Genomic DNA, 58,505 nt, shown 5'->3' with positions numbered 1-58,505 from the left:
GTTATTCTGGCAGTTACTTGATCTAAACTTCCTGGAAATATTGCATTCTATCTTAACTTTATTGCCAGTGAAGTAATCTGAGGCTCGTAGTGAAGCACGTAACATGCTCTCCTGCTGTCTAAGCCCAGAGTACTCGTTATGGCCTGTTGGAAATTATCGTCGTCTTTTTCTAGACAGCTTTTGAAGTTCAACTTTCATATATTCTAAATTAAGTGTGACACAACTTCAAATTGAAAGTAAAACTGAATTTATTTCATTCACATCCTGTATACTTTCTGACCCCCAGCAGTGTCAGCCTCCCCTTGTCATGCGTCCATAAAGCATTCTTAAACACTTTAGCAGCTCTTTGTGTCTCGGCAGGCTGCAGGTTAACACAAGCACTACTTGACAGAGAGAAAGAGAGAAGGGAGGGGGGCCAAAGAGGGAAATGAGGTCCGGGCAGTACATCTTTTCTCAGTGGAGGCAGCGGCTGAGAGCACAGCGGTGGGTGTCTGCTACTGAGCTGTAGGTGAGGATCAGGAGGTGTTTGTTGCAACGGTTCACGAGCAGGGCCCCTTGACAGCCTCGTTTGATGTGGTTTGGCCCCTGTCGGCGGCTGGCTCTTTGCACTGGTGTGACAGTCATTGCCGGGTGAGTGACTGTCAATGCCCCGACCGACAAAAGAGGAGAAGACAGGCATTCATGGGGCCTGATAATGGCCAGGCCAGGACAAGGCTGCCATTCTCATACACTTTGATCATGTGGATTCTTTTGCACACCTTTGTAGGGGCTCCCTATTTGTTTAACACATTGAAGACGGCGGTTTTTGAAACTGCTTCACCTGGTTAGGGAAACTTGATGGAGAGATGCGTGTATTGCTAAATGCCTTTGGCATGTGTTTGTGTGTGCTTGTTAACCTCTCCTTGGTGTGCACTCTACATCACTTACATTGTAATAACATGATAGCTTGTGTGTGGAAAGCAGGCTTCTTCATCCAGCTTCTCTATAGAACCTCCATACATGAACCTCTGAATTCATTTTTTAAAATATATATTCTACTCCAAGACCATACATTACAAAAACTGCTCATCCCATATCCATTAATGTCCATTACAGGGAGACTGACCTCAGAAGAATCTTGTGGTCTTATTTAAGGGCCTTTAATGGACTGATGTACTCACACTACTCTTACAGATTTTCCACACTCGTCCATCTTAAGATTGATTGAGATAGTGAAGACGTTAAAATGTCCTGTCGCGTTTCGTGCCACACATTTACATGTTTATCTTTTTGGAATAATTTAAGAGAACCATGGTGTTGGGCCAATCTCCATATCAAGATTTTATTTCCATCCACAAAAAATGTATCTGTTTCATCTGATAGATCAGATTATCTGTCTACAGAGGTTTAATCATTCCTAACAACAACTTGTGAAGAACTGTGAGTCTGCATCTCTCAGAACTTTTGACACCATCTGATATACAATCCAGTTATCATAACATTGCTGACAATAGACAGTAGTCACGAAGCAGGACATGCAAATATCCTCAGTGGACAGCATCCGTACATTTGTCAGCCAGCTACATCTCACAGATAGCGAGCACACCTGTGCTAACTCTAGAACAACAACTCTTGGACGCTCTGAAATGATAAGCAATTACTGCCACTGAGTGACGTGTATGAGACAACTTCCTCAGGTGAGTGTTTTAATATTTGATGCTTTGGAATAAGAGGAAGCAAGGTATTTTATCTGTGAAGATTCTTATCTAAAACAATGATAACAAACACACCAAAGTTTTAAACAAGCACAATGTGAGGCTGCTTAAAAGCACTATTTCAAGGGTAAGTAGCAACAGGGGAAAGAGCGAGACAAGGATTTAGCAGGAAGGCAAAACAATTAATAATAGGGAGCTATTACTGAGGGTTTGTCAGTTCTAGGAAGGGGGTCATATTTCAGACCCTTTTGAAGACTTTGATGGTACAAAACAGGCCTCATTATAGAGATATTATCTCTATTCATACACTTACAGAGCCGCTTGGATCCCTGCTGGGAGAGATTAGGTTCCTCTACTTGGGAACATCCTCCATGGGTGCCGGCTCTCACTGTTTTCAGTTCATGGCACACCCACGCTGCATGGCTCAACTCCGTTAAGGGGGAAACTAATCCAGGATCTTTTTAGCCATTACTCTTTGGATGACATTGCTAGTCTTACGGTTGGTCTTTCTACCATGTTTTTTTGGAGAAAAAAAAAACACCTCAAGCACTATTAGATGGAATACGTTGACGTTTTGTGCAGAGATACATGGTCCCCAGGGGGCACATCCCACTGACTTTCTCAGTCACCTGATATTTCCCCTTTCCAGGCATGGCATTTGTGGTGTTCTCAACCACTACCGGATGGATTGCCATCATATTCTGCTCAGATATTCTTGCCCACACACATTAGTATGAATTGAGATCAATTCTTTAACCTTCCTGCTACTGCCATCTTTAAAATTGTAATTTTTTCCACTGCTTCTTAAATGTCTAATTATTATTATTATGCAGGGTCTGTATTTGGAAATGATAGCATGCTCGTGCAATGATGCTTAGAGCAAAGGTCTAAGAACTACTACTACAGCCTCAAAAAGCCATTAGCACCAGTCCTGCATTTTTTCAAAGCTCCACTTAAATAAAATTAGAAATTATGCAGCACTACATGCTGACTGGATTACAAATTGAAAACATAAACTTGCTTAAATTGAAATTTAATCAATTCTTAGTATCTGTTATAACTGTGAATCACAAATTGCTGTCGTTTCTGACATCAAACATTCACACTATAAAACATCAAGACATCGCATGCTAAGATATTAAAACAAAGAGACACGTTATGCTTGCGTGTGTGCTCTGGCACTGAGCTCAGACTCCAAAAATGTACTTCTAAGACGCCACAAAGCAATCTGCTGCCACATCTGATTTTCACATGACAACTGAGCTTTGTTGTTGACCTCAGGAGGCGCTCCGATTTTTGACAAGTTCTGCTCTACATTGGAATGATTGTATGATTTTAATTACAGGAAATTTCCGAATAGGAAGGACAACTGGGACTTCCTTGGGACTCTTTTTGCCCATTTTGCTGTCCATGGCTTTATGTCTTTGTATTGTTGTGTTTTGGCAGTGACACAAACATGATTATTTGTATTTAATTATTCTTTACTTTAAGTGGGCTTCTCTTCTTGACTAAAATACTTTTTAAAAAGTTGTATCGCACATTCTGGGAGTGTCTGACGTTGTTTTGAGCATCATTAGTGAAATATTGTAAAAGTACATGATGAGGCCAATGAAGAGCTTAGAGTAAATAACATGTGCAGCAACCTGGGAGCTTCCTTTGTCCAAGAATAGTAAGCAGAGGGAATTCAGCAGAGGAGAAAAAAGGGGGCTTTTGTTCATGATGAAGCAAAGACCTTACGTCAATTTCATAACAAAGACCTTCTTCCGACCGGGCAAAGACAGAAGACTTGTGATAGACCTCTTCGGGATGTACCCTGGCAGCTGGGATAGGCTCTAGCCCAATCACGACCCCGAATTGGATAAGCGGACAAAAATAGACGGAGAGATGTTTCTCTTCGTCTGCATGTTCCTCTTACTATTTTAAGTGATGCTGATAAGCTCATTTAAAGCTCCTTTAAATTCTGATAAGCTGAAGAGAAATGGAAGCAACGTTTTTAGATTTATGCTGAAACTAGCCTTTACATGGAGGCTGGCAGGCACCAAGTTCAAGATCACAATGGCATGTGTAGGAATGGTTTGAGCGATCTGGGATTAAAAGCCGAGCGTAATTAGTATGTGACAGAACGCTACAACAAAGGTGGACATCCAGGCAATGATATACCTGCTGCTCGGTCTGTGGCTTTTTGTCAGACTCGGGGACCGCAACATTGTTTTTTGTAGACATTTCCCTCATTACTGGGTTTCAAAAATGTCGGTTTAGATTTTTTTTTTTGCGAACGGGACACTCTCATTACGCATCAAGTGACACCACTGACCAGCCAATCTGTGGCATGCAGTCTGACAACGTTACATTTTAGTACCTGCTCAGATTGCTTTAGAACCTCAACTGACCAGGTCAGTACCAGGTACTATGACCTAATATGAAACCCTGAAAGCTGGGGCAAACTGTGGCCATGCAAAAAGGGCTCAAGTCTCTAGCGGCAGTCAAAAAGCCCACAGAGTGTGAAGTGACTGTCCCACTTGTGAACATGAAGCCCTCGGAAACACCTCCAGCACTGGACAAGTGTGGCCTCAGGTCAGTGTGCTAATTGAAACGAGGACCCAAATAAAGAAAAGGAGATGAGTGGCAAAGCTAATTGGTAATTTTTTTCATCTTGTGTTTTACGCTCTTACGCATACTTTTGAATCGCATTAGTTGTTCCTGGCTGCTGGCTCTATGTCATATTCACCATAAAGATAAAAGAAAAGAAGAAAGGAAGTGAATCTTTTTAACCAAAATGACAAAATTTTCCATAAATTTCAAAACTATTTTGTTAGTTTTCTTTATATTGTTAAAAATTGCAACAAAATAACGCATTGACTGTGCTCGTTTACCTTGATCTAATCAGGCTTATTACACAGCCTCTAAAAAAAGACAAGTGTGTGAACTCACAAAAAAAGGTGTTCTTCGTTTCCATCCTGCTCTGCCAAATTAAATGGTAAAGATCAGAGACGCCGTCCATTGAAATATTAACCAAGGTGATCAGAAAGACTCTCAGACTTCATCTGGACTAGGTCTACTAACACTCACAACCTGCTCTGTGTTTCTGACTGCTTGATGATTCAAACCAGCAACCATTAAAAAAAAGGGGGGGAAGCCTCCCTTAATTTGCACCATGTGCAGAGCGAAAGTGTCAAAAAAAGGTTTAACTGGACAGCGATCGAGCTGTGTTACAAAATGTCTCACCGTTCACATCTTGAAAGACAGTTTGAACCCTTCCAGGTGTCTGTAACCACAAAAAGCAGAAAAAATGCTCAAGTTTAAAGGCAAACTACCTTTTTCTCACAGAGCAAAGTTTTCTGTAAGAGATTAAAATGAGCATGGTGTTTGATGTAAGGCTTCTCATTTGTTTGAAATGGTTATGAATGAGTGCAGTGGCCCCATCCCCCCACCCTTCTCCTGGCCCTGCCCAGGATAAAATGCAGGACAACTGAGCCGCTGCCTTCACAGAAGAGAGGACTGACTGACTGCACACAGCCGAGCGTGGCTTCGCTTGCCTCACTGCTTCGCTGCCCTGTGCTCGCAGACTCTGACACACACAGACACACTCTCGCTGCCTCTCTCTGTCACAAACACCTCCCATACTCACTCCCTCTCTTTCTCACTCACTCTTTCTCTCTCAGTATCACATACACACACGCACACACACACACACACACACACACACACACACTAGAAGTAGTCAACTCTTTCTCTGCCACGGGTCAGCAATTCAGACAGGCAACTTGTTCCTACCCAGCTGGAAACAGCAGAGCATTGCAAGGTGCACGCACACATGCTTAAACTGGCACAGAAACACACTTGTACATTTACACTCACTCATTCAAACACACGTATGTGAATCCTCATAGAGCCCAGGACTTTAATTATGGACCGGTGAAGAAGACTTCAGTCAAAGGAAGAGACGACAAACAAGCAAGGAGCAGCATCAAGGAGGAACTTCAAAAAAACTGGATTTGTTAAATTGCGACACTTTGTTAAAGGAGGAGAGAAAAAGATAAAAAAAAACACAACTGAAGATGACAACTGGAGGAACTCTGGCAAAACTGATTCTGTAGGAAGGAAGGCCCGCTTTCAGCCCAAAGTGGAGACTGGCTGTGACATCCAGAGGATTTGCTGTAAGTGCCGCTTCCCTTCCTTCTCTCCCTCCACAGGGACTTCTCCTGATCATCAGCATGCCTACAGCTTGCACAAGGTGCACCTTGGGAGTCTGACCCACCATGTGCAGATGGACGGCGTCCGCAGTTCATTTCTGTCCTGAAGCTGCCCTCAGCACCACCGCTACAACTGCAGCCTCTGCTGGTCCACATTTCCCCCTGCCTAGTGCAGCCTCACTCTGCCTGGCATGCTTCACCGTGCTCTTGGTCACCGCTGGTACTGTCACGGGGGCCTGTCCTCCTCAAGTAGGGCATGAACCCCTTCAGGTGCTCGCGAGCGGAATCAACTGTTCATGGACACTGGAAAGGCACACGCGCAGTTATAATCACTTAGAGGGTGACGTCCGACTTCGGCGACTTTACTCTGCCAACAAGTTCTTCCTCTGCATTGACAAAACCGGCAAGGTGGACGGCACTCGACGTAAAAACTACGCTGACAGTAAGTAAAGTGAGAAAAAGTTGCATATCGGAAATTTGCGTCAGAGGGAGGATGCCCTGTGACGTTTTCAGATTTATTTTTATGGCTGAACTTTCTTATCTGTTCACTTTTACAGCTGTTTATGGGGATATCCCTTAGTCATATCACTGCTGAGCAATTTGTGTCGCGTTGTTTAGAGCAGAGCGGAAGCGTTGCTAGGTAGGAAGGGAATAACCTAGAGATGGTTTAGACCCCGAGTGGGACAGCAGGCACTGAGGAAAGACAAAGTGGTCTTGGAGAAAAAAAAGTTTCCCTTTCACTGGGAATTAACCTGTCAAAACTGTGGTGAAAGTGCATCAGTCATACTGAAACACATTTTTCCAACACAGACCAATTTGTAATCTTCACAGTTCATCTGCTCGGTTGGTAAATGGTAAATGGACTGGTTCTTATATAGCGCTTTTCTACTCTATCTGAGCCCTCAAAGCGCTTTATTGTGATTTTATATGACTTTCTGTGGGTGTGCATGCAAGTAGGAATTTCATGTAAAGTTCTCTAGCAGTGTGGCTTTGCCCGGAAACCCACATTATGTCTGACGAGTTAAACCAGATAAAACTGCAGTATGTCAAATGGACGGGCATATTCAGACAGATCTGCGTCGTTCAGTTTGTAATCTGTCAGACAATCTATGCTCTGTGGACACTTGAGAAAACCTTGTTCATGCAGTGATGGTTTCTTAACTACTGATGAACTGATTCTGGTCATGATCTGACCTTCCTCTCCATTAGTCACTGGCTGACTGACTTATTGGACAGCTCTTAGAGACATTTTTGCCTTTGACTGTAATATTTATGTGTTTGGTTCTTAATGCCTTTTTATACAAGGGGGTGAGTCAGAGTTTTTCCATGCAGCTACTGGGGGAGAACAGCTGCTGCGTCCAGCTAACAAGCCAGTCAGTCTGTTGCCACCATTTCAGTGATCTCCAAGCGGCAGACTGGATGACATTTGTTAACCTGTCGGGATTAGTCACCTGGCAGAACCTTTAAAAGCCACACACACTGGTATAAATTCAAATTGAGATGAATTATTACTGTGTTAAATTTGGACCCGTGGGCATATCCAAGTTGGGACATTATTCTTTCACATTAGTGGTAATAAATGTCAGCTACCATAACAAAATACTACTCCCAAACTTTGCTTGTATTTGACAGTTTGACAGAAGTCATGCCGAAGGACCGAAAGACATTTGGCAAAAAGAAGAAATTGACATTTAAAATGTCTTAAAACAGCAAAATTGATTGTGAAATGTATGCTTTTTTTTAAAACTTTTTGCCAATTGGGTCGTTTACTCTTAGGAGGCTGTAGTAGCCATTAATGAAAAAGTACAGTCCCCTTAGATGTAATGTCCTCATACACTTTAGCCATCATCCTCTCATTTCCTTTGGTGGAAAGAACGGTTCTTTCGGCACTCACACAGAATGAGGGTGTGTTCTGCACCCTGAGCTGAGCACCGTGCCAAACCAGCGGTCATGTAGGCTTTGCCTTAGATTTAACAAAATGAACCTTGTGGTCAGCCTGTGGTTGCAACTCACACTGGGACAGATCTGGTTTAAGACCATTTTGAGATCTCCTTTTCGGTTTAAGAGCACTGTTACTCTTGCGGAGACCTTGAAATTAAACTGTAAGTGTCCTGAGCAAGAGAATTTCACTATGCTATAGACTGGAGGCAGAACAAGTAGAAAGTTATACATGGTAAATGACGTAAATCAGGTACTAGACATGAAAGACAATGCATTAGTAATCTTTTTTTGAAGATTTCTAATAAATTGAGATATATTTTTTCCATCTGATTTAAAAATAGTGTAATGTATATGATGAAGCTTGTGGGAATCTACTTGCAAAAACACATAGATCCTTACAGAGACCACTACCGAGAGACCCACTACTAATTCTGCCTTTAATATACTTGTGTAACCTATAGCGTTTCCCAGTGCTAGTCTTAGCCCCATCCTCCACCTGCTCCGCACTCTGTCCTCTGGTTCGCCCTTACACTCTTGTCGACACAGCTCTGCTGCCCGGACAGCTTTGCCTGCTACACCCAAGCACCGTCCCTCACCTCCGCCTCACCAACCTCAGTTTTTCCAGCCCCAGCTCACAACTCTCAGGTGCAAAAACAGTTGGAATTAGTCAACAGACTCTCTGCTAATTGAGGCTGGAAAATATTGTATCAATCCCAGTGGAGTAGGGGCATGGAACAGCTGAGGGAAGGGGCAAGTGGGAGACATGCTGACTTAAAGGGCTCGAGGATTTAAAGGATGAGACAGCTGGACGGGGCTGAAGGGAGATAAAGAATACAAAACACGTATGGGGCAAATAAATCTGTTTTTATTTTACAGTCTTCAGTTTTAATTCATGATGAATGACTTATGAGTGTGACATAAAGAGCCTAAAGTCAATTATTACGTCATTAAAACAGCCTTGTAGTTGAAGGACAGTTTTAATTCTCTTTTTGTACGACTATGTAGAAGCAGACTAAACAGCCTGATTGTATATCAGTTACATTTCCAATGAGCCCCCCCCCCAAAAAAAAAAAAAATTCTTTCATCACACTAAAACAAAAACAGCAGACTCCATCCACAAAATTTCCTCAAGTTTTTTTTTTTTCAGTCAGGGAAGTTGTAAATTATCGGCTATATTTGTTAATCAAACTAGAGACAAATCGAGATAAATTATCTTGATATGATCTGAGTACATCCTGTCGACCTACATGCTCCAATTATAGTTCCACATATAATAAAAAAAGATTCTAAGTGTTACTAAAAATAACTTGTTGAAACAACCACACAAAGAGTCAAAGTGCAGTCCTTTGAGAGACCAGAAGGGAGGGTGACAACATGTTTTTCTTTTGAACTATGGTAAAGCAGAAAATGATCTAGAGGGAAAAACACACCCAAGTGTTTACAAAAGCTTCAGAGGCAGGTACACATCATATCCTGTCATGGGCTACCGATCGTAGCCTGTTAATTAGACTGTCCTGAAGCACAACAGCTGCGCAGACACACCCGGCAACTGCTTTGTGATCAATTACAATCGTTATAGGCGCCTAGTGTAGAAGAGTATTAATACAGCATATGTAATTATTAAAGTCCAGTTTAATTAACAAATGAAGGCTACTTGTAATTGTAATTGTCAATTCTGTGATCTATTTTACAAAATCTTTTTTGCAAAGCCACCCTGTGTATATTTGATCGCATGTTTTCATTTTTTCCTCATATTTTAAATAGATGGACTAAATGTGTGTGGCTACAATCATCAAACACTTGGTCGGCCTCCAGTAGCATCAGCCAGTTCATAAAGTGACACCGCTACAACTGCAGAAAGTCACTGTGGCCAGACTAGCTTAATTTTGCCTGTATAGCCTCTCAGCTCTCGCAGCCGGGGTGTGTTGTATTTACTAAATTTCCCCTGGTGTGCAACATGTTACTGTTTGATGTGAAAGTTTTCCAAGTTCATGGGTGTATTTGACTTGGAGCAAAACCATGGGGTGAAAACCTTCCACCCAACTGAAATATGTTGTGGAAATTATTAAAAGTTTTCATACACAGGGGAAACTGTCGCTCACAAAAGAGAGACTGACTTGAATTTTAAAATCATAAAAGGACAAGACAAGTGTGGCGGACAGTCTTGCAAAGACAATGTATTTGGGTTTTTTTGGTTTTTTTTAAGATGGACAATGTCAAAAAAGGATGTGGAGTAGGAGCAAAAAAATGTAATCTTTATTTTTTAGCTGTAAAACTCAATTTATTGCATTTTACAGAGAAGTAGCCAGTCAGTCATGCACGTCTTGGCACACATATTTTCACATACACAAATTTTAATTGTTTAAGTCTCACTTGTATATAGTCATGTGCTATACTGCTACTCATTTGTGTGACATACTAAAGCCCTAGTTGACTACGCATGCATAGCGCTTTAATGCAATGGCAAAACAAAGCAATTTAGGTTTCAGGCAATTTAAAAATACCAATGTTCATCGACCCACGTTTTACTTTGTTGTCACTAAACAACAGATTTTACAAAATGTCTGTTCTGTGCTGTCTGCCATTTTAAAGGTGGAAAGAGGGTTATTCTACCCTGGCCTTTTTTTTAACCTCACCATGACTCACCATTAATTCTGCTATAGCTCAGACGGGGATGTGTGACTGGATCAACAGCACCAAGGCTGGAGGGGCCAAAGGGGGAAGCACCTGGCTGAAGGAAGTACTTTGGTGTTTTGAATTGGAAGAATACACATGTTAATGAGGCTAGGAGAAGGGCTGGGGCGTGCTCTGCTTAGTATTGAGGTGGAAATTAAAGGCTAGAAGAGTGCTGGAGCGCTTCCCGTTGCTCATTAGGCATTAAGGTTTCCTCTGGGTTGTCTCAACTGAGAAGGGATTCGTGGACATTTTGGATGCCAATAGGAGGGTAAAATCCCACGAATCATGCATTAACCCCCCAGTCTTCACTGTAAAGGCACGGCCACAGCTTGTCTGAGAAAAAAAAAATGAAATCAGTATTTAAATTGTGGTTTTTATTATTAAGAGACAAAAAAAAACCCACATAAAACATCACAAATACACGTTTATGTTTAACAGACATGTTAAAATCCTTCATACAAATTTACAGACTATCACTGTCCTGGGAACATTGGAGGACAAGAGTGTCAGTGTCAGGCTAATTAGCAGAGCATCCCTGGTTTCTGCCACATGGGTTTGATGTCTTGAATGGGCCCTAGAAATGTAGCAATTAGTAGCTAACAACCTTTAGTAGTCTGGCTCCAGCTCCTCTCTGGGGTTTACGGGGTTCATCAGCAGGTTTATAGAGTCTGACTTTGGCACTGACAACCGAGTCCTTTATAACATCGCACAGCTATGGACATCCTGTGGGTGTGAAGGTAACATAAAAGGGAAGACTTCACAGTTCCAGCAACCATAGGCTTGAACCTTGACACCATTGACTGAAGATGTGCTCCTTAAGTCTGTAAAAAGCAGAGAATGACTTGATAGCAAGATAGAAATACATCGATATCCAAATGGTTTTTACCAGAAAAGTATTAAGGTGCATAGTAGACCAAGACTACCTATTCTATAAATATTAATTGGGCCATGGAGGATGAGTAGTTTTTGCATTACTTTTCATCCCCTTCGCACGAGGAGACTTGTTGCTTTCCAAAAGCTACACTATGATTTAGGCGCTTTAAACATCAGTGTAACGAGCAACGCAAATCTGAACATGTTCACAGCCAAGCTCTTTGTTTTTAGAGTGAAAAATATGTGAGCACATTAGTGCTCTTATTACAGTAAGAGCTTTTCGTGGAAGGTGTAAAACATATTAATTAAATCAGCTGGGAACAGACGACTAGCTAGCCTTACTCATGCAGCGCCACATGTTTGAAATCATTCACCAAAGGAAATATTCATGAAGGAGCAGCTGCCACTTACATCTCGAATCGTACACATGCACACACACGTGCACTGACGTAATCAGCCCACTGAGACAGAGGAAAGCGGTCTTGCCTCAACCTTAGATAGACCGAGACATTTTGACCCTTCCAATAAAGCCTCTCACCTCGCCGCTTGAACTGAGCCAGACATCATGTCTTGGACGGCGTTTAACCACTGGCCCAGGAATAAAGAAGCTGAAAGAGAACCCCTGCTGTAGATGGGGGGAAAAGAAACAACTTGGGATCCTTAAATACAGTCATGGCTGACTGGCTACAGCTACAAGAGTTTAAAGGTGTTTGAATTTAACCTAAAATCACTGGAAGAATTGCACTATGAATGTAATGCACCTGTTACCCTTAAAGCACATATGCCTCTCTGTAAAGTTTTATCATAAGAGAGAGCAATAGGAGGCTATAAAACCGGAGGCTATTCTCTGAGGTGACTTTCAGGTGAATCTGGGGCTTCTCTACCATATAAGTTACAAGAAGACGTGGAAGCTCTAGCGCGTGCAGATTTTAATCTCTCTCACAAACATAAACAGATCAACCAAAGCTTGCCTATCAGCCTGTGTGGCTAAATATTGACGTGCTGTTAGGCAATTAAGTCATAACGTGTGTGATTTTGTGTACGACTGCAGAATGAAAATCACACACCTTGCGTCTACTACGGGCTAATCGCAGTTACATCAGTGCTAAAAGTTATTAGAAAGTCAACATTAATAATTCAACATTCTTTATCATGACGTTGTGTCGTGTTTTCTGGGCAATTTAAGATTATGTTAAGAAACTTTATGCCTGACTAAAAGTCTACAGTCAGGCAAAGAACTCTTAGAAATGTAATGCTCATTTAAATAAAATCGAACTGTTAAAACTGGCTTTGGATGGTGAATGTTAAGGGGATTACCAAATTTGGAACCAAATGTAAAAATGCATATAATATATCTTGCAGCTGGATTGGACCTTAAAGGAGAAAAATCTATAAAATCAAAAAGGTTTTACTGCATTTTAACGATATTTGGTTCAAAATAATGCAAAAATATGTAAGATATATTCAAAAAACTGAGGCAAAGAGGTTACCTTAGGGCTATTTTCACCATACTTACAATATACTTACAATACAGCACATATTGAGGTAGTTGTTGTTGTTATTTGGCCCAAATAAATAAAACTGAATTGAACTGAATTAGATTCGACTATCTGGACTGAATAATTGCGTTCGAAGTTTGTTTCCTGAAAGTAGTAGCAGGATAATTAATGCAAATGTGAGCGACTAAAAACAGCAACTCTGGTTCAGTCTGTGCATTCCAACATCCTGAGACCATGCAGAGTCTTGTCTGAACTGCATTACAAACAACCCATACCTGCTTTTTATCTCTGAGGCCATTTCACTAAATGAACATGGGCAGGATGTGAATATCATGTCAGCTCCTTGAATGTGCGTGTACGTTCCCAACGCATGTGCCTGTGTTTATACGTGTGCCACTGCAGGAGCATGAAGTGGACCCTAAGCTGAAAAAGATGTGCGTTTCCGTTCCCTAATGGTTAATATGAACCAGACCTTACCTTGTACTCAGTTCAGACGCATGCATGTTTGTGTGTCTGCATGCACACTGACATGTGCGAGCTTGCGTGCACGTGGGTGTTTTTCTCATCTGAAAGGCCACGTTCCTCATTAGAACACAGAAGGTGGTACAAAGCATTGCAGTGCTATAGCTGAAACAGCATAGTCAACATCATGCATCACGCCGCTTTTCTATAGCTCTTGGATCTTTGCACCATCGTTCTTCTTGCCTTGTTATTTTAGACCTACGTTTAAAAAACAGGGACGAATGGGCTGAATTTTCAGAGCTCAATGTTTTTTATTTTTTTGTTCTGCAGATGTCCAAAGCTGAGCAAAGAGGAAAAATATCCATATGCATGTGAAACTCAATACATATGAATGTCAGTCTGTACATATCGATAAAAGCATACTTTCACTATTCTTTTTTTGACTGCCGGCCTTTCCTACCTGTCACCGTCTCTCTCCAGCTGTATCCATTTCCACCTTTCCTCCCCTGCAACGGATAGGATTGAGGTCAGGGCCCTTTGGCCAGTGGAGCAAGTGACAGCTCTGACAGGTTGCCTGATTTCACTCTTGTGCCTTTTGTCACCTCCTGTATGCCCATCTCATTTTAATAATGTAAATATGGGGCAAGCTCAGGCCACAGAGAATATTCTGTGTCCTGGTGCTCAGTCACTGGAAACTCACTGCACACCTGAATTGCATATGCACATACCTAAAACTGGCAGTACTCTCCAAACTAAATCAGGTTTCTTTATTTTTTAGCCTACTACTGAACAAATACACTGGACTGGAAAACTGCAAAAACTATGTGGGATTTAAATGACAATTATTTAAAAATAACACTGATAATATATAATAGTACTGCCATATACACATGCCAACCAATGATGTATCACTATTCACGTTATCTTGGATTGATTGTTGAGATTAAAAAGGTTTCCCGGTTTTAAACTTTGTAAGTACTGTTATCATTTTATTAGACTTCCTGCAGCAGAGGACAAGACATTTGTTTCTGTCGTTAGTATGTGTTAACACCAAAAACATGCACTGGCCACTGTCCAGCGTTCAGTGGACCTGTTTAATCTCCCTCTTTGCTATTCTTTTAACATCAATGATCAAGTTTCTGGTCCATCCTGAGATGCTATTTTTGAAATTGCTTGATGGAGATTATTACTGTATTCAGTTGCACATTCAGGGTGCACAGTTCTTCTCATGGCCAGATGTGTATAAGTAGCCAAGTGTCCCCCCTTTATGAAGTATTGTGCATTCACAATGAAAAATACTACAAAAAAACTTCAGGATGTTTGTTTGGTTTTTATACTTTAATTAATTTCTAAGCTTCAAATATACAAATATACAGAAAAGGTCTTCTAATTGTATTTATTTCCTAGATTTGGAATTGAAGTTGGGAAATTTGTTGTTACTGACTCCAACCTGGCATAAATATCGAATGCATGCATTTTTTGAATAAGTTTAAGCGATTAAGCTGCATTTATCGTACCTGCCTGCACACACATTTTTAGCTCAGGGTTTTTATTTATTTTGTTAAAGAAACTTTTTCACTCAAATTCAAAGGTTAAATCTAGCAGCTGCTTGGTTGGTTCCACTATCAGTGATCTTTATATATCTTTTTTCGCCAAAGCATCCTAAAGATGAGGGTAGAAACCTGCAAAAACAATGTCTTTCCCTGAGTATGCTTACACCCACTGAATCCAATCTGAACAACCAACCATATAAGACACAGATGCAATTCACCTGCTTAGTGTTATTTATTAAGTAGCACGGTAGATGACCTCAGTCTAACGTGGATCCCGCCATCCCTGCTGCCCTCCTGGGGTTTCTTAAAGTTCAGGAAAATTCAGAAGCCGTGAGTCACAAACCTCTGGCAGATCAGCTCATAACTATCTGTGAAGCCTTTGATAGTCTGCCGTCCGCTTGTTACGGATGTGATGCATGATTTGGAGGCAGTTTGCTCTCCCTGGTCTCCCTCCCTGATTAAAGAGAATGCCTCCTGGTCGGAGATTACAGCCACTTGGTACCACACAGGCACAGACGAACAGGAGTGGTGCACACTGTGGGCTTCGTTAACCTTTTTCACCTCTCCAATCCCTCAGTTTGACTACAGCAGGCCTCCACCCCCACTAACCTAAACCTTCCAGTCGTCCTCTAGTATACCCTCTTCTGGATAGCTTGCCTCCCCATCTGCTCTTATAAATTTAGGGTTTGGTAGGGTCTGATTCGGCATCCTGGGGGTCCCTAATGAACTGATTGAAGTTCCATTACATACAATCAAAGCTTTGCTTGGCCAAGGAAGCTTGTGTTCAGTGATATAACAACCATGGATGACATGCTGACAGAACCTCTAGACACACTAATGACTCGGAAGTGTGTGGTAAAGAAGAGCCCAGTGTTTTATTAAGAGTAGAAGCAATGTTTATGAGGAGTGAAATTGTTCACATGCACACACATACAGCTGCCTCCCCTGACACACGCACAACGTATCCAGATGTGGATGGTGATTTTGGAGTATTGGGTCAGTCTGTCTGGGGATAAATCAGACAGGCTAATCTGTCCTGTGAGGGGATGGAGGGTAATTGGTCACATTTGACCCCCCAACCTTGCGGACTGTGGGAACGCAGGCTTTATCTACCAGCGGTAATTGGCTAATGAAACACTTCCGCAGCTCTTCCACTAGATTGTCATCCACCGGTTGGGATAGGGTGAGGCATATGTGTGCATGTGTATGTGAGTGTGGCCGGCAAAAGAGGCCAAAAGGCATGCATGTGTGGGTGAGAGTGTGTGTCTGTGTGTAGTCTAGAGAAAATGGCAGGATGCGGAACTCCCTTTGGCCATCTCTACAACTTTATCAACAGAATCAGTCTCACGACGCCTGCAGCATACTGATACATTGACAGACCACACATTAATGGTTGTGTGGTTGCCATTACAAGTTAAATTTAGTTTTCAAGTGGAAATAGTTAATGTTATTCAAATTCAATTTCAACTGATGCCAGGTCTTTTTGTAATGCACATACCAATTTGTGTTTGGAGCATTCGGGTTATATCCTTTCTACCACGGTAGATAAGGTGAGTATCAACTAACCCACCGTGGTTCAAGTCATGTAGATTTTGTGTTTTGTAGTCATTTTGTGTGATCATTTATCTGGGCAAACTCATGCCCACATCAATTTAAAGATGGGAAACTCAACAGGGAGAGAGTGAGATGTGGGGGTAGAGGGTACTAAGAAAAAAAGGCTAAAGTTACGGTCGTGAGACAATGTCTCTGAGGTCCCATCAAGTGAGCCATTCATAGATGCAGGTCTACCAGTTTGTGGAGCCAAGGAGACACTCCGATAGAGTGGGGCCCAGGGTGGCCTTGTCTTTTTGTCCCAAGCTGACCCCTGCACTCCTGCTTGGCCTCTACGCCCCTCACCTGGCCTGTCCCAGCGCACTGGTAAGAAGATACCTGTAATTTGCTCTAATGGCCTTTGAAAGACCTGACTAGGCTAATCCCTGGAGTACTTCTCCTAGCACAACCGTATGAAAAGGTGGGGGTAACTGGGCCGAGTGTGAGTCCTGAAAGAGGACCGGTCTCTGGATTGTGTGTGAGAGAATGTCACCCCTTGCGGCCGGGGCTGGGGCAGAGGGAGTGTGGGAGTCAGCTTTCAGCAGATCACCACCATGCGGCTTGTTCACAGGCTTCAAAAACCTGCGCACTGGCTTGCACAGAGGTAGATCGGCTCGGCTTTACACCTCCCTCAGTAGCCAGTGTGACAGGGAGGTAGAGTGGCCTGAAAACCTGCCTGGACACAACAACGTCAGGTTATACACAACTTTGAAAGACTGCACTTCAAATCATTTTTGAATTTTCTCTGTAACCTGCTCTAATGTATGTTGTCGTGGATGAAATCAGCAAAATTAGCAATATACACAAACTGATTCACTTATTGCTGCAGGGCTGTGAAAAGCTAAGAAAAAAGCAATAACAATAATAATAATGATAATAAGAATAATAAGAATAGAAGTTCAATTCAATTCAATTTTATTTATATAGCGCCAAATCGCAACAACAGTCGCCTCAAGGCGCTTTATATTGCACAGTAGATCGTACAATAATAGATACATAGAAAAGCCCAACAATCATATGACCCCCTATGAGCAAGCACTTTGGCGACAGTGGGAAGGAAAAACTCCCTTTTAACAGGAAGAAACCTCCGACAGAACCAGGCTCAGGGAGGTGCGGGGCCATCTGCTGCGACCGGTTGGGGTGAGACAAGGAAGAGAGGATAAAGACATGCTGTGGAAGAGAGACAGAGATTAATAACAAGTGGGATTCAATGCAGAGAAGTCTATTAACACATAGTGAGTGAGAAAGGTGACTGGAAAAGAAAAAACTCAATGCATCATGGGAATCCCCAGCAGCCTACGTCATTTGCAGCATCACTAAGGGAGGATTCAGGGTCACCTGGTCCAGCCCTAACTATATGCTTTAGCAAAAAGGAAAGTTTTAAGCCTAATCTTAAAAGTAGAGATAGTGTCTGTCTCCCGAATCCAAACTGGAAGCTGGTTCCACAGAAGAGGGGCCTGAAAACTGAAGGCTCTCCCTCCCATTCTACTTTTAAATACTCTAGGAACAACAAGTAGGCCTGCAGTGCGAGAGCGAAGAGCTCTAATAGGGTGATATGGTACTACAAGGTCATTAAGATAAGATGGGGCCTGATTATTTAAGACCTTGTATGTGAGGAGCAGGATTTTGAATTCAATTCTGGATTTAACAGGAAGCCAATGAAGGGAAGCCAAAACAGGAGAAATCTGCTCTCTCTTTCTAGTCCCTGTCAGGACTCTTGCTGCAGCATTTTGGATTAGCTGAAGGTTTTTCAGGGAGGTTTTAGGAAATCCTGATAATAATGAATTGCAGTAGTCCAGCCTGGAAGTAATGAATGCATGAACTAGTTTTTCAGCGTCACTCTGAGACAGGATATTTCTAATTTTAGAGATGTTGCGCAAATGGAAGAAAGCAATCTTACATATTTGTTAAATATGTGCGTTGAAGGACATGTCTTGATCAAAAATGACTCCAAGGTAACTCACAGTGTTACTGGAGGCCAAGGTAATGCCATCCAGAGTAAGAATCTGGTTAGATACCATATTTCTAAGATTTTCAGGGCCGAGTACAATAACCTCAGTTTTATCTGAATTAAGAAGCAGAAAGTTAGCGGCCATCCAGGTCTTTATGTCTTTAAGACATTCCTGCAGTTTAACTCATTGGTGTGTGTTGTCTGGCTTCATGGATAGATAGAGCTGGGTGTCATCTGCATAGCAGTGAAAATGTATGCTATGTCTTCTAATGATGCTGCCTAAGGGAAGCATGTATAATGTAAACAGAATTGGTCCTAGCACTGAACCCTGTGGAACTCCATAATTAACCTCAGTGTGTGAAGAGGACTCTCCATTTACATGCACAAATTGGAGTCTATTAGATAGATATGATACAAACCACTGCAGTGCAATACCTGTAATACCTACAGCATGTTCTAATCGCTCTAATAGGATATTATGGTCAACAGTATCGAACGCTGCACTGAGGTCTAGCAGGACAAGCACAGAGATGAGTCCACTGTCAGAGGCCATAAGAAGATCATTTGTAACCTTCACTAAAGCTGTTTCTGTGCTGTGATGAACTCTGAAACCTGACTGAAACTCTTCAAATAAACCATTCCTCTGCAGATGATCTGTTAGCTGTTTGACAACTACTCTTTCAAGGATTTTTGATATGAAAGGAAGGTTGGAGATTGGCCTATAATTAGCTAAGACTGCTGGGTCTAGAGATGCTTTTTAAGTAAAGGTTTAACTAAAGCCAGCTTTAAGGCCTGTGGTACATAGCCGATTATTAGAGATAGGTTGATCATATTTAAGATCGAAGAATTAATTAATGGCAGGACTTCTTTAAGCAGTTTTGTAGGAATGGGATCTAAAAGACACGTTGATGGTTTGGAGGAAGTAATTATTGAAGTTAACTGAGAAAGATCAATTGGAGAAAAAGAGTCTAACTTAACATCAATGGTACTGAAAGTAGCTGTAGATAATGTTACATCTGTGGGATGATTATTGGTAATTTTTTCTCTAATGATTAAAATTTTATTTGTGAAGAAGTTCATGAAGTCATTACTAGTTAACATTAAAGGCATGGTTGGCTCAACAGTGCTGATCCATTTAAACTAACATAATCATCCGGCTGCAACCAGGTTTCTGGAAGGCAAAGTAAATCGATTTGTTGATCAATTATTAAGTCATGTACTAACAGAGACTTGGAGGAGAGAGACCTAATATTTAATAATCCACATTTCACTGTTTTACTCTTTGGTTCAGATGTAGATACTGTATTGTTCTTAGTAGTAGTAGAAAAATCACGGTTGAAAATAAGATCCAGGCACTGAATATGGACTGAAATTGTTTTTAAAAGACAGAATCTTATCAGTCTCATCTTAACCCTCATCTCTCCTGAGAGTTTAATGGAATGTGGGAAAGCAAGTGATACATGGGCAGGGAAGAGCAACCCTCTGCAAGTCTTTTCTCTCCTTTCTTCCTGTTCTTTCTATCCATCGTCCTTTTTCTTTCTTTCGACAGGATGGGCCACATACAAGGGAATGTATTTGGACAGAAAGCACACATGCAAACCAGTTTCGCCGTGTCCTACTTCCCTGAGTTAGTGGCCTTTGTATACAGTTATATTTAAATGACAGCACACATGCATACGTGTGTGCTGAGTAATTAAGAGACTGACAGCATGTTTACATCTGCAGAGGTTCAAGTGTGTAAGAAAAAGGGTGCAAATGTAACCCTGTTTCTTATTTCCTTTGCTGTTATCTTAGTTGTGTATTTTTTTCAATTTGGTTTGATCAAAGCCTTCATGACTTCATCTGACTGAATTCAAAGCTAAACTAAGCAAGAGAAACACTGTTCAGGCTTCCAGACAGTCTGAGCTCATTCAAGGAACAGAATCAGATCTCAGGCCAAGGTTTTCAGCATACTGGATGCGCTTCCTTGACTAACATGTGGTGGATGATATGACTGAGGGTTGGCTAATTCATCTACTCAGTATGTTAGAGGGTTTTTTTTAGGGTTTTTATTTACTTTCTAGCCCCTGTGAGGGGAAAAAAACACTAAAAACTTACAAACTCAGTGTTTGTGTGTCACAGCCTTTCATGTTTACTGTGCGTGCGAATAGCCCAACCCCACTCGGCTTAGCTCAGGGCAGACATATCTTATAGCTGCCGGTAAAAGGATGAAATAAATCATCCCAGCTCTGTAAGAGTTAATAGGTATGATGCATATCCGGAGACCCATTGCAAAGGGGCCAGCAAGGAGGGAGAGGAAGACCTAGCCAGGGAAATAACTAGAATGAAACAGCAAAACCACAAAGGACATTGAAAATCAGGCTGACTATTTAAAGACATTGAGAAAAGGGAAGGTACAGTTTGTAGAAAGGTGTGACAGTGATACTTTCATATACAACACGCACAATATCCATAAATCCTGAAACAGCAGTCTCAGAGAGGCAGCCCCTTTTAAAGAGACTGTAAATTTTATATTGCTGTCCAGAACTGGTTGGTCTATTAAGCCACAGCGGGATTGCATCATTTGTATTTTAAACCTGATCACACTCATTCAAACAAAAATAAATGTCACCATGATGAAACATAGTCAACACTGACTCAACTAAAGGTGTGTATGTATTAATGAAAATGAATATAAAGTTCCACTGGATTAAATGCCCCCAGAAATGAGGTCAGCTGACGTCCTAAATATACAGAATGACCACATTTTCCATCGCTGGGAGTTTCTTCTTGCCTTATGGCATGGCTGTAAGATGACAGCGCTAGGATTGTGAAAGAACGCTTCAAATGGATTGGCCAGCACAGATTCCAGACTTTAATATCTCTGAGAATATGGGATGTGCTGGAGAAGAGGTTAGTGGTCTGACTATCCAGGTCATCATTACATGGATGTTGCATGAGCCTATTGAAATATGCCTAGCATAGCATTTGACTGTGAGGCTTTCTTTTTGGGCATTGTAATAAGAATAAGAATAATAGTACCCATTATAGTAGTTAAAAACATGAGATTATGATGTTACTTAAAGCAGGAGATAGCAATTATTATGGCATATAACTCACAGAACTATGACCAAGAGTGCTACAGGAGTTTCAGACAACACATCAATGACATTACAATGTTAATTACCGCATATTTTTCCTTGGATATCTGTTGATAATGTTTGGATTTCAGGAGTTTTGAACATAAAGCAACTGTGAAATACACACATGAACATTTATCTTTTTCTTTTTGCTCTTTTGTTTCTCCTTGGAGGAATCGTTTATTTAAAGTTTCACTGGATTTCATGCAAATCTGTGTTGTTGCCATTTGGTGGCACAAAATACACTGAATCAAAGTTGTGTGATGGGCAGATGATGAATAATTAAACCTCATAAACTCACATGAAGCTGATGAAAGCTTTGTAAGCTCTTTATTTAAATGTAAATATTGTTAGTAATTCACTTCACATCATATTAAAGCATTGTTTATAGCCACTTTAACATTATTTTTACCAGTGTTGGTCAAGTTACTTGAAAAAAGTAATCAGTTACTAATTACTAATTACTTCCCCAAAAAAGTAATCCCGTTACTTTACTGATTACTTATTTTCAAAAGTAATTAATTACTTAGTTACTTTTTAAAAACACGATTTACAACCTGAATAGGTGATAAAACAATAGATCTTTCAGCTCAATTCTACTTTTTCTGCATAATCCATCATACAAAATGTAATCAAATGGAAAAGTCTCTTTTTAAAACTTGTTTTATTAGTTTTATTATTAGTTTTAATTGTTTAACTTTATGCATCAAGCAACATTGTCTGACTGGAAGAAATTTGTTTAATATTTAACCCTATTTTCTGCACATTCCAGCACATTTTTTTTTGTGTGTGTTTACACTCACTCTTTCAAATAGATGCAAGTAAAACACAGCAGAAAATAAATAAAGTCAAAGACTAGCGGTCCTTTTGCTCTATTTTCACCTGTAAAGCAGGAGCTGGGTAGGCGGAGGTTTACCCTGATGCAGGTGTGCCGCAGCGGGCAGTGGAAGAATCCGCGAGTTTCTCTGTGAATTTCACATTACGTCATAGCGCACTCTTTGCTTGCTCGGAAGTTTAGGGGGTTTTTTTTCGCTGTAAAAAGAAGTTTTCTTCCCACGCACAACGGACACTAATGTTTTTGTCACTTTTTATGGAATCAAACTCAAAGTAAGGTCAGTACTTCCACGCTTTAAACGCTGCACGCTCATACTCTCTCTGCACTCGATATATTATCCATTGTTGATCTGCACACAGCTGTCACGAATGTCGCACTGGCTTACGTCACTGTCATGAGACATTCTCGCAAAAAAAATCACGGTTTTAGTAACGCAGTAACGCAGCGTTCCTACGTGAAAGTAACGGTAATCTAATTACCGTTTTTGCAATAGTAATCCCTTACTTTACTCGTTACTTGAAAAAAGTAATCGGATTACAGTAACGCGTTACTGCCCATCTCTGATTACTACTGGCTTGTGCTATAATTGACCCACAATACAATTCCCTTACTTTTAAAAAATACAGCCTATTGTGTACAAAGAAGCACATAGCTGATTGTGTTTACTTCACTTTGGAGATAACTGTAATACTCGTCATCCTTAGGAGGACCGGGTTAAGTGGCTTAGCGCAGCGCACTGGACAAAGAAAGCAAACTGGTTGTCCTTGAGATTGCACTCTGTGAGTGGTTTCCAGATGTAGAAGTAGGCATGTTAATCTGTGAGCATGTGATTAATATTGGAAACCAAGAAGAAAAAAAACCTTTTGCCACATGAAAACAAGGACTACCTTGGAATGGAAGACAATCCGGCAACTGAGAAACGTGATGAAATTGTCCCAATTCCACAATTTGGTTGATAAAGTAAAATTCACTGGAAGAAACCTTAAGTCACAGTTCATGTTTAATATATTTGGCTTAGTGTGCTTGAACGCGGGTTTTCAGCTTGTGCTTCACCCCCATCTAGAGACCCCAGAGTCTCGGTCTGCAGGCTGAAATAGACGTAAATGACTAAGCGAATGTCAAGTCAACCTTCAAAGTTATGTGGTTATTCAGAGAAATTAGCTTAACTAAACCATACCTTAGACATAACATACTGATAATCTGAAGTCTCCTTTGAAAGGGATTGGTATACACATTCATATTGCAAACCATTTAAAACCAACTGCTCACTATAAATATTTTTTTTCTTATCTCTGCAGCCCTGTCAAAATCTACAAATAAAATAGAAGATCAGCTATCATATTAGCTTCTCATTGCAATGAGATCATCACTGCACTAGTATCACTTGCGTTCCAGCAGTGATATCAGACTTCTAATATATGAGCCTTATAAATAGACTGTCCTTCCCCTACCGATCAATACGATCGACAGGAAGTGTTTAAATTTCAGAAGCTATCAAGCTATTGTTTGCCTCTTTACTATTTGATTACACTGCTTTAGCAATGCTATTTGGTCATATAATCAGTCATTGCATATAATTATTGGGGTTGTCTTGTCAAGATATCAGCTTTGACCTCTGGTCTATTATTTCCCATTACTTATATGAAATTGTGGCCTGAGATTGTTTGGTTTCCTGTCAGATTGCAGGTAATGTTGGCCCAAAGTGCATTAGATTTCAGGTTAAACTGTTCCCTTTATTTATACATTTAAAAGAGCTAACATGCAGAGAAGAGAAAGTTTCCCATCTGAACCATGAGCCATGAACCATGCATGTTTTGTCATGCACCATTACCATTGGAATAATCACAAGTCTGCGCTAATTACAGCTTTTTCAGGAAGATGACATATAAACCGATCCGATGGTTTGTAGCACAATTATATGACTATGTTTGTTAAATTTAAGCCACCTTATCAGAACTCTTATCACCAACACACATTTTGCGTGTCTTTTGTCTTTTTCTTGACATAATGAACTCCACAAAACGAGATAAAGATGCATACTTTGGAACAGGATATTCCTGTTAGCATACATGGTGTCATGCTCGGTTGACTACAAAGTGATTAAGTGAAGAATGAATAAAAAGGCCTCAAAAGAGCAGTTCACATTGTGTCTAATTTGAGTTTCAAAAATAGCTGGATAAAGCCATCAAAGAGGCTGGATTTACTATAAACGAAAGGTTTGATTTTGTTCCACGCATAATAAATGTGCAAATTTCACCCTGAGTTATTTGTGTTTATTTACATTTTTTTTTCATCTTTTTTTTCCAATGGTGTCCAAAAACCCAAAGTTACTTAAAATTGCTGGAGCATATTTGTATTTTGGCAGGTGCATGTTAAATATTTAAATCTGGGATTAGCCAAGCAAAACTTTGCTTACCGAGAAGACCCTCCAAATTATTTACTGTACATTCAGGCCTCAACGTGCAAGTTTCCATATCACTGCACCTGTCAAGGCCTCCACTAGAAAGCTGGTTCTCATGGTAATCTCTCAAGGTGTTTAAAGGAATAGTGAGTGATGTAGCCTTTGTCTGTGCCGATACACACAGACGGCTGCTTTGCCCAGTACCAGACCCTTTGAGGGGGTCATGGCAGATCAAAGGTGCTGGTCACAGCCATTAGGCCTGGCAGCCCGAACCCAACATGAAAAGCTTGTTTTGAAAAGAAGGGCAGAAGGAAAAAAACAACAGGGCCCTCTTCGTTTAAAAAGCAAGCAAACTGTGAAATAATTGAAAAGGTATGTCAATCAAGACCAGGAGCACAGCGGGAACTCCAAGATTCCCAGGCTCTGCTCTGGTCGAGCACTGAGCCATGGAGGGCGGCTCAAGGGGGCAACCCAAGAAATTAAAGACCTGGGAAAAGGAACAAAAAGAAGACAGGAGGAAAGGAGTAGAAAAATATCTTTTTTTGCTCCGTCTTTCACTCTTTTCTACTCTAAATTTGTGATGGAAGGAACTATTTTGCCACAGTTTGCATAGCCCTATTCAAAATGCTCGGTCATTAATAAGATCTTGTCTAGCTCTTCACCTCTCAGGTGAGTAACAAAGACTTGTAGGGGAGTAGGGTGGAGGGGCTCAGGAGGCTTCTGCCCCCACCACCATCTCATAACCAGCACCTTCATCCTGTACTCCCTCCTTCCTCTTCCCCCATACCATGAGTCTGACAAAAGGGAACGCTGTGAGTGTCTCTCTCTTTCCTTTCTGCTTTTTTTTCCAAGGTCAGAGAAGGCTTGAATGATCTGACGATGGGCTAACGTCCAAAAAATGGGGGACGGAAAGAAAAGAAAGAGTAAAAAGAGACTGAGTTAAAGACTTTTTCTATGCTTTTAAAAAAAACCCATGGAGAAGAAGTAAATGGCAAGTCCACAGTTGACTAGACATGTATAGTGCAGGATTTGCTTGTAATGGCAGCTTGAGCTTATTGACAGTCCCAGCCAAAACATGTCAAAGGTTAAGAGATCGTGCCAGTTGCAAGTGGGAAGCCAAAAGTGCCTTTTTCATCAGCTCAATGGGGCCATCAGTTGATACTTGTTTAGCAGAACGAGGCGAAGAAGTGACCTTCAGTTTCCAGTGCAACTCACTGACAAAGAGTTAATTTGTCTTCATTGTGTTTCTCCCTCTTCCATCAAGCTGGGATTTTGTTCAACATTTGAAGCAGATTTTTGAATAAGAAATTACTCACAACTATATATATTTATATATATCATTATCTCAAAGTATAGTGATCAATCAAAACAAGTCACTGCCTTACTGAATTTCAAAATGTTAGACACATCCAGAAACAGGGGCAATTTGTCAAACGGAATTTAATCTGATTTGCAGAGGCCGTATCCTCATGACTATCTAATTTTAGCAAACCGACTTCAATCAATACAACAGTTACAGATAAAAACGCGTAGTGCCTGTAAACCTATGTCAACATTATTCTTTCTGCGAGCGTAGAGCACTCCACCAAACTGACCTTTGGATTTCAGCAGTTAGAATAAGCTCTCTAATAGCTTGAAATACCTCACTCTGGTTTCTCAGGCTTTGAACACAATGGAGTGACTTTTCAAAGGGGGGACTGTGAGTTATATGGATCTAACTGGTCTTTATAGATGTGTGGTCAAGCGTCCAGAGCCCAAGTGATTCTTCTAGACAATGTGAAATCCCCATTCCATATCCTCAGATCTTTTGTGTCTACCGGCTACAACAATGAGTACGAATAAACTGAATAAAGTGTAGCGCATGAGACCTGGAGTAGGCCAGGAGAATATTTAAGGTGCTCCTTAATAAATTCCTTCTAGAGAATGCCCAAACCCATTGCAAGATCTATTAAAAGATGAGTTCTTCAATATATATAGTTTATTTTTTATGTCCCAACATTAAAATTCAATTCAACTTTATTTCGTAGCGGCAAATTGCCCCAAGGCCCTTTATAATTATGCTCCTTACCCATATTTGCTTTAAACCTGATATGTTAAACCTGAGCAAACGTAGCTCTTTACATTCAGGTCCCTGCATTGTCTCCGACGTGACAAACATGCTTCCATCACACCTACTGTGCCTGGAACTCAAGCCAGCAAATAACGACAATTACTTCTGGCACCACTTTCAGGCACCAGCGGTTTTCATTGGCCTGCGCTAATCCCCCATAAACCCTTGCAGTGCAACAATCACCAGCAGAGGCTCAGCTAATTGCTGATGAGTCCCTTGCACGCTCCAGGTGCCACCATAGCACACCCGGTGTTTGTAAACAGCACTCATAAAAAAGGAGGCTACCATCAAAGTGGCAATGTTTTCTTGGAGGATCAGAGACAATGAGGAATGATGCGGGTACAGCTGGGCAGCTGATACCTGGATGGACTTCTTGCCTGCAGCTTTGCACGAGCAGAGAGAGGATTTAATTTACGTGTTCCAGTCAGAGAAGAAAAACACTCAACAGGGGTTTGTGTTTGTGTACTTTACCCCCCGTCCTTTTTACTCTGTACTTCTTTGTATCACTGCATATAGACTATGACTTCACTTGGTAAACATGACTAGTGATGTTCAGGGCATAAAAATCCCTGATGTCAGATATTTCTGTGCTATACAAATACAGGCCATTTACCATTTCTGTGCCTAAAGTTTAAAGCTCTGCAGATGTTCTGTGTTAGAGCAGCAACATTAGTCTGATGGCACTGATAGCAGCCTGGGGGGGGGGGGGGGCAGTTAGTAGCATCATCTATATGCAATTTTGTATTGTGCTGTCATTTGTATATGATTACGCAGAGATGCTATCATTTTGTCTTTAATACTGAAATGCACAAATGTGCACAGACAGAAAGGTTTTGGTTACTATCAATGGTGAGGGTTGGTTGTTTCATATTGTGGCGGGTCAGGACTGTTTGGGTTTTGTTTGACAGCTACGTTCTGTTGTTCCAGGCGGCAGCGTTACGGTTGCCATGGTTACAGGATGACTCTCTCTCTCTGTGTGTTTCCTGGGTGAGAGAGCGCCTGTTGTTGTTGTGCTAAGCTAATAGGCAGAATGCTACAGGTATAGCTCTAAAGAATGTAGCATCATAGGCAGTGTAGTCCGTGCTGCAGGGAGAATGGACTGTCATACCCGTTATGTGTCTGTGAGCGAGGGAGGGAGAAAACGGAAAAGTACGAGCTGTCATCGAGCAAAAACGGGAGCTGGAAGCATGTAAATATAATAATAACCACTGCAGCCAAGAAGAGAGCCTGACGAGCCCAGTTGTAAGTAAGCTATTAAGACTCGACTGTACACCGTGTTCGTGTTTTCCTCCAAAAACAATAAGTTCTGTTGGAGCAGCCTTTCAACGCCTCTCTCTGTCTCTCGCTAGCAAAGTTGACCCAGACAACAAAGTAAAGCTAGTTTTCGGCTACGAGCCCGACACAGAACCCACCGTATTAGCCAGAGGTCCCTTTACTACGGTTCGGAGCCGCGGACCTTCAGTAACAGTAATAAATCACACAGCAATAGTACATTCATGTAGTTATAAACAGCATGATAATATATTAAGTAATCCAAAGTATTCAGAATACATTACTCTCATTGAGTAATGTAACGGAATACGTTACAGAATACATTTTGGGGCATGTATTCTGTATTCTGTAATGGAATACATTTTAAAAGTAACCTTCCCAACACTGCTTAGTACAAATTAGATCCAAAAATTTCAAATTTGGATACTTCACTCCAACATTCCTATTGGAACTGAATTTCAGTCAGGTTCTTGGGTAATTTGGCGTACCTCAGCTTTTTCCTGACTTCTTGACAGACACCTTCCATTGAGACCATTTCTGATGAACCTTCAGTAAACAGTAGATGGATCAACTGAAGAGCCAGATGCATCTCTTAGGCCATATCTCAGGTCTTTGCTAGATTTATTTTTTCCTGTTTCATAAGCACATGACTTTCAGATACAGTTCATCTGATAGTTTTATAAGGCCTAACATTCATTTATTGTCCTCAGTTTGTTTTTTTTTTATTTTTTATTTGTCTAGTTTCCTCAAATCTTTTAAGAATGCAATGCACACCATGGTGAAATCTATCAAGTTTTAGACTAATAGCTGTTTAGCAAAACTTGTTGGTGCAAAAATACTATTTTATGTCTGTCAAACTGTAAATACAAATACAGAAATGAGATCAAATAATGTTTTTGACAGGCTCCTAGTAACAGAGTGGCTAAAGATATCAGTTACAAACGGTTCTATGCTAAGTTGTCAATTATGTATAGACAAAACACTGGATAATATGGAGCCTTTTTTAATGTTTGAAATATTCATAGGCCAGTGTTAGGTAGATTAATGAATAAAATAATTCCCATGAAAATGGTCAAATACGAGGACTGTATGAAAATGAGTGAAAAAGCAGTGAACAACATTGAAAGACTCTTAGAAAGCATGGAGAACTATTAAACAAGACGATTAGTCTTGGGTTCGCTCGCCTCCTTGAGAAAAAAATTGGCTTCTTGGAAACAAAATATAATGAAATTATGGGTGGCTCAAGAATTTTTCATATTAGTTTATGTTTACAAAGAAGTATAGTTCCTTTATTAGTGAGCAATATAGGTAGAGGTATACTAAGCAGGAACGAAAGGTCTGAAAAATCAAGGAGATGCATTATTATTATTATTTATACAACTCATATTATTCAGTCTAAATGTTAAGATTAGCATTTGCACTTAGTATTTGAACCGTCCTGTACAAATAACTGCACAAATAAACAGACTTTAAAAACACACTACAGTGCAGCACCTGCAAATCCACTGTTATTCTGTTATTTGCATTTCTTTTTCATCAGAACTATTCAGGAACTTGCCCTGTACAAGACTTGTGGTTCTACCAAAACAGAAGGGGATTGGTCAGTTGGGAGACCTGTGGCCCACTGCTGCTTTTATGACTCATCGCCATCACTCATTTCCTACCAGCTTGCCTCATGCAGAACGTCAGCACCTTGATCTAGTGTTGTGTATACCCACTTCTGTCCAAAGCTAAGAAATCTTTCTTTTTCTTACAAATATCCAACTGTGGCCTTTTAGCAACAGAAAAGAAAGCATCTTTTCTGCTTCTCTGGTTTACAAGGCATAAGAAAAATTGAGATTTGCACCCAACAAACCAAGACATCAAAGTGCTTTTGAGATTATTTGCAGGTAAAGTAAGGAAGAAAAATCAAAAGAAGCATTAATCGCTATTAATTAGCTCCTATTAAGGATGCTGTGGTACGACAGGACATCTCTAAAAACAACTAGGTAGAAACCTTCACCTTGGAGGTTTCGCAGGGTGACATAAGTTACCAGAGACAGTAAACAACAGCAGCATGACCAAAGCATGATTGCGAGGGCTGCTTCTGGAGAGTTGCATGGATGCAATTCGGCAGGATGATTATGTTCGCATTTAAGTATGACTGATAGTAGGGCTGCAATGATTCATCAAGTGATTCAAATAACTCAATGAGAGAAAAGAAGAGTATGAATAGGATAGGAAATAAATATGAAAATTAAAATGAAGGGTAAATTTAACTAGGAAGGAATAAAATAAAATCTAAAAATTAAAGTTAAAAATAAAATAACTGTACAACAAAATACACAATACACAAATACACAGTATAGAAATATATAAGAATATATGAAGAAATATAGAACAATAACAGCAGCTGTACAAGTACTAAATGGTAATTGTTACGTTCCCCTGAGGGGTCTAGGCGGTGAAGGGGAAGTAAAAGGAGACAAGAAGACATGAGGGTTAAATTAAAGAGTTTTATTAAAGTAGCTCAACTAAAGGAGACGGACAAGCCGCTATCACCATTTAAGAAAACAAACAAAACTCAGGCGTTGGTCAGTAAAGTCACACGTAAGCCAAAAAGAAAGAGCAGCTCACTAGCTGCAAACCACAATAACACAGCTCACTAGCTGTAACCACTCACATGGCACTCTGGCCCAGAGCTCACCTTTCCCTGGGATTAAATACTTTTACTTACTGACGAGAGTCAGCTGTGTAAAAGGGAAAGGTGGCACCTCAGGCAGAAGCGATTGAAGGACACTCCCACACAGGCACCTTCAGGAGGAGGCCCTGCTAGGGCCGTAACAGTAATGAAGAAATATAATGTCCAGAGTTGTGCAATCCACATGTGTAAGTGTCTTGTGCAGTGCAAATATGCTCAAAGTGATTTATTTAAGTGACTTGTGATAAAGTGATTCGATTTGATGACCACGCAGTGTAGTTGTGCAGTGGCCACTAGTGTAAACAAATGTCCAGAATGTCCAGTGTGTGTGTAAAAACCATATGTGTGGGTCAATACTATGTGGTGGTGTGATTGAGAGACCGTATCGCCTGGGGAAGAAGCTCCTCCTCAGTCTCTCTGTGTTGGTCTTCGGGGAGCGGAATCGCTTTCCTGACCTCAACAGAGAGAACGGTCCGTTGTTGGGATGGCTGAGGTCCTTCACAATCTTCCTGGCCTTGGTCCAGCACCGCCTGCTGTAGACTGAGTGCAGGTCAGGGAGCTCGGAGCGGATGGTGCGGATCAGCTGATCGCACAACCCTCTGTAGAGCTCGTCTGTCCTGCGTGGTGCTGTTCCCGAACCAGGTTGAGATGTTTCCCGTCAGGATGCTCAATATGGTGCAGGAGTAAAAGTTCCTGAGCACCTTGGAGGGCAAGTCTCTCAAGCGTCTGAGGTGATCTGATAGGATTGCAATTTTTTGTGAGACTGGACTCTGAAATCCATGTGTTGTAGATTGGCTATAATCTAATCTTTTATAAACAACCATCTCCCTCTGGATGCAGTTAATAGTTTAATATTACTAGTTTCTTTTTTTTCCTTTTTCTTTTAAACATACATTTTGAAATGAAACCTTTATGAGTGTCCTGGACTCTCTCTCCTCAGAGCATATGGCTGTCTGATAAACTAATCACTAATGATAGAATGACTTTTGATGGAAGAAGCTCCCAAATCTGGATCTTTCTAACCTTGCTCCTTGTTCTCCTTTTATTTTCCAGGCCTGATGGAAATCCGATCTGTCAGCGTGGGAGTTGTTGCCATCAAATCTGTCAGCACCGGGCTGTACTTAGCTATGTCCAAGAAAGGCACGCTCTTTGGATCGGTGCGTATACAACCTGGCAACATTTTTCTGGAGGTCAAGACTTCTGGACAGGGAAGGAAAGTTGTTGGGGTTGCAGGATATATATGAGTCCCAAATGAATGCCACCCTATGTTTGATGTTCCCGAAGAGAGGGAAAATTTCTGAGAAATCTTCTGATGGAAAGTTCAGAGAGATGTCAGACTGTTATAATCAATCATGGCTGTACACCTGCGCCTTGTCTGACTATACAGAAGCTTGAGCTGGCTTGCTCCACCATCAAAACAGACAGCAGAAAAAAGAAACCTAAGCAGCAATGACAAATAGCCAGCTGGGTTCATGTAAGTCCTTGCGTGCCATCTGCCAATTGTTGTTTTGCAAAGCAGCTTTCAAAAGTAATCACCACTCATTGTTAAACTCAAGCACAGTTCAGAGCTGAGGTGTGTGGTGTCTAGCTCGTGCACTTAAAGCTTGAAGACGAAAACATCAGGGATGAGTGATAAGACAAGTGCCTCCGACCATCTAACACACAAAATAGGACATAAATAGACCCGATGGAGGACTTTACGAAATGGCAGATGAATCACGGCATGCTCACTTTATCCCGATGCTATCACAGAGAAGGCCTCGTTACAGGAGCCTGATAACAATCTGGAAAAGGGAATGCAGCAGAGCCTCTTGTAAATGCGACATCTTTTGAGACCCTTACTGATAAGAAGCTGTAACCACCCGTGGAAAAGTGGCTTTGCTGAAGGTTGAATTTTTAAGTGCCTTAAAGAAAAAAACGTTGTTTTATTGTTATAATGTGATTAATCTGAGAACACTCAAGGTTCAGTTAACCCAAATCACAAATAAAGACAAACACCAGCCACCCGCTTCGTCACGCTCACGTCTTTTCGCACTTGTAAGTGTTTTAAGCTCTCGTGTCTAAGGTTTCAATTCGACGTAAGCGAACAGAAATGAATATGTCCTTCCAATAATAATGTCCCAGTTAACCAAGATATTTCACAGAACTCACCATCATGTGTCTCTGTCAAAGATCACTTTTTAGAAAATGGTCCCAAAGAAAATGAAAATGTCAGGTGTAAACATATCTCAAATAACCAGAATATTGTTTCTGGATTGCAAAGCCTGTTCCTATCCTCTAAAATAAACTGCGCATAAATGATGGAAAAGATATTTAAGAGGTGAATGTCTTCTAAAGGGTGAGGATTGGGAAATTCTTTTCAAATTTGGGTTAACCAACCCTTTAATTCTTACTTCCACTGCCTGAGAAAAACAACCCGGATCACTACAGTGGATAAACTCACTGTATATACTGCAAACACCTGGAAATCTTTTACTACAGCAACTGTCATTAACCTTTGTGCACTCGAAAGCTGGCCTTGTACAGAGAAGGAACAGCAGTCAGCTGTTAGCAGTAGGTTAATTGCTCACACCCTCTTTAATGTCTCTTCTCTTTCTTCCTGCAATCACAGGTGAAGTACAACCCGAGCTGCAAGTTTAAAGAGCGCATTGAGGAGAACGGCTACAATACATATGCATCGCTTCGCTGGAAACACAGCGGCAGGCAAATGTTTGTTTCGCTGAATGGGCGCGGTAAACCGAGGCGGGGTCACAAGGCTAGACGTAGACACCCATCTACTCATTTCCTGCCTATGCTCCCCTCGTAGCAGTCCAAGTCTGAACTCTGACCAACAACTGGATGGCTCACCTCCTTCCGAGGACTAGTGTTGATGTGGCTGTGACACAATGTGTATTTTTATTACTCCATCCTCTTGTCACATAAATGTACATTTGCTGAGGTCTGTAACATTTGTAGAGGTAGTATAATATCTACTCTTAAGTTATTTTCTGCATTTTCTAATGATGTTCAGTAATACGGCACAATACAGTAGAACTACGTTACGTTCAGACATCTGTCTTGCCACCAAACCACATGTGTTTGTAGCGCACGTTTGAGGTGAGAGGACAGAAGGGGAGATAGCGAGACAGGGGCTTCCAAATGATAAAATTTGGATTTGTGAAGAAAACACATCACTATTAAAAAAGAGACCCTTATAAGTCAGTGGGCAGGATCAAATTCTACTATTAAAAACATCTGCACAGTAGCTCTGTTCCAACAGCTTGGCTTCATTTTGCTGTATATTTAGACTCAAAAAAAGCACATGTGAATTTATCATTACATTGCATCATGTGCAGGTCTACCTGAAAAGACTTTTTTTTATGTATTCGCACTGCATCCGGCACTGTTTTCAATGCAGCGTGTGAAATAGCATTTTTGTAAGGCTAAGTATGGCTACATTTATGCAACAAACCCTGACAAGGATTAGTGGAAGAGAACTGACAGATGGATATGCAATATAGAAATGTTTTTTTTTAAATAGGGATAAATTATCATAATGAATGGGTTAATAAACGCAATGAGAAAACTCCAAAGAATCCAAAAAAAAGGGGAACCTCTACTCAGCAAAGTCCATGGTACAAATTTTATACATGTTCACTGTTGCTTGGGAAAAAACTGACACCACTAGAAAAAAGATAATGACGTGCAGTTGAATTGTACTGACTCAAACACAACGATAGTTGTACTGTTCTGTGTGTATATGTTGATATATGTCAAGAACACGACAGGAACTAAGCTAACTACTGGGATAACATGCTGGATTTCTTGACATGCCCTTTCGACGTCTGTGCATGCTTCTGTCACTCTGCTTCTCTCATCCAACCTACAGTTAGTAGATTAGAAATCAGATAACAGAGAACTTTAATTTTTTAATTTTGGTCTTTAATTCTGTCGTGAAATCGCTGACATCTGCTTCAACTCATTTAACGCTTTCTAGCAGCAGTAGGCAAACAGCGCGTTGCATAGCAGCAGCTTCGTTAATTTTGTACGCCGTAGTAAATGGTTTTTACAGTCTGCTTCTTTCAAGTCTTTCTAACGTTTTCTCGACAACAAGGCTAATAGAACATTTAATATATTTAAAACTTTTATACTCTTTAACTGTTTGAAGTTGATGTTTATTGTTATTGTTGACTTTTTTTGTTGGATTGTAGTCCTACTGTTTAAAATAAGGGGAAAAAATAATAATATTCAGTCCATATTCAGCTCAATTTGTATTACTACTGGATGTTGGTACATTTGTGATCCATTTATCATAAGCGGTTTTCCACAATAGAAATTAAAAGCCGTGTGTGTATATATATATAACAACAGATTCTCAGAACAAACAGTCCCTGGATCCATTTCAGTTGAGTAAAGTAATTTGAGTGCCTTGGTTCATGGTAATCTTCAATAAAGAAAAATGTGGATACGTCAGCAGTCACGGCTCACGTGCTTACAAGCCTTATTTAAATCGTTTTTTTTTAGTCACGAAGAGCCACAATGGCATTTTTATCTGCTATGGCGCTGATTGTTAAGAGTTGGTAACATCTCCATCACAGCACTTCGACATAATCCCCCTCTCATCATAATCATGAAGAAACTCACAGCGGGAGAGGCGTTGATGTGGAGGACCTCCCCGTGTCTAATGAAAGCTCCGCGGTTATGAACTATGCAGCCGAGCATCAAGATCATTTACACACAGACGAGACCTTCGGTGGCACAGGAGGCCACTCGGTCTTTTCAGTGAACAGAAAGGAGAGTCGGGCATGAATAGTGGGTGTTTGGGGTGAATAAAGGCCAACCTTTCAGCCTGTCATAATGTGAGATTACTGTGACGGGGTACATGTCTGGTCAGAATGGCGTGAAGTCACACTGTAGTTCAGCTCTGACGGTCTGGGCGCGACGCAGAATATCGGTATGGGGGGTCTGGCAGTGCTGTTGCCATGTAAATGTCTTTGTCCTCTGCTGTGCACACCAGAGGTGCATTTATATTTTTTAGAAGTAAACAATATTTGCAATTCGTGGTGATGTTGGTAAAACTTTCACTTAAAAGAAAGTTACCTTGACTCTGGAGAGTACTAGATGAACTTTTTACTCCATTTCTAGTCTGTTCTCAGATTATCTAACTGTCTGCTGACATAAACTTTAGAAAGTAAATAAGAGGAGGGTCATGAATGTTAATAAGCTATTGAAGCTTTATTAATATGCTATTATACTTAGAAAAAACAGGGTTGCACAGGACAGAGAAATCCCATTTTCTGACTGATCTCCTGATTGACTCGCTTCTTTGTCAGTGTCCTCCATCTCCTGCGCTCTACCTCTCCTCTTTCTTCCTTAAACCGTCCAAGAATCTCTTTCTCCTTGGCCTGAGGGTGCGACTGGCTGTTGGTGCCAGTTCCACGGACAGCAAATGGGAGCTGTAATTATCATTGCTCCACCACTGTCCTGTCAGCGTGCTCGCCAGCAAAACAAGAGGGGAGCCTTTGGAAGTCCCGATCAAAAGCTTTGGCCTTTGATCATGAAGCAAAAGGAAAAACCTAAACACTGTGCAAAATCAACAAGGAATGTCCCAAAGAGAAAGACCTCAGGAGAATGCAAATGACAGCCATCCAGAACACATCCTCGGCTCCTCCTCTGCAGTGACGTGCTGATGTCACTAACACAGGTGTTTGGGCTGTGTTTGATCTAACCCGCATAAGCAAGAGGACTGAGGGAGTGAGTCACGCACTGATGTTGTTGCACAAGTATCTAAAGACAGCACATGGTAAGCTGCACAGCAGGTAATGTGTTCATGTTTTTGGAAAGGCCTCAGAAGGTTCACATTTTGAGTTTGATGGAAATATCTGTATACTTATATCATGGTAGGGTATGTCTTCACATCAGGAAAAACATAACAAATAGATGGGATTCTGCATGACCCAACACAATTAATGTTCATAGAGAAGGTAACTTTGTAGGCAACAAAATAAATTTGCAGCTGACTGACAGAAAAAAGTAATAATAGAAGCCCATTTTGAGGGCCTCAGCCAAAATCTACAGGGGCACAAGTCATGCTGCTTCAGCGACAACAAACCACAGCCTCTAGAACCTTTGAAACCCTGTGTGGTCATTTTCTCTCACAGCGACTGAAAAGAACTGTGGTGGGTGGGAAAGAGAAAAAAAAAAAGAGCCCTTCTTAATACCAATCTTATGTATGTAGACGAAAATGGGAGAAGTGGGAGGGGTTGGGGGGTGGCAGACAGACTAAGGCACAATTTTAAAGCGCTTATTGAATTGCCATTACAGCTCCTGAGACTAATTGTGGCTGTTGTGTGTCTCTCGGTGGCCTAGGGGGCTCTGGAGTGGCCCTGTATGCTCTTACTCAGTGGGGTTTTCAAACCGAGTGGCCCTGAAAGAGAACAGGACCACCGTAGATCAATGGCAAACCTTTCACTCTTTCACAGGCCCTCACTAATCCTTCTCATTTGTCTGCCATTTGTTGAGGCACATTCACAGCTCCCTGAATTTAGGATTAGGGCTTGTTTTGTTACAAAAACAGCCCAAGTTATAAAGCTGAATAGATGGACTGAAGGGTGGACGACAGATGAGCGTGCATGTGAGTTTTTGAACATGTTTGCATGTGTGTATGGTTATTATGTATACACTGTTTGTATGAACAAATTTATGAGATCACAGCGCCTATTCATCTATATGCACGTGATTTGTGGCCACGACACACACGTAAAAATATACGGACATTTCAAGGTGAATTCTAGCATAAAAGATCAATAAAGAGATGTAAAGGGGCAGAAATAGAGAAAGTGTATAGATAGATAGCTAGCAGAGATCAGCACTCTTTGACAGCTGCAGTTGGTCCTTCCATTTTTAACCAGCTCACATCTGCACAATACGTATATGTGAAAATCCTCCTTCACCCAAAATTTCAGCACTCTGGAAATACTAAATATGTCGCAGTGCTGCTGTTGCTGTTATCTCTAAGACAGGACGTGGAAAACTTTTTGCATATTTCTGCAAAGGCCTTTTGCTCTTTTCAAAATGCTAATTCAGTTTTGTATACATGTTTCTCAATGTAGTACTTTAGGTATGAGTGCATGGATTAGCAATGCACATATCTGTAAATACATCTATATTAGTATCTGCATCTCTCTCTCTCTTGCTGTGTACATGTGTAGTCCCATTTATTTGCACAAAGAGAGAGCAAAGACAGAGTTCTCTGTCCTGAATCACCTTTTGGAAATAAACATTTCATAAAAAGGAGGAAAAGCAAGAACAAATTGATTCATCACACACAAATACCTGCAAAGGAAATACAGTTTCATTAAAGCTGCTGCAATTCCCTTTGAACTTCAGAGTTTTTCTCCATTGTGTTCTGTTTGAACCTGAGAGTGTGCTTTGACAGACTTGGCAGTCTGCTACGCGACTATCAGACTGAGGCCTTCTCATCACTGACTGGATTAGTGTTCATGTTTGAAGCCACTTAGTAGACTTTAGACAGGGCTGCTGAGTGGCATATGCGCCACATTTCCCCTTAAGCCCTGCCATGCCATCCAAAGGTATGTGGTGCTGACTGGCCAAACGCCATGTCAGGCATTCTTTGAATATCTGCAGCCCTGCCAGACACCAGGGGATGTTGTGAGGAGATGGATGGAAAGACGATTGTGTGACAGCAGAGTTGATCCCTGTAAAAGAACATATTAAAGGCTAGAAATACCAGTAACAGTAGTGATTTCTTGCTGAGAGCTACACAGAAGTGACAACAACACTTTGCCACACATTCAGTGAGGGGGTCAGGTGGCTCTGTTTTGCTCTAAAGGACATTTCTCATATGTTTTGGGTTCACTGTTCCCCTTGAAAGGAAATGTCGCTGCATATCACTACAAACTTTTTCGGGGTTATCAACATTTGCCTATGATGAAATAGCTCCATCCTGTTGGGAGTAATATCTTTCTGGATAATAGTTCCACCATCCATGGGGCAAATGGGGGTCACAGATTTTTTTAGGTGACTATAAAAATAACATAAATTATGCACAGGCAGCAGTCTGAGCAAGACAAGTTGTTCCCAAGCCAGCTGAGAGATATGATCTCTGCAGCAAGTCTTGGGTCTTCCCTGGGGCCTGCTCCCAGTAGCACATGCCCGAAACACCTTGCAACCAGCAGGAACCTAGTCAGTCACCTCAACTGGCTTCTTTCGATGGGAAGGAATAGCAGCTCTGCTCAGAACCTCTCAAATAACCAAGCACCTCATCCTGTCTCTGGGAGAGAGCCCAGAGACAGGATGATCAAAAAAATTACCACCACTTGTATACACATACTTATTCTTTTGGTCACTATCTAGACCTCACGACCATAGGTGAGGATGGGAACAAGAAATGACAGGTAAATCGAAAACTTCGCTTTCATGCTTAGCTCTCTTCACCACAACCGATCAGTACAGCTTTTGTATTACTGCAGAGGCTGCCAAGCACAAATAAAAAATTAAAATGAAAAAATATGTTTATTAATTTGCGATCTTTTCTTACTGACAAGTATCTTTTAAATCACAGATTCTAGCTACGTGTTTCCAGTGCAACAGGTTTTTATGGCAGCTTTAACTAATTATCTGCTTGGTGCTATTAATATTATTTACTTCTCAAAGGTTTATGAGGGTAAAAAGAATGTATACCTGCTTTCAATTTTGACTGATTAACTGATCATCTGTAGCCTGACCACTTCTATAAAAGCAGGAATTTTGAGCTTTGGCAGATTGCTGGACTGGTGCAAAATTAAAGAAGTTACTGTTGCTGCCATTCAGTCAATTTCCAGGCTATTTAAAGGCCACGGTTCCACAGTGATAATGATTATTCACAAATGCAAAACATTCAAGATGCATGCCAGTCTTCCCAGGAGTGGATGTCCTAGCAAATTCATTCCAAGTTCAGACTGTGCAATGCTCACAGAAACTGCAAAAAAACAAACAAACAAATAAACAAGAGTACAAGACAAACCTCTTAGACTCACGAGCCTCAGTTAGCATGTCAATACGATAATGTCCAAGTTCTATCTGAACAAACCGTGAGATTTTTGGAACAGTGTGGAAATCTGGCCATAATGCACACTGCACAGAAAATCAGCACGACACCAATACCAGCTGTCATCCACGGTGGTGGAGGGCTGATGAGTTTGGTTTGTTTTGCAGCCACAGGACTTTGACACCTTGCAGTTATTGGGCTCCTCTTGATACCAAAGTATTCTAGAATCAAATGTGAAGCCATCTGTGTGACAGGTTTGGCCAAAACAATGATGCAGACCACAGCAGCAAAACTCTACAACATAATGGCTAAAAAAGGAAAGAATCAAGATGCTGCAGCGGTCCATATATTTGACCTCAATCTCACCTGTCCAGACCTTAAGATACGGTAGCTGTGCATCTGAGATTTGCAACGAAATCCTGCAAACCACAATGAAATGAAGCAACATAGTGAGAAAGAGCGGCCCAAAATGCCTCCACTATGGTGTGAACGACTTATAAAGTCATATAGAAAATAATTAATTCAAGTTATTGTCACTAAAGGTTGTTCCAAGACATTGAATAATGGAGTCTACTTAGTTTTTCTGCTTTTTGAATAGTTTTTGTTAAATAAATAATGCCTAAATAATGATGTATCATGTTGTTGTTTATATGAAGTTGTATTTAAATAATTTTAAGGCCTTTAAGAACTAGATATGTACCTTAAGCCTTAAATAGCTCTCATAGCTTTACCAGGCTTTTAACTGTAAGCAGCAGTGATACTGTATATTTGCAGTAGACATGCTAAAAGACTAAACAAAAAGCAGTGCACTCAGCAGTCATGCTATTGGGTAAACCTGTTTAGTCTAATGCAATCCAACATGTCAGCTCCCTTTGTTTATGTGCTCATAGTTTGTACTTTGTAATAATTTTGTCCTGGACTGCATTACACTGAAAGTCTAGCTAATGTTCTGGATATTTACAAACATAAAAAGAATATCAGAAATACATTTCACAATAACACAGTCCAGTAGAACTTCACTGTATGTATACACGTGTTAGCATCTGTCTTTCCTTTGCGTTCCTCAACAGCTGATCTTGGAAGTACAGTGTCCAGTTGTTTGGATGAATGGTTCTCATATTTTGGCTATTGTTGTGCACTGAATGACTGTACACAAACGTCTCCTGTATAGACATTTAGTAACACTGGGTGGATTTTTATTTGCTTAAAGAACATGAGTTGTACCATTATTAGAGAAAGATCACAAATGAAAAGGTGATAATAAACAAGAAAAAAAAAGGCTAAAGGGGAACCTTCTACATAGTTTGGTCAGCTTAGGCAGGCCACATGTTGGGTTGAGTCCCAGTCAACATCGTGAGGTTGTCTTTGGCTGTTAGTAAAGGGAAAAGACCAAAGTCAGTCACTTCATGCAAAGTTTGCACTGTGCCAAACCTATCCACCCTACTGCTCAATTCGTGCCGTGTGTGAAGAAATTCTTCATGCCAGTGAAACTAGACAGCCTCTGTGTTTTGTCACTGTACGCATGGCGATATTTCTTCAGCACTGTGGGATTTTTTTTCCAACTTCAAAGATTAACAGGCGTCCTTTAATGACATTTATGCACAATATCAAAATGTCGTTGCTTTCTGCAGCGAAAATGTTTAAAATAAACCAGCTGAGGTTGGTGTTGGATTAAAAACCCACATGTTGTGTCACGCAGCGATCGTGATGTGTAAAGGCCTTTAATCATTATAGTTGCGGCGAGAATTTGACACTGGCTGGAAAAACCTAAGGATGCTGCATCCAACATCTGCAGAGAAACAATCTTCCAGTCAAATCTTACTGAGGATTAATGCAAAAAAATGACATTTTTCTGTATCCTGTAGTATGAATGTTTATTAGACTATAATACAAATAGAGTCAGAAGTGACATTAAGAGGTTTTTGGACACGGAATTAGCAGAGACAGGCCGCTGGGACACCTATCAATCAAAGCTACCACGGCCCTTACTTCCAAAATGTAAAAAAAGACTCTCCATACTACTTTTTTATAAAGAGATAAATTGGCTTAGAGGCCAATTTTTTGCATTGAAATGAGAGTAAATGGGGACTCTGACCTTTCGGACAACTGGGAGTTTCAACTGGCATGTCTGAAAATACCAAAGACAACGACAAATCAGTCCCGCTCTGTTAAGCTTTGAACATTGCATAAAAGAAACCAGTGCGTCACATATGATGACTATGTGTCCCTTTTTACATTCTTGTGCCTATTCATAATACAGTTGGTTTAATAGCTAGTGAGGACAGACGCCTTCCACTATCGAAGTGCCAGTAAGAGACATACACACACATCCAAAAGTGAACCATTCAGGATTATAATATTAATAATATGAATGGAGACGGTAAGTAAATCTAGATATCCTCAGTTATTTAATGTTTCAGTGTCAGAGCTGTCTCATATTTTCTGGCAAACGTTGAATAATGACATTTAAAATCAAAATAAATCAATAAATCAATAAGAAATTATTAACATTTGTTCATAACTGCAATGGGATAACTTGATTCCTGCTTTTTTTTTTTTCATAAAAGACAGACGAACACAGCTTGTGTTAAGAAGAGCGTCTCCATTTGTGACTTTACATCCATCACTTTTATAGTGATGGATGCATGGCTCCCTCTGATGGTCAGAGAGCAGAGCAGCTCAAAAGCTTAGTGACCTATGAACTTTTTTATGCTCAAAATGATGATGTATTAGGCAACAGTTGAGCTGTACACATGTAGAATATGACATCTGATGGTTTGCAGATATTGGAAGAACAAGCTTAATAAGTATATGTAATAAGACTGATTTGTGATGTATATTGATTGATAAGGTGCAGTGTAAATATTTCAGTGTGTGTATATAACATATCTCTGTATGTGTATTTGCTTGACAGCACTACACATGAATGAAATTGCAGTAAACTATATGACTTTTACTTACTGTACTTACTTTTATTTGAATTTTGCACCACGTTTTGAAAAGACAAACTAGTTTAACTAGTTTAACATCTGTGCAAAGGTGTGGCTGGAAACTGATTTTAGTGACTCATTTAGTTTTCACAGTTTTTCAAAGTGTGATGTTTCTCACAGCTACAGAAAACTAGAAAAAAGGAGAGCAGTTGCACTGGCATTCTTTTACACCTCATTAAACATCAGTTCACTTGGTAGTGAGAAGTCCAGAGTTCCCTTTAAAGTGCAAAATAAAACCATAAAAAGAGTCATAAATAAATGAATGTGTAAGGAAAAGAAATAGAAAGGAAGGAAGTCCTGTTGATGAAAACCCCGAAGATTGAGCCAGCAACCTTCTGATGGTTGCTGACCTGCTGCTCTATCTGTCCACTTTTACAGTTCCCTATAAGCCTCTCTAAAAGCCTTATAGAGACCTCTGCTGCCCTCTGCAACATATCATGACATATTGAGCAACAACACTATGGGAAGAGGAAAAATGTAATAAAACATCTGACATAAAATGTAAAAATGTGTGACATATTTATTAATTTACATTTTTAGCAACTGAAAGCACTCTATCAAGTGCAGTGTGTATGTGTTTGCATTAAGTCTGCATCACTCACAATAGTAATCAGCATAATTAGAATCACTTATTTGAATCAAACTAAACAGTAACATTTTAAACAGCTAGACCTCTTTAACTCGCGTAATTGCAAAGCTGTTGCTGGAAAAGAAAAAATCATCAGCTCGTGTACGTTTCACAGTTTTAAAGGTGTGATTTTTCATGCTGCTAGAAAAAATGACAAAGAGAAAATTGGAATACTTTTTAATTAATTTAATGTAAGTTCAGTTAATATTGAGGGTATAGGATTGCCCTTTAAAGATCAAAATAAAAACCACAAAAAGAATCTAAAAAAAAAAAAAGACTGTAATGATAAATGTCTGACAAAAGTTTGAGAAGACAGATACACAGGATGTGTTGTTACCACAGACTACAGACAGACTGCAAGGTGATGCATAAAGTAGTCGTCTGCCCCCCTAAACAACTGCATTTCTCAGGCACAATGCACACTCTGCAACTGCTTCTGCTCTTCCTAGCAATGATTTGTCTCCAACAAAATGGTAAGATTTCAGTATCTTATCTGTTTTTTTAAAACGTGTGAGATAATTGTTCTTTTTTTTCCCGTTTCAGCAGCAAAGGGGAGTGAAATCATAAAAGGTAAAAAAACCAAGAAGAGTTCAATGCTGTATATGGCATCAGTGCAAGACAGGATAAGGCACGTATGTGGAGGATTCCTTGTCAGTGAAGACTTTGTATTGACTGCTGCACACTGTGATGATTGGTAAGTTACCAAGATCCTACAAGGAATCTGTTCATGACCTAAATATGAATATTTCTGCAGACTTCTTAATTATTATCAATGCAGGAAACCTAGAAATGTTGTTCTGGGCACCCACAATCTCAAGAAAGCTGAGAAGACCATGGTATATCAAATAAAAAAGAAGTGCAAGCATCCTTCTTACAAGAATGTTAAATCTGGAAATGATATCATGCTTCTCAAAGTAAGTAAATAACTGTTTAACATCAGTATTCATCAACTCATTTATTACAGTATTATATGTTAATATGATATGTATGATATATTTGGAGATCTCAATTCATCAGCACTGAGTAATCAGAAAATTTGATTTTTGATTTTATGTATTTCTTTTCTTTTTTTTTTTTTTGTCTCCAGCTGTCTGAGAAAGTTTACCTGGACAAAAAAAGACCAATTAAGCCAATTCAACTTCCAACTCAACAAATAAACCTAAAAGAAAACAAAACCTGCACAGTAGCTGGATGGGGAGCCACAAAAAGTGGTGGTGAAACTGTTGATAGCATGCAAGTGGTGGATGTTCCCATCATTAACCTGGAGAAGTGTAAGAGGATTTGGCAAAATAATATTCCTGATAATGTTATCTGCGCAGGAGGATACTACAAAAATAAAGGAATCTGTCAGGTATTTTTATATTAACTATAGTGTAAACATCATAATTGTTAAACAAAATCAAATAAAGATATTTTTTTCTCACAGGGTGATTCTGGGGGCCCTCTGGTATGTGACAAGAAGATGGCAGTTGGAATTGTTTCCTTTAACAACGGCAAAAAATGTGACTATCCTGATGTCCCCAACGTCTATACAGACATTTCAAAATTCCTGCCCTGGATTAAAGACATTCTCAGCAAAAAGACTTGCTAAATGTTTGAATTATATTGTGGATGTTGACATAATTAATAATAAAAGCTCCGTCATTTGCAATATCCATAACTACAGAATGAGACAGCTGATTACTGCTATTTTTTTAAATATCCAAATAAAACAATTATTTTTGTGATCTTTAGAGATAGTGGGGAGCATTTTTAAATCACTCCAGACAGAGCTTTAAACATAATATGAAACTCATCAGTGAATTACAGCAGATGTAAAAGAGAATAAATATATAATTAAAACTGCATTATGTGCAATACTATGTGTCTATTTTTGCTGTGCTTTATCTGTTCGTGTCCTTAGGACAGAGGCTTTCCACCAAAAATCAGAGTATGCTCCCTGTGATGGTCAAAGAGCAGAGGAACTCGTATCCCAATTCAGGGTCTGCGGCCTTAAAGTACGCAGCCTCAACGATCCTCAAGGGCCGCGTACTTAAAGACCGCTAAGGCCGGAAGTGCGAGGCTTGTGAAATGGGACGGTCTAGCCTCCGTTGCGCTGCCCAGGTTGCCTAGCAACCATGATACTAACAGCTGGAAACGTTTCATACAGCTTTGTTTGACAGAAATGAAGGAGAAAATCTTTTGTTCATTTGTTTGTTTGTTTCTACATGAGCTTTGATCATTCTCTGATTAAGCTCAGCTATTGAACGGCGTATATTTTAAAGTAAAGGCTGTAAAACCAAGTTAGTACAAACGTCACTAATGTCACATAACTTTGCTGACATTTGGCCAACAGGAATGTTTTAATGTTCTTCGTTATTCCACTCCGCCGTTTTTTTTTTCAGCAAAATTATCCACGCCCACCGCCACGCTATGCATTCTGGGATATGTTGGGCCACGAAGTCTACACCGCCACGTCCTTAAAATTCAGGGAAATTAAGGAGCATTTGAGGGCCGCATTTCGAGCAGCCTTCGAATTGGGACAGCCTTCGTCGCGTCGCTGTGACGTAATCGGCCTTAAAATGCGGCCTTTAAGGCTGCAGACCCTGAATTGGGATAAAGCAATAGTATACAGGCAACTCTGCTGCAGAGGGTTGGGCAATGACAGCCTTGTCAGATGGTGATAGATCATCTTTGAGCATCTTACAATGCTGTGACTGCCCAACGCTCCATCAATGGTATTAATGGCCATTGATCAATGGACATGACAATCTGCATGTTAATGACTTTTTAGGATTTCTTAACCTGGAAAATTGAGTACGCATCAAGACAGCAACCTGTCACGGTTCTGGGTCAGTTTTGACCCAGTATTTTGAGTTCCTTATGTTTTGGTTTATTTTGCATGTTGGAGTGTTTTGGGGTTGTCTGGTGTTTTGATTATTTGTGATATTACTGTGATTCTGGTTTAGGGTTTTTGTTCTCATGTTTTGTGTGAGTTTAGTTCTGTGTCCTGTCTGCGTCCTCGTGTAGTGATCTCTTGTTTCCTGTTTTATTGTGAAGGTCTGCGTCTCATGTGAGTGTGTTCAGTTTTACCTCTGTCTCGTCTTGTTGATTACTCCCAGCTGTGTCCCCACCTGTGTGTAATCTCCCTGTGTTTCTCTGTGTGTATAGTCACGTCTTCTGTCTTTGTAGTTGCTGGTCCATCTGTGTATCCACCCTGCTTCATCTGTGTGTTTCCCTGCTGTCAACCATCATCTGCTTCTGCTCGCTCTCATTCATGTTCGTGTTCAGTAGTTTAGTTGTCCCAGTATAGTTAGTTTATCTTCGTTTGCCTTTTTCTCCCCGTGCTTGGTTTTCAATAAATCACATTCACACCTTTACGACTGCCTGCTATTGGATCCTCCTTCATCATCTCCACGCGGCTCACTCCACTCGCCGTGACAGCAACCTATGTATATATTTTATTTTAGAAAACATAGTTTAGAATTCAACTTTATTGTCATTGCACATTGTTTCTTCATGCTGGTCAAATTCAACAGTAAGATACTGTCACTACACTAACATCTTCGATCGTAAAAATGATGATGATTTTTGATGCTAAGACATGTTTCACACCTTCAACACACACACATATGCAGACATGTGTGCATTTAGAGGAGATAAATGCGCAACAAAATTTTGAGAGGAGAGAAAGATAGGAAGTGTTAAATGAAAACCGCTTACAGATTGCAAGGTGATGCATAAAACAGGAAAACTGCCCCCCTTAAAACGATTACATTTTACTTGACTTCTATGCGTCATGCACACTCTGAGGAAGTTTCGGCTCTTCTCTTCTTCTCTTCAGGCTATGACATGCTTTATAAAAAAATGTAAGATTTCAAAATATGTTGTGAAAATATTCTCCCTCAAATTTTCTACATTTCTTCTTGGGCACTAGGAAGTGAAATAAATAAATAATAAATAACTAAATCTCCAATATGTGTACTTACTGCACTATGTGTCCATTTTTGAAGTTCATCTCAAACTTCTAGAAGCAACTACACATTCAAATGTAATATACTAGCAGGAAATAACAGGAAAGAGGCTTGATAGAGAGAGCATACTGTAGTAATGTTAAAAGACTTATTGAATCAACTGTCACTGTTGCACTTTTCTGTTGCACTGTTGTGTCTGCACCCTCTTGTGTCTTCTGTTCTGTCTGGTGTTGCACTGTCTTTCTTTGTTTTTTGTGCAATTTTTGCACACTTTCACTTTATGTAGTGCTGTGTTGATTCTCTGTTATGTATTATATGATTATATATAGCACCATGGTCTTGGAGGAACGTTGTCTCACTTCACTGTGTACTGCACCACTGCACATGGTTGAAATCACAATAAAGCCACTAGATTTGACTTGAAAACTGTTGCCCTCTGCTAGATATGAGAAGAGGAATCGTGTAGTAAGACTTGTATAAATTTGTAGTGTTTTTATAAATATATGGATTTAGTATTTAAAAACACTGTGTACAGTGAGAGTATTTCTATACATACACTTATTTGATGTTTTCATGTATTTTAACAGTGGCATACTGTAGAAACACTACTTTAACATCTGACATGTGACTGTGAAGGTGTAGCTGGAAAAAGTGGTTTCAATGACTCACAGTTTTTCACAGGTTTTGGTGCTCTTTGGTGTTTCACACCTTTGCTTGGTTTTACGAAATATATATATATATATATTGATATAAATTAAAAATTCATTACATTTATAATTCATTACATTTAAACTAATTTGGTTCAATTAGTTAATTAGTTAGTTCAAGTTCATTTAAGAGAAAAAATAAAGAAATCACATGTTTAGTGGAGATAGATGATTGATGTGGGAGGAGTGACTGATAGGAAGTGTTGATGAAAGCCACAGAAACATTGCAAGGTGATGCATAAAGCAGACAAACTGCCCCCCCTAAACAACGACATTTTACTTGACTTCCACGCATCATGCACGCTCTACAGAAGTGTCTTCTATTCACAGCTGTGACATGCCTCATACAAAATGGTAAGATTGCAAAATATTTTTCTTAAAGTTATGCAAAAACTATATTTCTCTCAGTTTTTCTTCATTTATTTTCAGCACTGGGAAGTGAAATCATAAATGGCAAAAAGGCTGAGGAAAAGTTCATGCAGTATATGGCATCAGTACAAAACAACAAAATACACACATGTGGAGGATTCCTTGTCAGTGAAGACTTTGTAATGACTGCTGCGCATTGTGCTGTTAAGTGAGTAACCACCAAAAGCGTGGCACATTCATCTAAATATAAATAATTATTTTGGTTTCTCATTCATTATTCATGTAGGAAGCTTAAATCCTTAAGTGTTGTTCTGGGCACCCATGACCTCAAGAAGGCAAATAAGAAAATGAGATATGGAGTAAAAATGATGTGCAAACACCCTGCCTTCAAGGAAGTTGCAAATGGGAATGACATCATGCTCCTCAAAGTAAGTATTCATCTATTCAGCCTCAGCTTCTCAAAGGATATCAGACATTCTTATGAATCAATCAATAATTAAAATAGTTAATACAGGGAGGAAAGTATAAAATAAAAATAAATGAATAAATAAAAGAAACATAATTAAAAGAACAACAAAAAACCTAAACATTTTCTGTCACTTTCGGCCAGCATTTATTGTCAAACCACATGATCAATCACCAATTACATGATTTTGTTTAAGCTTCAACCAATCAAAGCACATTTGATTGTAGTATTGTTGCTGTTGTTTTTACCTATAGGTAAAAACAACAGCAACAATAATAATACATGAAATTACTTCTTGTTCCACAACAAAACAAACAAGCACCTTTTCTTAATTTGCTGTAACAATAATATACGTGTCACGCATTATTAGATATATTAATACATCTAAATACAAAGACGATAATAATAGTATTTTAGAATAATTTGCCTACCCACATTTGTGCATGCACTATCATTGTTTGAGAGACATGCAAAGACAAATACTGGAGAACTTTAAATGCACACAAATTTGACATCTTCATAACTGATATCAATTTTAATCATTTATTTTCTGAGGTTTTTGATTTTATCTTTCCAGCTGTCTAAGAAAGTTTCCCTGGGTGACAAAAAACCAATTAAGCTAATTCCACTTCCAATTCAAAAACTAAACCTGAAGGAAAACAAGATCTGCAGTGTAGCTGGATGGGGGCCCACAGAACCTGGTAAATCTGGTTATGTGAATGAGCTGCAAGTGCTAAATGTTCCCATCATTAACAAGGACAAGTGTCAGAAGCTGTGGGGGAGAACTCTAAAAAATGTTATTTGCGCCGGTGGATACAAAGCAAACAGTGGAATCTGTCAGGTATTATTTTCATATGAATGATCAAACATAGTTTAAACATCAAAATTATCAAACAAAAACAAATTAATAATTAATATTTCTTCCTCACAGGGTGATTCTGGTGGGCCTCTCGTATGTAACAAGTTGGCTGTTGGCATTGTTTCCTTTAACAACGGCAATGGCTGTAAATATCCAGATGTCCCAAACGTCTATACAGACATATCACAATTTCTTCCTTGGATCACAGATATTCTCAAGAAAAAAAAATGCAAAGGGTAAAAAATATTTTCCATGTTATTGCGGGTGTATTGTAAGACTGTTAGGCAAGTGATATGTGAGCTTCAATAAATTCTGCAATATCTAACATTAAAGGGCCTTTTTAAAAAACTGATGATGACTCTTTCAATGTCAAGCTTACAAATAGATCAGTGACATAGTAGCTTTGAAGTGCACAAGTTAGTATCATGTATGAAAAAAGTCAAAGGAGGTTTTCCTGTGGTTCGTTGGTTGTATTACATAAACTAATGAGAACTAAGATCCACTGACAAGTCAGAATGCTCATAAACAGTCATATCCAGGGCGATTTCATCTAATTTTACTAAAGCCTGCCCGATACTGGAAACATGGACAGGCACTTCACCAAGGCACAAACTCCTCAATCCATATCATGAGATAAAAATGCCATCAGAACAAATACATTTTTAAAAAATTTATAGTTTTGTTTGACATCAGAATTGTACGTGGCTATTGGGAGGTCAAGTGACTTCACAAAATTTTGATAATAAGGACTAATTTCCTGTATTTAGTAGACTTTTTGCACATTTTATTTTACATCAGTTTATAATGCGAATGCTGTTATTTATGAAAAAGAAACCAAAATCCAGACACCAGTTCAATTTCAAATAAAATATAATGTGTGAATGTGAATATGTGGATATAATGTGTCAATAGTGAGCCTCGTAGTAAACAAAAGTCATTTTGTATCCAAATAATCTTTTGGAGCCCAAAGTTCAGGCCTCAGATTCCTCCACGCACTTCATTTCAGATTATTTCTACCCTTGGAGGTTTATGATGTCATCGAGAGGAAACATCCCTTATATGGTCATCTCAGGTACACAACTCTGGCTGTCCATAACTAAATCATTTATTTTATCATTCCTGGATGCCACTTGGATGGATGTGAAATTATAGTCAGTGCCTTATTCTTTATTATGTTGTTTAAAAAGTAAGAGAACCATATAGTCACACAGCGCTTTATTTTATACACTTCGAGCACTTTATCTACTTCACATCTATGATCTAATACTGCTGTCTTTTTGACTCTGGGAGGAAAACCACGCAGGTACAGAGAGAACATGCAAACCTCACATATAAGGGTGTAAGGCAGGGTTGGAGCAAAGCCCCTTCTTGCTAACCCTTCACTCAAGCATAATGCCACCCTTAAATGGAACAGGTATGGCATTGTGTAATGAAGTTCAGCTCTAAGGTGTGAAACCTTCCTTAAACAGCTAATTTAAGTGACTTCCTAGATCGACCAGTTACCCATTGCTTGAAGAGATATCAGTGTAATGGAGGAAAACACAGTAATAATGGATGAAAACACTGAAAATTGAAACAGACATTTTATGGCACCACGATGGCATCAGTTTGCTCTTGCAGTGAGATTTTGGACAATTTAACTCCCATTTTCACCACTAGGGGGCAGTGTTTTACCAGAACGTTTGAGTGATAAACAAGAAATGTGTGTATTTGGTCTGAGATCAGGGTGGTGAGAGGTTACAGAAGAGCTTACAGAAAGAGGTTTCTGGGTATAAACTGGGGCTTCTGTACTGTTTTGTGTTTTTACACAGCCCAGTGATAAACTGCAGGTGTAGATTGATTTCTTCCTCTTAACTAAAGACAGTTACAACAGCATGCATTTAATAAGAAGAAAATAGCTTGGGTGGATAGCTTTATAGCTTTCAAGGGCAATAAGATGACTGCTTCATTATTGTAAGATGTCCACCACCAAAATTAAGCACCTAGATTGTTTTTCTTTCACAGACAATTTACAACCTTTTATATAAAGGTACTGTTAACATCTTGTTAGTCTGCTGTTGCTAATAATTAGATAAATAATTATGACCTCCACACACTCTTTTGCTAATGGAAATATTTGCCATAAAATTCAAAATGACATTTTCTTTTTCTCAAACTGGTGCATTTTCTCAGTTGAAACATTTTGTATATTTTTGTGCTCTATTGTGAATAAAATATGGGTAAAATATGAGGTCCTCTCTGCTTGGCTTTCTGCTTTTTTGATTATGTACAACTGTGGTTGTACATCACATATCTGCATTACAGAACAATGCTTTTTTGTTTTGGGTTTTTTGGTGCAACTGCACATGTAGTAGCATGCATAAAAACCTAGAGAAGGAGACCTAACATGGATTCAAATTAATTAAACAATGCAGTAAAAGTATCAGAGAACAGAAAATCATATAAATGGAGAATTAGAGATATAGATATAGATAATAGATTAAGTATCTGTCAGTTGCATCACATTTACTATATTACTATGGTAAATAACATACTGATAGACTGAGAACTGTACAATAAATATATAAAATAATAGATAGGTTGTTTTTTTTCAGGCTTCCAAAATCTGTCTTCTTTGTGCATATCGTGCGGAAAATTTTCTGGAAAATCTCTGATTCACAAATTTCATTTTGCCTCTTTTAATATTTCTTTCCCATTTAACAAACAACCACACTAACATCTTCACACCACACACATACAAACACACACACACTGCTGGCAGTCAGGAATTAAGAAATTACTTGCACATGCCACCATAACACATGCAAAAGCAAAGGTGGTAAAACCTGAAGACTGACGCTGTGGTTTCTCTTAGTCATCTAGTTGTAGCAGCGTAAAAGGGAACCAAAGACAAGTGGAGCAAAAAGAAAAACAACAGCTTTGATCTAACAACTTTTGCTGAACTCATCACATTCTTGTCAGATAATGCTATGAAAGTGTTTCAAGCTTTGCAGACCATGGTATAAGACACCTTATCTTATATCACGCAATCATCACCATGCTCTTCCTGTCTGAAGCAGTTCATCCAGGTCACCAAACAAACAAAGTATTTCCAGATTTTTTGTCTTGGCCCCTCATGTCAGAGGCCCATAATAAAGGGTTTATAATGTGAGGTAGTGTAAAACTTCATTAACCAGAAGATCAAACTAATGTTTCTCTGACAGATTACTAGAAATCTAGGACATAGTTGGAGTGGTGACTTCCATCTAGAGCACTTTCTCTCACAATGTCACCAATATCACCTGTCTGAGAGTGAGAGTGCCACAGCATGTAAATAATGCCATCATAGGCAAACTGAAGGGGGTCATGAACATGTTTCACTTGTGAACTGATGAGAACCAATCTCTCCAGTGGCTTTGTGACATGTGAGGTCAACACAAAGTCACTCTGAAGTCACTAAAGTCAGAAGAGGTGGCTCTCTTTCATATTAGCACAAATTACTGGAGTGAAAAATGTTAAATCTTTAAATTTACTTAGGACATAACATAACATACAAACATGTAAATATATTAATGTGTTCCCCCTTACTACTATTCAGCAGTAAGCTTATATTTTTATATTTCACTTTCATCACGGTGATATTGAGAACATTGACGTTCTACATGAAATTTGTTATCTGTGGTTTCTGTGGTTCAGTTATACTTCGTCACAGTGAATGTAAAGTTTTTCAGTGAGCTTTGAGCTACATAAAAAATAGCTGTGTGTCCTTTGTGTTATTCATTTATGAATTGTTGGTCAGCAGTATTCAAAAGGGTATAAGGTTTCGAAAACAGTGTTCAAAGGCTGAGATTAAAAAAATAGAACTGCAGCTGTACCGCTCTTGTATCCGTGGGTTTCAAACTGTCACCATCTAATCTGATATCTAAGTTTGCCTGGAAAAGAGGGCACGAAAAGCTTGTCTTACAAGAAGTGATACTACAGGTGTAGTCACCTCAGAATAGCTTCACTGTGATTGCAGTGCAAGTGTGCATTAAAAAAAAGATATCTTTCCATTCGACATTCATGCCCGTAAGTTCAGAATCTTTGCAATGCCAGAACTTACATCATTGTAACAGTAATGTGATTACTGAATTTAGTGAATTACGGAATTTAATATAATAGCACGCTGCATGCCAAATACGCTTGGGCAAGATACTAGGCCCAAGTTACTCTCAGATGTATTCAGAGTGTAAACAGCACTTGAGCATAGAAAAGAAAGTGCCTGCATGAATGAATGGGTGAATGAGGTATGTTGTTTAAAGTGCTGTGAGTGCTCAAGTAGAGGAAAAAAGTGAGTCCAGGTACTATTCAACATTTACATTAGTGCGTTGCTTAAAAACGTTATGTGATTAACCGTAACTTACTTTGGGGAACACATTACATTCAGCAATATCAATGACATATAAACCACCAGTGTTGGGAAGGTTACTTTTAAAATGTATTCCATTACAGAATACAGAATACATGCCCCAAAATGTATTCTGTAACGTATTCCGTTACGTTACTCAATGAGAGTAACGTATTCTGAATACTTTGGATTACTTAATATATTATCATGCTGTTTACAACTACGTGAATGTACTATTGCTGTGATTTATTACTGTTACTGAAGGTCCGCGGCTCCGAACCGTAGTAAAGGGACCTCTGGCTAATACGGTGGGTTCTGTGTCGGGCTCGTAGCCGAAAACTAGCTTTACTTTGTTGTCTGGGTCAACTTTGCTAGCGAGAGACAGAGAGAGGCGTTGAAAGGCTGCTCCAACGGAACTTATTGTTTTTGGAGGAAAACACGAACACGGTGTACAGTCGAGTCTTAATAGCTTACTTACAACTGGGCTCGTCAGGCACTCTTCTTGGCTGCAGTGGTTATTATTATATTTACATGCTTCCAGCTCCCGTTTTTGCTCGATGACAGCTCGTACTTTTCCGTTTTCTCCCTCCCTCGCTCACAGACACATAACGGGTATGGCAGTCCATTCTCCCAGCAGCACGGACTACACTGCCTATGATGCTACATTCTTTAGAGCTATACCTGTAGCATTCTGCCTATTAGCTTAGCACAACAACAACAGGCGCTCTCTCACCCAGGAAACACGCAGAGAGAGAGAGAGTCACCCTGTAACCATGGCAACCATAACGCTGCCGCCTGGAACAACAGAGCGTAGCTGTCAAACAAAACCCAAACAGTCCTGACCCGCGACAATATGAAACAGGAAAGTACCGCCGTGTAATCCATTTATTTCAACAAAGTAACTGTATTCTGAATACCACCTTTTTAAACGGTAACTGTAACGGAATACAGTTACTCATATTTTGTATTTTAAATACGTAACGGCGGTACATGTATTCCGTTACTCCCCAACACTGTAAACCACTCATAAAACACTTACTTACTGAAGAGAAGCAGGTCTACGGTAGCCTAGTAAGAACAAAGTAAGGCAAGAAAAGGAAAGAAAGTAATTCAGAGAGAACAACCAATCGATCATTATGACAGAATTTGGTTTTTATAAAAGAATTAAAATGTCCCCATATGGAAAAAAAATAGTAAAAACTTATATGATTTACTCATGAAAGTGGCCACTTTCTCATTACTTTCATATATTGTTTTAGTAAGTATCCAAAACATAAATTTTTGTATTTCATTATATAATTTTTCAAGGGATCTTATATGTGTTCTCACTCATGTATGCTTTTCATACAAGTTTCACACAAGACAGATACAAACTTTATAAGATTTCTATATATCTTTTCCATATGGGTCTGTTTTTACTGATAAAATCAATCTGACTTGATTCGTGATTATAGAAGAAGAGGAGGTCTAAAAAGACACAGAATGAATCAAATCAGGGGGCAGAAGGTGACGTAAAGAACAATTCATAATGAAGGAGTCCGTGAGACAGTGATAACGTAAAACTCATAAAATAACCAGTGTGGTTAAGACTGATGAGGTACTGTGCAGTTATGATAAGCACGATAACACCAAGGCTCCAAATGAAGGGCACACATACACCGAATGAAGGATGTGGTTATAAGTCAAAATAAGAACGATGATAATCATACTTGACAACACTGCAAACTGCTGCTATATAAAAGGGTCTCCTTGACACCCCCGGAGGCTGTTTCAGTGGCAACATGGAAAGTCTGCATGCATTTCTGCTGGTCTATGTTCTGACATGTCTGGGACAACTAGGTAAGAATGGCATTAATATTATTCTCCGCCCATTTATCAGTGTGTCATTTGAGAATTATAAGAGCGTGTTAATGTGACATTTACAGTGTTTTGGCTTACTTTATTTTCCATTTTTTGCAGGATATGGAACTGACATCATACATGGTAAAAAAGCGCCAGATAAATCAATGTTGTATATGGCTTCTGTACAGAGCAGCAAGGGTCATGTATGTGGAGGATTTCTTGTCACGGAGGACTTTGTTGTAACCGCTGCACACTGTGACACTGTGTAAGTAATCTGTTTTCTTGTGAGGCAGTCTCCGATGCGTGCCATTAAAATCGTTTTCTTAAACATATTCACCACATCTCAATGATTACTTGTTCAGGAACATCACACACGTTGTTATTGGCAACCACAATCTCCAGCAGGGCAGTGATATAAAAATAATCGTCGAAAAGAAATTCAAACCCAGCAATTTTAATGATGTTTGGCTGGGCAAGGACATCATGCTCCTTAAAGTAAGTATATATTTACACAAACAACCATTAAAGGTGATGTAATTTATGGTTTATTTAGTTAGATTACATAAATACTACAAATGTACTAGAAAAATAGACATTTCTAATTTTTACTTTCTGCTGTTGTGTGTCTACAGCTGTCTAGGAAAGCTCAACTAGGCTGCAAAGTACAAATAATTCAACTTCCATGTGCTGAAATGAACGTAAAAGCGGATGAAGTGTGCCAGGTGGCTGGTTGGGGAAGAAATAGAACTGGTGGTGAAAATGTCGATGACCTGAGAGTGGTGAACGTGTCCGTCATTAACCCAGAAGTCTGTAGGGAACAATGGCCCGGTCTTCCTGTCAATGTTATCTGTGCAGGTGGATACGGCACAGACAAAGGATTCTGTCAGGTATGGCTTCTGTCCTTTCATTGTCTATGTCTACTTGTTTCCTGTTGACAAATAGCTGAACAACCTAAATTAAATATGAAATGAAAACTGAAAATCCTCCTTCCTCACAGGGGGATTCTGGTGGTCCTCTGGTGTGCAACGGTTTAGCTGTTGGTATTGTTTCTTTCAACAAATATCGCAACTGTAACTACCCAGATGTGCCCAATGTCTATACGGACATCTCAAAATATCTTCAATGGATCAACAAAGTTCTGGCAACTACAAAACCTTCCTAAAAATGTATTTTTGCATTGCTACAGTAGAAGCAAAAATAAAAATGTTGCTCTCTGTCATGATCCCTGGGTTTTTAGCTTTGGTTTTTATTTCTATTTACTCATGTTCTACAGTCGTTAGCCCTTGAATTGTTGTATTTTAGATCTGTTTTGTTTCATATTTATTGTACCGCCACTGTTTCCTCCTTTAGTAGAAATTTTAAGGATCTATACTTTATTTATTTATTTCTCTGGCAACATTTTACTCTTTATTGTGCATTTTTACACACATTTCTGTACTTTCTTCTTTCTATTCCATACAGGCTTGTTACTTTATGTTTAAGATATTTGAGGGGAGTTTTTATTTCACATCGCTATCCTCCTTTCAACATCAAACTGATCTGAGATTATCCAATAACACATAAAGGACAATCATACTGGTGCTTATCGCATACAAAGATGAAAGGTGCAAAAGCATCATTTATGTGTCATTCATAGTGCTATACTCAGGGGTTAAAGAGGGCATTGACAGTGAAACTGGTGCTTCAGCCGTTTTTAGGTCATAGCAGGGTTGAGTCTGGCTGGTTCATGATTAGTATTTAATATTCTAACCAATTTCCTGTTTCCTGAGGGCTTGGAAGATGTTTGGGTCTTCCTCGTGGTGACAAACCAGAGTAAATTGTACTAATTGTTTAAACTGATAATCTGCTTGTTTAGAAATGGCTCAATTTGTGTAAATCTTAGTTTCTTGGACATTGTTATGAGGACCTAGCAAGAATAGCTCTGCACCTTGTCAAATTAAGACATTGTAGAACCTTCACCACCACTTATTAAAAGATTTAAGTGAGGATATGTATATATTTAAGCCTCTATATAACAATTTCACTCTAAGTGGATTAGAGAAATTCCACAATGCATTCAAAATTGTACACCAAAATCTGGTTTCCAAAATTCCTAAAAGTTTAAAAAGAAAAAAAAGAAAGAAAGTTCAAAGAAATTATTAAAAGCCCAAAATTACATTCATACCCATGATGATTATGTGCAAACTAATGATCACAACTTCATTTCCAGCTCAGCTGTCACATGAACAATCTGCAAAGATTTCGTTTACCCCACTTGCAGACTTTCAACACTTCACATGGGTGGCTTGATCTGGAAAGATGGAACCGCGGTGTGATATATGCAGACATTTCAGTTTCAGAATTGTTACAAACCTAAGTTCATACTGTGTGAACTGCAACTTATTTCAAATTGTTTCTGAATCTTTACTTGAAGGGAACTTGTAACTATTAATAAATATGTGACAATTC

At 39.6% G+C, this 58,505-nt stretch overlaps 4 protein-coding genes across 4 annotated transcripts; all 4 read left to right on the top strand.

Annotated features, from left to right (window-relative positions):
- Nucleotides 1–5,197: 5,197 nt before the first annotated feature.
- fgf22 (fibroblast growth factor 22) lies at nucleotides 5,198–34,359 on the top strand. The gene is made up of 3 exons (XM_087836575.1): nucleotides 5,198–6,329; nucleotides 31,903–32,006; nucleotides 33,461–34,359. The coding sequence occupies exons 1-3, from the start codon at nucleotides 5,954–5,956 to the stop codon at nucleotides 33,653–33,655; spliced, it is 675 nt and encodes a 224-aa protein (XP_087692701.1). The 5' UTR covers nucleotides 5,198–5,953; the 3' UTR covers nucleotides 33,656–34,359.
- A 9,425-nt stretch (nucleotides 34,360–43,784) lies between these two features.
- LOC148095975 (mast cell protease 1A-like) lies at nucleotides 43,785–45,218 on the top strand. Its single transcript, XM_087835899.1, has 5 exons — nucleotides 43,785–43,968; nucleotides 44,039–44,189; nucleotides 44,274–44,409; nucleotides 44,583–44,846; nucleotides 44,922–45,218. The coding sequence occupies exons 1-5, from the start codon at nucleotides 43,785–43,787 to the stop codon at nucleotides 45,084–45,086; spliced, it is 900 nt and encodes a 299-aa protein (XP_087692025.1). The 3' UTR covers nucleotides 45,087–45,218.
- A 3,233-nt stretch (nucleotides 45,219–48,451) lies between these two features.
- LOC102782368 (granzyme-like protein 1) lies at nucleotides 48,452–50,145 on the top strand. Its single transcript, XM_087835925.1, has 5 exons — nucleotides 48,452–48,509; nucleotides 48,585–48,732; nucleotides 48,811–48,952; nucleotides 49,568–49,831; nucleotides 49,922–50,145. The coding sequence occupies exons 1-5, from the start codon at nucleotides 48,452–48,454 to the stop codon at nucleotides 50,087–50,089; spliced, it is 780 nt and encodes a 259-aa protein (XP_087692051.1). The 3' UTR covers nucleotides 50,090–50,145.
- Nucleotides 50,146–55,996: 5,851 nt separating this feature from the next.
- Nucleotides 55,997–57,293, top strand: LOC102782065 (duodenase-1-like). The gene is made up of 5 exons (XM_006800405.2): nucleotides 55,997–56,054; nucleotides 56,175–56,322; nucleotides 56,420–56,552; nucleotides 56,690–56,944; nucleotides 57,055–57,293. Exons 1-5 carry the CDS (start codon nucleotides 55,997–55,999, stop codon nucleotides 57,217–57,219), a joined length of 759 nt encoding a protein of 252 aa, XP_006800468.2. The 3' UTR covers nucleotides 57,220–57,293.
- The last annotated feature ends 1,212 nt before the right edge of the window (nucleotides 57,294–58,505 follow it).

This window comes from Neolamprologus brichardi, chromosome 23, assembly GCF_056152115.1.
Source record: "Neolamprologus brichardi isolate AB-2024 chromosome 23, ASM5615211v1, whole genome shotgun sequence".
Taxonomy (NCBI): domain Eukaryota; kingdom Metazoa; phylum Chordata; class Actinopteri; order Cichliformes; family Cichlidae; genus Neolamprologus; species Neolamprologus brichardi.
The sequence above is the reverse complement of the archived record's forward strand: the minus strand, read 5'-3'. Positions and strand labels throughout refer to the sequence as shown.

What these genes read in the sequence shown, in the direction of transcription:
- LOC102782368 (XM_087835925.1), top strand. Translation starts at nt 48,452, where the DNA reads ATGCACGCTCTACAGAAGTGTCTTCTATTCACAGCTGTGACATGCCTC. An exon ending in GCTGCGCATTGTGCTGTTAA is followed by an intron (nt 48,733 to 48,810) that starts GTGAGTAACCAC and finishes TTATTCATGTAG; the next exon opens with GAAGCTTAAATCCTTAAGTG. An exon ending in ATGACATCATGCTCCTCAAA is followed by an intron (nt 48,953 to 49,567) that starts GTAAGTATTCAT and finishes TTATCTTTCCAG; the next exon opens with CTGTCTAAGAAAGTTTCCCT.
- LOC102782065 (XM_006800405.2), top strand. Translation starts at nt 55,997, where the DNA reads ATGGAAAGTCTGCATGCATTTCTGCTGGTCTATGTTCTGACATGTCTG. An exon ending in GACATGTCTGGGACAACTAG is followed by an intron (nt 56,055 to 56,174) that starts GTAAGAATGGCA and finishes CATTTTTTGCAG; the next exon opens with GATATGGAACTGACATCATA. An exon ending in CAGACAAAGGATTCTGTCAG is followed by an intron (nt 56,945 to 57,054) that starts GTATGGCTTCTG and finishes CCTTCCTCACAG; the next exon opens with GGGGATTCTGGTGGTCCTCT.
- LOC148095975 (XM_087835899.1), top strand. Translation starts at nt 43,785, where the DNA reads ATGTCTGACAAAAGTTTGAGAAGACAGATACACAGGATGTGTTGTTAC. An exon ending in GCTGCACACTGTGATGATTG is followed by an intron (nt 44,190 to 44,273) that starts GTAAGTTACCAA and finishes TTATCAATGCAG; the next exon opens with GAAACCTAGAAATGTTGTTC. An exon ending in AAAATAAAGGAATCTGTCAG is followed by an intron (nt 44,847 to 44,921) that starts GTATTTTTATAT and finishes TTTTTCTCACAG; the next exon opens with GGTGATTCTGGGGGCCCTCT.
- fgf22 (XM_087836575.1), top strand. Translation starts at nt 5,954, where the DNA reads ATGTGCAGATGGACGGCGTCCGCAGTTCATTTCTGTCCTGAAGCTGCC. An exon ending in ACGTAAAAACTACGCTGACA is followed by an intron (nt 6,330 to 31,902) that starts GTAAGTAAAGTG and finishes TTTATTTTCCAG; the next exon opens with GCCTGATGGAAATCCGATCT. An exon ending in AAGGCACGCTCTTTGGATCG is followed by an intron (nt 32,007 to 33,460) that starts GTGCGTATACAA and finishes CTGCAATCACAG; the next exon opens with GTGAAGTACAACCCGAGCTG.